At 37.4% G+C, this 72,089-nt stretch overlaps 5 protein-coding genes across 6 annotated transcripts; 2 read left to right on the forward strand and 3 right to left on the reverse strand.

Annotated features, from left to right (window-relative positions):
• Positions 1-16,421: 16,421 nt before the first annotated feature.
• Positions 16,422-17,302, reverse strand: LOC130721006 (uncharacterized). The gene has a single exon (XM_057571731.1). It carries the CDS (start codon positions 17,144-17,146, stop codon positions 16,682-16,684), a length of 465 nt encoding a protein of 154 aa, XP_057427714.1. The 5' UTR covers positions 17,147-17,302; the 3' UTR covers positions 16,422-16,681.
• Positions 17,303-29,821: 12,519 nt separating this feature from the next.
• LOC130719597 (uncharacterized) lies at positions 29,822-30,422 on the reverse strand. Its single transcript, XM_057570215.1, has 2 exons — positions 30,351-30,422; positions 29,822-30,262 (listed from the first exon to the last, which is right to left on the reverse strand). Exons 1-2 carry the CDS (start codon positions 30,420-30,422, stop codon positions 29,921-29,923), a joined length of 414 nt encoding a protein of 137 aa, XP_057426198.1. The 3' UTR covers positions 29,822-29,920.
• A 3,223-nt stretch (positions 30,423-33,645) lies between these two features.
• LOC130720780 (uncharacterized) lies at positions 33,646-35,938 on the forward strand. Its single transcript, XM_057571477.1, has 2 exons — positions 33,646-35,515; positions 35,620-35,938. Exon 1 carries the CDS (start codon positions 33,864-33,866, stop codon positions 34,428-34,430), a length of 567 nt encoding a protein of 188 aa, XP_057427460.1. The 5' UTR covers positions 33,646-33,863; the 3' UTR covers positions 34,431-35,515; positions 35,620-35,938.
• Positions 34,597-38,654, forward strand: LOC130719600 (uncharacterized). Its single transcript, XM_057570219.1, has 2 exons — positions 34,597-34,660; positions 38,062-38,654. The coding sequence occupies exons 1-2, from the start codon at positions 34,597-34,599 to the stop codon at positions 38,652-38,654; spliced, it is 657 nt and encodes a 218-aa protein (XP_057426202.1).
• A 19,526-nt stretch (positions 38,655-58,180) lies between these two features.
• LOC130720992 (FCS-Like Zinc finger 8-like) lies at positions 58,181-59,976 on the reverse strand. Of its 2 annotated transcripts, none has more exons than XM_057571717.1 (3): positions 59,865-59,976; positions 58,773-59,589; positions 58,181-58,511 (listed from the first exon to the last, which is right to left on the reverse strand). In XM_057571717.1, the coding sequence occupies exons 2-3, from the start codon at positions 59,558-59,560 to the stop codon at positions 58,442-58,444; spliced, it is 858 nt and encodes a 285-aa protein (XP_057427700.1). In that variant the 5' UTR covers positions 59,561-59,589; positions 59,865-59,976; the 3' UTR covers positions 58,181-58,441. The 2 variants fall into 2 exon arrangements, with proteins under 2 accessions (XP_057427700.1, XP_057427699.1); XM_057571716.1 differs by having other exon boundaries at positions 59,726-59,937.
• Between the last annotated feature and the right edge of the window lie 12,113 nt (positions 59,977-72,089).

The following is a 72,089-nucleotide window of genomic DNA, read 5'->3' on the forward strand; positions in this document are numbered from 1 at the left end:
GAAACACAATCAAGAAGCTCAAAGATCAACAAGGCAACTGGATCCATGGAAGACAAAAAATTGCTGACATGACCCGAGACTATTTTATGAGACTTTTTGGCAGCGAAAGCACGTCAAGGATTGATGAAGTTTGCAGCTGCATTCCAGGAAAAATAAACCATGCGAATATGGAAGAGCTTGCAGAGCCTTTCACACATATGGAGGTTAAAGAAGCTCTCAATCAAATGCATCCATTAAAAGCCCCTGGACCGGACGGTTTCCCAGCTCTCTTCTTTCAACGGTACTGGACACTTGTGGGTGAGGATGTTGCCACAACAGTCCTATCAGTGTTAAACGAAGGTGCTGATCCAGCAAGCATCAATCGCACCTTTGTGTGCTTGATACCAAAGGTCAAGTGCCCTGAAAGTCCGAAGGATCTCCGGCCAATAAGCCTTTGCAACGTGATTATGAAGATTGTCACCAAGTGTATAGCAAATAGACTTAAACCCATGCTTGGTGACATAGTCTTGGAGCAACAAAGCGCTTTCATTCCGGGTCGACTCATAACAGATAATTCCTTAACAGGATTCGAAGTTTTCCACTACATGAAGAAAAAGAGGAAAGGAAAAAAGGGGTATATGGCGGTTAAGCTAGATATGACCGAGGCATATGACCGCATAGAGTGGAACTTTTTGGAGAAGGTGCTCACAACAATGAGGCTACCATAACAGCTCATATCTGTTATTATGAGGTGTGTCACCTCAGTCTCCTATGGGATTCTGGTCAATTGAGAACCCACCCCTTTCTTTTCCCCCGAAAGGGGATTAAGACAAGGGGATCCTTTATCACCTTACCTTTTTATTCTGTGTGTTGAAGCTTTTTCAGGTTTAATCACAAAACGGATACAGAAGAAGAAGCTACATGGAGTTAGTGTAGCAAGAGGAGCCCCTCAAATAAGCCACCTCTTCTTTGCTGATGATAGCTTGATTTTTACCCGAGCCAACATGGAGGAAGCAGCTGAGCTCATGAAAGTCATTGAAATGTATGAGCAAGCATCAGGCCAACTAGTCAATTTAGAGAAGTCCGAGATCTCATTCAGCCGAAACGTGCCAAACACCAGCAAGGATATGATCCGCAACAGGATGGGAGTAAAGGCTGTGGATTCTCATGACAAGTACTTGGGCTTGGCAACCATCATTGGTAGATCAAAGAAGCAAATTTTCTCAAAGGTACAAGAGAGAGTTTGGAGGAAGCTTCAAGGATGGAAAGAAACGACTTTATCAAAGGCCGGGAAAGAAATCCTCCTCAAATCCGTGGCTCAAGCTATCCCAAATTATATCATGAGCTGTTTTCAAATACCAAGTGGAATCTGCAGCAAAATTGAAGGCTACATGGCGAATTTTTGGTGGGGACAAAAAGAAGGAGAACGAAAGGTGCACTGGACAAGCTGGCGGAAACTTTGTATGCCAAAAGACAAGGGTGGCCTAGGCTTCAGAAATTTAGAGGACTTCAATAAAGCCTTGCTAGCCAAACAGGTTTGGAGACTTCTCACCACGAAAGGCTCTCTTTTATTCAAGGTGTGGAAAGCCAAATATTTTCCTAGAGGATCTCTCCTAGATGCCAAGATAGGCTACCAACCCAGTTACGCATGGAGAAGTATTTGGAATGTATTGGAAGTGGTAAAAGAAGGCCTAAGATGGCGGGTTGGCAATGGTAGAAAGATAAATATATGGCATGATCAATGGATCCCAGGCCCAGGAAGTGGAAGAGTTCTCACAGCTGCAAATAATCAGCTTCATACAGTGGCAGATTTGATCCATGAAGATACGCGCACTTGGGATTGGCAAACCATCAATATGAACTTTAACCCTCAAGAAGCGGCAGCGATCAGAGCTATTCCTTTGAGCTGGAGACAATTGGAAGATTTTCCATATTGGCAATGGAGTAAGGATGGTATGTTCTCTGTTAAATCCACTTACTATCATTTGCAAACCAAGAAATACTCTCATATGCCCAGTTCAAGTTCTCAAACCTTCCCCTGGAAAAAACTATGGGCAGCACCGGTACCCAACAAGATTAAGCACTTTATGCACCGTGCCATAAGTAATAACCTCCCTTGTCGTGAAAATTTGAGGAAAAAGGGTATACAGGTTGAGGAAGAGTGCGCTCTATGTGGTCTCCATGTGACCGAATCTCTGCAGCACTTGTTTATTGAATGTCCCTGGTCTAAAGCCGCTTGGTTTGGTCACCCTATGGGCATTATGACAGAAGCAGTAGAAGGAGGTACTTTGCAGTGGTTCAAGTCGTGGTGTGTTGCACACAAACCGAAAGAATTGGCCTTACTTTTCCAGGGAACATGGACCATATGGAAAGCTCGAAATGAACATCTTTTCAATGGTAAGCTTGCAGATCCTATGGCAGTTATGCAAAGAGCCATGCTTTCATTACAAGAGTGGAACGATGCACAAGGAACAGAAAAAACGAACCCCCTGGAACCCACCGTCAGAGTCTGGAATCCTCCACCCCCAAATAAGCTCAAGATCAACTGTGATGCCGGGTGGACTGGAGATACAACTACAGGCTTTGGACTGATAGCTAGAGACCATGAGTCGCGTATGATGATTGCAGCAACTCACATGGAGCCTTGTCGTTATGATCCAACGGTGGCAGAAGCTTTGGCTATGCGGTGGTGCTTGTCAACGGTTGCTGAGTTAGGCATGGAAGAGGTGACAATTGAATCAGACTCAATCATAGTAATCAAAGCCATGCAGAAACAAAGATGCAAACCAGATATTGAGCCAATCATCCAGGACTGCAAATTCCTAGCACAAGCTTTTAAGTCCATCTCTTTCTCTCATGTCAATAGGCAGGCTAATAATTCAGCTCATGTAATTCACCTCCACAATGATATTGCCGTACCGGTATTCAAAAAAAAACAAATAGAAAAGTTAGTTTACTCGAAGTTGCAATCCAGACTAAGGAAGGATCGATTAATTTTCAAAAGGTTGGCATCACCAACTAGCCAATTACATCAGGAATGCGTAAAGAAATAAGGCTATAGCAATGATTAAATTTTCTGTCTTCTTGTAATATATTACTATGTGTATCTCACAGATTAAAAATCACTTCAAAGATTAGAGACTAAATAACAAACTTGAAATTAACATTGAAAGACAACTTTTGAGGTATAGAGTCTTGGTCATCAGAGAACAGACCCTTAGAAATTCATCAGAAAACTTACACTAAATCCCAATAAAAAAATTCTATTACAATGATACAAGCATGGATGAAACATATCCATCCTTCAGTGTACTGAAAGAGAAAGTTAATAGGTCCAAAGGAGAACCCTAAACAACACTAAATAATGAAAGGGTCACATAAAAAATGAAAATATGGCAGAAAAAGAGTGATACAAAGTGCCTGATACACAATGTAGCATAAACAATATAGAATTCACCGAGAGCGGCTTGATTGCTTGAATGAGCTTCCGTTGGAGAGCGAAGGTGGAGTCAGAGGAGGCCTCGATGTCGCCGGCGGTGGATCTGAAACTATCTACGGCGGTGGAGGTGGCAGAGTTTGCAGCTGAGACACCGACGGAGTATCTCACGGCGAGCGATTTGGGGGAAAATGGGGAATTGATTTCGCAATTAGGAAATTAGGGTTGAGATTTTGTTTAAATTTTATGTCTGGATTAATTTTTGAATTAAAATTTGTGTTTTTTTTGGAAAAAAAATGTGATTATAAAAAAGAGCAAAGTGGGCTAACCCTATTTGACCCAATGTGGGCTAGGGCTTAATGACCCACATTCAATAATGGGGCTATATGGGCTAAGGCCAAGAAAAGGGGGCTTAGGGCTAGCCCTAGAGCTTAGGGCCAAATTGACAGCTCTAGATTCAACGGTCACGATTTATTCTCATGTTCTCACATAAGAACTCCTTTCTTACAAGATACATCCCCTATATATATATTCTTGTAAAAAATAGAAATAAGTTGTTTTCTAGCACAATATTGTTAGTTAAAAATATCAAATCTCCCAATTGTTAATACTCATATTTCTTGCCTATCATCAAACCATTGAAATACCAACATGAAAACCATCAAAACCTAATGAAAATCATCAAAAGAATTTGTAACACCTTAACATATATCGTCAAATACATACCACTAGAAATAATCTTAAGATTGAAGAGACAATTGCAGTAGCATTGAAGAGACATAACATAAGATTGTTCAACATAGACAATAACACAAATTAAAATGGTACAAAAGATACAATATGATTGTTCAACAAAACAAAACAACTAAACGATAGATTGCTCAACAACCAACGTTACAAAATCAAAGCTCTCAAACTGTAATAATGTCAATATCATCATTCCCTTCATCATCCGTGAAAAGAACAACCTCCAAATATGGCTCATCAAGGGAAAGTGAAGCAACCTCAAGAAAAGTAAAACCTTCATGATCTCATTCATCTCCACCAATGTCCCACATTTTGGTCTCACCATCCTTATGTTTCTTACTCTTTCTTGAAAGAAGACGAAAATTTGTATGTATAAAAACTAGGTCTTGAGCTCTCTGAGGATTGAGTTTATTCGTTTTTAAGGAATGAATAAAGGAATAAGTACTCAAATTTCTCTCACAACAAGAAGAAGATGATGGTTGTGAAAAAAGTTTCAAGGCAATGGGTTGAAGCTTAGGGAGTGCATCTCTATGCATGAACCACCATTCTTTGGGCTTGAGGTTCCATCTATCTTGCAAGCAATCATTTTGGCTAAGCTTTTCTGTTGCACTTAAGAATTTGACAAACTCAGCAGATGCCTCTACTATTTCATTTACTTCCACAAAGTAGCTTCTTAAGCACTTGTTTTTTCCAATGATAATCTCATTGTCCTTATGCTCGATTTGGAGCTCCCTCAAGCCATTGCCTACAATAGTACCAATTTTAGAAAGTATGATCAACAAATAAATGTTAATTCATTAAACAAAGAAAGATTACAAGTGTACAACTAAAATGGAAGTTAAAAATGAATTAAGTTTACCTAAGATTAAGTGAATGAGCTAAGCAATAAAGTGGTGTGTAACTTTTAGTCCATCTAGCAATTATGATGTTATACACCACTTCATAAATGGATGAATGTTGATTCAGATATTTGCTCTCATGTTGAAATATTGCCAATTTTACTTGCTCAATCATGAAATCTCATTTCTCATAAACCAAATGAAGAGTTGGTTCATTCGTATCACAAGCACAAAACATGTCATATATGGGCTTTGTAAAGCTCAACACATAATCAACTTTCATTAGCAACTATCATTCAAAATTGTGTTTTTCACATGTGTAGCTACAGTTAGACCATTCTTTAGAAATGGCCATAGATTGAAGACCATGCTTAATTGTTCTCAAACTTTTAAGCATAATAACGTTTGAAGCAAATCTAATCTCAGAAACTATAAGCAACTTCAAATGTACATACTGATGAAAAAAAGCAAGCCCCATAAATTGGTTCACGATAAAATTTCTAATGAAATAAGCATGAATAACCTGGACTATCCAACTACACTCATTGTAGACAACCTCATTACTTGGAGTAAGCTTTGGAGAACAAATGTTTTTTAGAGCAAGATTCAATGCCTCAACTATACACGGTGTCCGAAAGATATGAGGATGAATAGCCTAAAATATAGATCCAGCAGCCTTGCAAACCGGTGCATTATCGATAATGACTTGCACAACATTTTGTGCTCCAAAATCTTCAATGGTTTTTAGAATCAAATCTACCATAAAAAAATTTATCCTAATACTCACCAGATCAATCAATAGACTTCAAGAACATAGGTCCTGAATCTGAGGCTGCCATAAAGTTCATCAAAGGTCTTCTTGTGTATCTGTCCATCCATCAGTCATTATGCTCACTCCTTTTTCTGGCCAAGTGTCTTTCATAGGCTGAAGCAATTTCAATATGTTGTTTTTTCCTCTTTGCAACATTTTAGTCCTAATAAGATTGTATTCAGGTGGAACATAGCTCGTAGAGGATTATCTGTAGGTATGAAAAACGGTAGAAAGGGGGGGGGGTTTGAATAACGTTTTCAGTACAAGACTTCCACCTTAAAGATTTTGGCCAATCTTTTGAGAACTTTAGTGCTAAAGATAAGAGATAGAAAAGCACACAAGGATTTTATCCTGGTTCACTTGATAAATCACTCAAGCTACTCCAGTCCACCCGTTAAGGTGATTTCTTCCTTCTTAGAATGAAGGCAATCCACTAATCAGGTAAGAGTTACAACTGCACTTGAAACCTACAAGTGACTAACAATTACACTGACTTAGCTCACACTAAGATTCACTCTCTTAGTCTTCTCTAGGATCCGATCAACCTTGATCTCCTAAAGGCAAACTATACAACTGTATATGAAGTTCTTGTTTACAAAGAAAGTGCTTCTAAAAAGCTTATAGTAAACACAATGAATTTCAAGATGAAAGAAAGCTTAGAATATTTTGAATATGTCTTGCGCGTGTGTATTGCTTCTACTTAGTTTCTTCTAGCCGCTTCTTTCAATCTTCAGCCTTTATATATACTCCAAGGATTAGGGTTGAGCGTTGCATGGGAAATGCTACCGTTGGAGGGCAGTTCTGGAAAATCCAGCTTCTGCTGTGGCTGAGAACGTTAGGTAGGTCGTCAGGAAGGTACACTTGCTTTTGTACTTGGATAGCGACTTGACCTTTTAACCTAGGAGACTTCTGATCAGGGGAATACTTCATATTGGAACTTGTGAAGCCGGTTGATCAGAGTCAGAGGGAAAGCACAAATCCTCTGACCATTGTATCTTCTGATTCTGAACTCAGAGGGAAGAACATGGCCTTCAGAGTTTCTTGCTTCTGGACTTCAGAGTTTCCACTATTCAGCTTCTGGATCTTCAGAGTCTTCTACACCATCAGAACATCTGAACCTTCAGTGTTTCTTGGTTATCAGAACTTCTGGATCTTCAGAGCTTCTAGCGACTGAGTCCACATCAGAGTTTGTATAGCTTCAGAACTTCTGAAGCTTTTCCACTGTTCATACTGAACATGGTGAATGCGAAAGCGTTGCTTGGGTTACCCTTTATACACAGTGCTTCTGATTTGTGTGAGATTGAGTTGAGGTCAGAGCCTGTAAATAGCACACTCAGAAAAACACGTTAGAGTACCACAATTGTTCATATCAAAAGGTTAACTTGTAATCATCAAAACATAGAGTTGTACTACTAGATCAAAACTTGATCTTACATTATCTGCAACATATTTGAGCGTACTCACAAAGTATGAATTTCTAGAACATTAAATGGTAAACCAACTGAATAGAAGCACCTTGCGATTTCACAATTTAAATGATCTCTAGTCTCATTATTCCACACACTTTCTAATCCTCACATGCCTCTTCTTTTCATACTCCAATCATCAATTGGTGGTCTCAAACTTGTTGTTCATGTGGGCAAATGAACTTGAACATGTTTAACTTTCTCATTAGCCTCCTTTTCAATTCATCTCATCTCTTCAAAACAATCATTTGAGACTTTTGAACAAACATATACCCCACTTTTCTTAATCCTCAAGAAGTGACCCTTTACACTAAAATAAGAACCCTTATGTTCTTCTAGACGGTAGTTGCAGCGCCAACTTGCATTCCCTCTTTCATCTTTCTTATTTTGTATTACAATCACATAACCCCAGAGGATTACAACCATCAACTGGTCCAAGTACAAACTCGATACAAAAGAATTGGATGGGACATTTGAATTACTAGAATGTTGAGAAGATATGATAATTGATAACCTAACAATCAACATTTAGTCAAGAGAAGCAAAAACAACCAGAAGAAGAAAAAAAAAACAGAAAAATCAGAAACAACCAGAAAATTTTCAAGGTCTACAAAAACAGTCAGCCTCAACCCGCAAATTAAACATGAAACCAAGGAGATTCAACAAATAAATAGCGTGATTCATAACCTAGAGAGGTCAGCCCCCAAACATAAGCAAATGAATGGCTGATATATCAAATGAATAATGTGATTCATAAAATAAATGGTAAGATCTGTGGTACCCTCAAATTTGTTTGGGTGTGGTACCCGTATTAAATAATTTAATAGATTATTAGTATGTTATTCAAGGTAAATACTACATATTTAGATTTTACTATACTTATCAATTAACTTTATCTCACGAAATTCAGTTTTTAATGAAAAATGAACCACTACTGGAAACGAATGATTGTAATAGAGATGCGCGTAAAATGATCATGGTTGATGGATTAACAAAGCTCAGAAAACACATCTCGCAAATCTCACGTTCCTAAGAATGGAACGATCCATTACTACAATAGAACAAAATCAAAATTTTAACCGGTACATGAGTCTTTATTATCGAATCAACCCATTTTGGGTACCGCACCTTAATCTGGCTAAAGGTACCACAACAAGCACCAAAATAAATTGCACTAAAAAAGAAATCAATTCATCAAATAAAATGGTTATACAAATAGAGGTTCCAAACAAAAGAAGAAAGAACAAGAAATAGATTTTTGAGGAAAAAAACTCGAACTTTCTCCTGCATAAAAATCTCTTTGCACAGGCGAATGATATTGTGTTTGAGAAGTATGTGGTTATGAGTGATGTTGTGTTTCTTGATGTGCTACAGCTTCAAAGGCAAAATCTTGAGTTGGTGGAGCTTGTTCATAGTTTGTTGGAGAAGGTGATGGACTGATCTCTTTTAAAGCACCTCAAAAGGCAATGCCTTTTTCCCTAATGATTTGAATTGTTTGTATGAGATTCTTGAAAACAGTGGGTGACTCAGTGTAATCTATAAACCAACGCGCAAATGAGTGTTGTAAAGTAAACATTATCATGCCACAAATAGGGTAAAATATCAAAAGATATAAAAATTTGTAAAATATCCAAGATCAACTTAATTACCGTCGCAGCAACAATGACCTCCTCACGAGATATATATATCGACGAGCACGAGGTATATACCACTCCATATATCTTGAGTTTTCATCAAACGAACAAGTACACGGTTGTCCCCTAATCCGTTGGGCAGGCTAGTTATTTCATAGTGCAATCTAACGTTTATGAAGCTCTAGCCAACTTTTTTCTGATCTGCTGAGCAGATCAATTTTGTGGAGTTTGTCTAAATTAGCTGGGGGGGGGGTCGGTTTGGAACACATTTGTGGGTACCCAAACTGTTGCATCACCCTATCTACATGGTGCCACTCTACAACAACATAATATATAAAGGGACAACTAAGTATAGAACATTCGACACCTCAAAATCACCAATTATCTCCCTTATTTCAGGCTTGTCGTAAGGTGTCCATTTGAACTGTTTAAAACAATTTCAAATTTTAGAAGAGATTATTTATAAGCAAAATGTTAAAAAAAAATGAAAACACAAACCTCATTTTTATACATCTGATCAAACATGGTTCGTATGATAACAACAACATGATTTGGGATGTTAGTTGTGCACAATAAATTACTCCACCTGACACTTTTTTTTTTTGAAAATGAAAATATTATAATTATTGAATCAAAACATGAAATAATGGTTCTCATGGCATAGTACATAACAGAGCTACCACCCAGGCAATGGTAATGAAAACAAAAAATTGTAAGTAATAAAAATTAATGACATATGTAAACAAAAAATATAAGTTTAATGATAATGATATCTTTATACAAGGGGGAAGAGAGATCCTTCTTGCAGAGGCACCCTAGAAATATCTAGACGTGGGGCAATGCATGGAATGTGATCCCATGCCCATGATTGGAGAAGCAACGAACAACCACTAAGCTCTGATTGTAGAGGATTAGTTTCTCAATTCAAACCTCGATATATAGAAGCTAAAACAACTTAACCCCAACGATCATTTCTAGTAGCTGGCAAATCTATTAAAAGAAGAAGATACATAAGGTGAACACGACTCCTTGATGTCTCGGGTAACAAAAGACCACGAAGAAGTAACAAGATGTGCGCCCTAGCATGTTGAGCTATATCTTCATAAGTTGGATTAGGAGGAAGATTTTCAATGTGATTTCTAACCAAGTAAGATTCACCTTACTTCCCATCATGTCCTTTTTTAGGGGATGCACTCCCAATAATTGGTCACAAATATTGTTCCAGCTAGCATTACTATGTCCAGTAACAACATCACCGTCAATGGGAAGACCAAGCTGTAAGGGACATCTTGCAATGTAATAGTGGCCTCACCATACAGAAAATGGAAGGTATGTGTCTCAGGCCTCCATCTCTCGACCAATGCTGTAATAAGGTGGTGATCTATGCTGGGGTTCTCAATTGCAAAGGCATGTCTGAAACTCGCTTCGGCTATTAAGTCAATGATACAAACATCTATATCTCGCACCCCAAACATTAGTCGATGTCTTGGTCTGATCATTCTTTCTTTTCCCTCCCATATCTTCTCTGATACATGATTTCTTTGATGCCACAATAGTGACCCATCAAGCGGTCCAAGTTCCATGTTTTTGTAGGGAAGAAGTAGAGGAGAATATTTTTTTGAGAATGAAGTGTTGGAGTTTGGTGTTCAAATACTTGAAATGGTGTGAATGAAGTAGTGAAGTTCGGTGCCATGTATATATGATGATAACTAGTTTGGAATGAATGAAGGTTTCTTGAAATTGTGCGAATGAAGGTTTCTTTCCTTGCCAGCCACATCAACTAGTTTGGAACTACATGCATGCCATCAATGCACATATATGCATGTCATGATTCTTTGATTAAATTCAGTGTATTATTTGCTGAATATCTTGGGTTTTATGAGTCCACATATATGCATGTATGTCATCATGAGTCCACATGCATTAGTCTATCAATGCTTTCTTAGATCTATTCACGTGACTTCTTGGCTGAATATTTTGGCTTTATTCACGTGACTTCTTGGCTAAATATTGGCTTCATTCACTTGTTTATTACATTGTCATGCATTAGTCAATCAATGCTTTCAAAGCATATGCCTCTTTTCAAGCAATGCAATGGTCATTTCCTTCGTTTTCTTACCATGCGGAGGTCATTCACATTCTCCAAGTCAGCTTGTTCAAAGAATCTCTATTGTTCAAAGAAATGACTTGACATCTTCAAGCAGGAAATAATTGAATTGAAGAAGATAGTATAGAAGAATCAAATCTCTATCTATTACTAATGTTTTTGTTCAAGCTCCGAGCATATATTCCGTGAATATTAAGTTAAGAAGAGACTAGACAAGTGAAGACAAATGCTTTCTACTATTTTTTGCTTTCATTGAAACACTCCTCAAGATAGACGTTTTTTTTGAGTTTATAATGACATGAAAATATAGCAATAAAACTGTATCACTCCGTCATCAATTATATCCTTTCAACCTATTTCATAACTGCTACTAATAAAACTTAAGTAACTCTAAACTACTAGATGCAGTGACGAACGTAATAAGAGAATAGAAACCATTATAAGAAATCATCATATCTCTCTTAAGGAGAGTGAAAATATCATATCTCACAAATGTCATGCAAATATTTGCAAGGAGGGTGCAAATATCCGTTCAGATAAGGTGTTTCATACATCCAAAAGATAGACTATATTAAATTAAATAGCATAAAAATAGTCATTTATCAACATACCTTAAATTAAATAGAAATTAAATATAAACATACAAAGTGATTACACTTACAAATATATAAAAACATAACAACATTGATAATTAAACACTAGTTTATTTAAAGGGACAGTGACTTCAGTTATGCCTTTCATATCGACAGATACTACATTTTTTGTTCTATTCGGAACGCTGGTATCCATCTCATTGTGGATACGAGAAGTCCTTGATCTTCCTGAAGTATCTCTTCTTCTTTCTGGATTAGGCTTGAGTGTGGGACCTGAGTGGTCAATATTATTCATTTCCAAGAGGGTGAAACTCATGCTCATATGTTTTATGGATATAATCTAGTTTGTAAACAAAGTCAATAAACAAACTACAATCCACATTGATGTGGTTACATGATGCAATGACATGTGAACAAGGGACCCTTAGTGCACCGCAATCACAACACCAGTCATTCAACTTAACAGTGCATACCATTGCACGTCTACCAACACGTGGATTCACACGTTCTTCCACTTCAAACTCCATTGATTGTCTATTGTACATACGAATATAATGAGATGTAGCTTGTTGTCGTTTCTCATGCAGAATTGCAGATAACTCTTCGCAATATATATGCCTTGCTCTCATCATGTTGTGTATTTTGATCCCTCTGTCTACAAACATAGAATTCAACCTGTAAAATGTGGTCTTAACCAACGCTGTCAGGGGCAATGCTCGATCCCCTTTTAATACTGATTTCATACACTGAGCAAGATTCGTAGTCATGTGCCCGTATCTTTTGCCTCCATCACCATTTTTCTTTTGGGATATTATCTAACCACGCTGCAACTTCTGGAAAACCCAGTCATAGTTCACGTAGCTTTGCTTCAAATCTTGACTGCCTTATCTCATATCCTGTCAATAATATTCATAGTTATACTAAATTATGCACTCGCAAAGTTAAAATATTTTAGCACAAAAATATCTAATTACCCATGTTGACGACATCTTTCTTTAGCTCAACATTTTTAAATCGTTTGTTGAAATTACTTGCAATGTGCCGAATGCAAAACATTGATTGTGCACTGGGCCAAAATTCGACTCCCGGATCTTTCAAAGCTGCCAACAACCCTGTTCCTTTATCAGATATCACACATATATTCGGATGTGGTGTAACAAATCTGCGTAGATGGTATAAGAACCACATCCAAGCTTCTTTTGTCTCTCCTTCAACAATTGCATAGGCGATCAGAAATATGTCACAATTTCCATCTTGAGTCACAAAAACTAATAATGTGCCACAATATTTTCCCATCAGAAATGTCTCATCCACTTGAATAATGGGTTTGCAATACAAAAACCCCTCAATACATGGTTTAAATGACCAAAACACACGATCAAGGATCAAACTGGAAGAGTCTCCCATACCCTCTTCCATTGGTCGAGAAGTTTCATAATTAACAAATTTACCAGGAACATAATGTTGGATGATAGCAAATTGTATGATTCTTCCCAACCACCAAATAATTTTGCAACTGCAATTTGTTTTGCAATCCAAGCCTTTCTGTAAGTTACAGCAAAGCCAAATTGAGTTCCAGTCACTGCAATCAAAGCTGTTATTGGAATATTAGGATATGCATTTACTAACTCAACAATACAATTAGCAATAACGGATGAGTCTAAATTTCCATGATCTTGTCTCATCACAAAAGTTATGCAAGTGTGATCTCCACTAATCTTCTTGATCTCCCATTTATTACAAATTTTGCTGAAAGATGCTCTTATCCTCCATTCACATCTATTGCCAAATTTTGTACACTTAGCCACATACCTGTATGACCTTGATTCTTCAACCACAAAGTCAAATGAATGTCTTATGTGAAAGTATTTAATTGCATTGATTGTAGGTAGTTTAGACTCAAAAGACATGCCAACCATAAGTTCATTACTAACACTTTGGCTGCCACCTATCCTCCCATGTCTACAACCATCTGGAAAATTCGAATCTTCAAATGCTTCAGTGATAATATTAGTATAAAAAGGTGATAACATCATATTATCAGAAGGTTCATCAACAAACTCATCATTTATATTATCTTCTTCTTCACTAAATTCAGCCACAAACATCTGAACTACCAATAAAATTAGATGACATCTACAAATTTTAAAAGATGTTGTAAACATTTTAAGAAATGAAAGTAAGAATAAAGATAAGAAAAAAATGAAATGATTACCTTTAAAAATTTAATTGGCCTCCGACATTAATCTCAGCAGCTCTTGAAAAATTTACAAGTGAATGTGATATGAATATTAGTTACACGACCTCATATATATAGTGAGATATTCATTATAGCCACTAAGGGTGGTGATTTAGGTAAAAAGAAAAAAAGGCGTGTGTCGCCAACACGGTTGACAACATTTGAAGAAAAAAAGAAAAAAAAAAGAAAGAAAGATGTATCCCCAACAAGATTGGCACCATCTTATAAAATAATAAAAATTTGTATTTCCTTTACCATGGGCGATATAGGTGAAAAAAATAAAAAATAAGCATATATTCACTGGTAGTGGACGTGGAAAAAAGGGGGAAAAAATAAAAAACAGATGTATCGCTATTTGTGATGGCGACATTTGAAAAGTAATTTGGGTACTGCCACCAAAACTGGCGATATACACCAAACGTGTAAATAAAAATAAAGTTGCACTAAATCGGTAATTATTGGTAGAAATTATACTAGTAGGGAAAAAAAGCCTTTGGAACATAGATTGTGAGTTTTTACCAAAAATAGAAGCTACTTCCTTACCCAATGTGAGCTCTTCTTCATCTGATTTTTGTACATCACGAATAAATGGACAAGAGAGTATATCCTTCTCACTTTCCTCTTTTATGATATTTTCTTTTCTTTTGATTTTCTTCTCTCATCTGATGCATTGCTTTTTGTCATTTTATGAGTTTCAAAATATGGGTATCTCTTCTATTTCATATTTTAATTTTTTATATTTTCCATTAAGATAATAAAAATAAAAATAAAAATAAAAATAAAAATAAAAATAAAAATAATAATAATAATAATAATAATAATAATAATAATAATAATAATAATAATAATAATAATAAGGAAAATCAATCAAATGAATGAAGAAAGTCAATAAATAATAAAAATAGAAATAGATAAAATTGGGTGCTGACATGGGACATTCATGGAATGCATCCACCGGTATTAGTTAGGTACATATCTTAGCAAAGTCATCCTGAATGTGGACTGGGATGACCAATCAGTGGATAATTTGTCACTTAATCATTGTTGTCGCCAAGATTATGAATTTCTATGTATTTGTTTCCACACTCTTTCCGAATAATATGAACTTTTTGACATTGTTGATTGAATAAAGATTGGTGTACACCCTTTGGGTGTAGACCACTATAGAGAGATAGAAAGAGAAGAGTGATATATAATGTGATGTGATAGAAAGAAAGAGATAGAGAAATAAAAAGATATCTTAAGGTATCTGCACTGTTTGGTGATTTATGAATTATTGTTATTGTTGATTTGAATAACTTGCTTTTGATAAATACTATTTCATTTGTACTCTACTTTTTCTTTCATGTCATGAAGTTTATAAAACATTTAGAATTGCTGACTCTTGTGGATGGTCAATTATAGGTAGACATGTTTGCCCTAGTTTGAAAAAAAAAGTGAAAAAGCAAAACAATTAAAAAATTCCTACAACAGTGTCGTCGACCCTAATTAACAAAATCAGTGTTTGTTTAAGCCAACTCTAACCTATCAACCTTAGTATGAGAAAATTACAAATTTATATTTCGTTCATCAACGTCGGCTAACCTGACGCTAACTTGTAAGTTAAAGCTACCTATATTACTGTCACTCATACAAATAAATTAGTAACAAAAAGATTTCTTTCACCATTTCCTTTTAATATATACTGTTAATGTATCTCGTGCACGCCTTTGCTCACCTCTTAATGTGGTTTCTTGTAATTGTAGAATAGTATGACTAGAGCCTCAAAGCAAGTGTCATTGTTCACGCAGTGAACTAGGAGGCTCAGCTAGTCACTTGAGAAACTTCCTTAACCTAGCCCTATATACAAAAGTGATCATACCCTTTTTCAATCCTGATCCTTTTCTTATAATGTGCAATTTACTGATCATATTCAATGTGTATTAATTTTTCCTCCTTTTAGTCCTAGTAGCTTTAATATGATTTGATTGATTTCCCTAATTTAAGGCGCAATATATGATATTGTAAGTCCATCCTTAATAAGGGAAATCATGTTCCTGCTAAAATATCCAAATCTTCAAAATTTTGGTTGGCAACATTCAATATTATAATGTTGAAGAATGCTAGCAACATTCACTTTTCAATACTCTTTCATTTATTACTTAAAATTCATGCGAGTCACATTAAATTGAAAATTGAACCTACATTTTCAATGCTATTTCTGCATATAGTACTCATTTGATCTTCTTAAGCATGTGGCTATTGTCTACTTCGATTAAACTGACCAACTTGCATACTTTCCTTACTGTCTATTATCAATGGACAATACTAGCTACTGCTAACATAGACCATCGTCATTTCTGGTATAAAAGGAAGAAACAAAAAATCGTCTCATCATTCACAAAGAACAGTATCCCAATTTGACCTCCACATGAAAACTCCAGAGTACAAAGTGAAAATTGAGCAAAGGCCATGATCACAGGCCTAGCTAGCCGCAGCATCACATTCATCAAAAGAAAAGGGAGAAAAAGTAATTATACTTTGTTAATTCCATGATATAAATTATAACCTAAGAAAATTGAGTAAATAGATGATCAAATAACCTTCAAATTTCGAATTGATTCACAAGCCAAGGCCAGAGCCAAAAGAACAGGCCAAATGGCATGGAATCTTTGTTTTATTAGAGAAAACTATTATGATAAAAGAGCGTGGTCACATAGCATCTTAACATGTACCTAATCACTGTTAAATTGCTCTCGTAATTTCGAGGAGTAAGATCATTCTGGACGGCAGAACTCTTTTTACTGAGTAGTTAAATACAGCAAAGTACATGCCTCTCATATAAACAGAATCAGTTCCCTCTGCTCTTGGGTACCGTAACCACCAGCTTCCCGCCTGTGCAAACAGCGGTGACCTTCTCCGGCTGCGTCCACGGCGGAAGCCGGTACCGCCAGAGATCAGCGCCGAAACGAGGCTGCTGACGCTGATGCCCTGTAACCGCGACATCGCCGCCATCCAGTCTCCTAATCACGATCTTTGTTATCCCCGGGAGAATCTCGACGGCGTGAGCTCTCACGCCGTCGAACATGCTGCTGGTCTTGCCGCCGCCACACGAGGCCACAAAGCGGAAAAACTGCTTCGTTTCGTCGATCGAAACGTCGGCGTCTGAAGGAAAAGGTAGCTCCAGCGTTCTCGCGAACACGTGTGGAAGTCTCCATAGCTTCTTCGAGCTCGTGTTTGGTACCACTGCGGATGAAACAACGGCGTGTTGAGAGCGCTTCTTTGCGAAGGGGTTAATAACCTTCTCTGCAAACATGGTGTGTGACTGTGTGTTGCAGGTAAATACTAACTAATCACGTTTGCTAAGTCCTTGTTTGGATACCCTGTTTAAATTTGGTTATTTTGCAGATGAGTGTTTTTATGTTTGGAGAGGGAAATCTGAAATTCGGGTTTATTAGAGGGATATGTTAGTTGATGGCTATGAATATATAGAGGTAGCTCATGGAAATTTGGTTGGACAAAACTAGCCATGGAAAGAGATGGTTTATGGAGGAGGGCATTGATTGATTGCTTTTGCTTTCTTTGTCTTTAGGAATAAAATAACCTGACAACATCTAGCATAATATAATTAGTAAATAGTTGAGCTATTTATGTATTTAGTTTACTGTTTAATTAATTCTTGAACAGTGTGTATAGAAATTTTTTGCTGAGAAACCTTCAATGTGATTTTCAAATCTCAAAGGAAATAATTTTATAACTATCAGCGGTGTAATATTTTATGTGGAATATTTTATATTTTATGAAACCAAAAGAATCGTGAAAAGGTTTCAGCCTCAAAGGAAAGGAATAGAATCCTTGTTAATTTGATGTTCGGTTGGGTGATTGAAATGGCACGAAGCTTTGTGATGCTTTGTCATTTTTTTGTTAAAAATGTTATCATTTGATTAAGTGGTTCATATAAATTCACGAATATGTGTGCATCCACGCAGTTCGTCGATTAGGATATGTTTTATATTATTCTATGACACATGATAGAAAGATTCGCTTCCAAAATCGAATAGTCAGACTCCACTTTTGGCGTGGAGTTCATAGCATACAAACTCAAATACAACAAGCCTAGCCACACTTTTGATTGTATACGCCTTTCTAACTTAATTGGTTTAATGATAACTGATAGTGTGATTTGTCTATGAGGAATAAAAAGCAACTAAAAAACTGACGATATATATATGTTTGTATTATTATTAGGTAAAGGCTATAGTGTCTTTTTAAGAATAGGGGACACCCCAACTTGACAAAATGTAAGAGCCACTAACTTGTGCGAGTAATGTTTCATCCACACCTCTCTTTTGAGGTGGAGAGTGGAATGGTGAGAGAGATAGGAAGAAAAGAAAAAGTAAGAGAGAGAAAATATGAGATGTGATAGATGATAAGATGAGAGAGATAGAAATAAAAAGAGGTGAAAATGGAGTGTTTAAAAAATGAGGTGTGTATATATCATTAGTCAACTTGTGCAGACTTATTCATAGCTATTATACATGAAACCATTAATCCCAGAATTACCCCAGTCACCTTTGTAATTTGAAATCCCTGTATCTAAGAATGAAGCAATATCATACATATAACATATGGAAAAGAGAGGTAGCCATAAACACTGAACCTGAAAAATTCAATCAGTAGCAAAATCGTGAAGGCAACAAGAGTATCTACGGATAATAATTTGATTAATATGCGGAGTATGGAGCTATGCTTCCACCATGCCAAACTATATATTGATGGGACAAACACCAAAAATATCAATCAAGAACCATTATCCTCGCACTGAAACTACACACCCTTGAAAATCTAGAAGGAAATAACAGCAACAAAGCTCGCTTACACCATTTGGTAAACAAAATGCTTATCAAAAAAAAAAATTTGGTAAACAAAATATGAGTTGCTATTTGCTAAGGAAGTAATCAATCAACATAAGTGATAGAAGTCATTCGACTAGAAGAGTGACATAAAAGAAAGAAAAGAAAAAAAGTGTCTCAAGGTGTATATAATGTTTTATTATACACATAACCTAACTTTAGGACCCATTTGATAGGCATGATCATAAGTAGACATGATAACATAAAATAAACATATCCTACTGTATATATGCTGTTTGTTTTGTCATTGGATATAGAGTAACACAATCATGCCCTTATCCTAAACATATCCTACTGTAATATGGGCTTGAACCGTTGGGTCAGCCTGTTTATCCCGCCTTTTTTGGCGGGTTGGGTTGGGAACTTCAGTTCATATATAAGGGTATGTTGGGCCAACACCTGTTTTTATACTTAAAAAATAAAAATAAGATATTTTTTACTTATTGTCAAATATTAAAAAATAAACTTATGAGATTAGAGTTCCATTTTCAACTTCACACACACTTTAGTTCTACTTCACCGGTCACGATATACTTCTCTCGTTCTTCTTCTTCACTTTTTCCTGACCTTACTTTCCACTTTATGTGTGACGCGCTTTACCCATCACCTTTGTCGTTCTTTCTGCCACTCGATGTGTCCCTTAGCGTTGTTATTTGTCTTGCCAGCCTCAGCATCGCCCATCAGCCATTGTCGATGTAACAATTTGTTGCTACTTTTGAATATCATTCTCTCAAAGTTATTTTCTACCTCAACCTTCTTTTCTTTTTTGAAGAGAAAAATTTCTACCCCTTTATTAAAAATATTCATATCACCTAATGCAAAGAGAAAGAAATCTGCTAAAAATTATTCATATCTTTAACATTTGAAACACCTTCAGCAAGATCTAATGTTTTGAACTAAGATTATTCAGTACTTTGAATTTTGAACTAAGACTTTGTTATTGTGAGATTGTTGGACGTTGATTTTTTTTTTCTAATTTAAATATTTTAAAAGATAAGTTGTGACTTGTTTTATTTATGTATTTTTGCAACTTGTGAGATGGTCATGAATTTGTGATTTTTATTGTGTTAAATTGGTTGAGACAAATTTTTGATGATTAATATGGATGATAGAACAATGACACAGGGAGCAACCACATTCATGGTTTTGTACGTTAGTGTTTAATTTGATTTTGTGGTGTTTATTTTTAGGGTTAGATCTGAAAACCGTCCCTGAACTTTAAACGAGATTTGATTTCCGTCCCTCGTTGGAAAATCTTCCTAGAGACGCCCTCAAACTATTTTTTTGTTTGGAAACCATCCTTACCGCCGATTTACCTCCGGCTGCCGTGCCCAGTTGGCAGTTTTGAGCCTAAGTGGACATGCCACGTAATTTCATTAAATGACGTGTTTTTTTAATAAAAACTAAATAAAAAACAAGCTTTCTCTTTCAGATAATTAGATCCCTCTTCTCTGTACCAAAAAAAAAAAGATCCCTCTTCTCTCTCAATCTCTTCTTCATTCATCTTCCTCTTCATTTTTCATTGTGCGTGGTTTGAATTTCCATCGAATCCTCAAACTCACTGGACTTTGGAACCAAAGACTGGATCCAAATCCGACACAAATTCGCAATTCCTCCTAAACCTCAACAACCTCCACCCATCAGATCTGTAACGCCCCGAATTTCGGGGGTCACCATAGTAACCTGATAAAATAAATATGCAATGTTTTCCAAAAGGATTTATAAAGCGAGTATATTTTTTTTTCTTTTAAAATGTTTTGAAAACATGTAATGCCTTCTCCCAACAGTAAATAGAATCTACATCACGCCTTGAACAAGGCAAGTTCCCGAATGTATGAACGAAAGGACACAACTACAAATCTAACGAATAAAATCAGATCCAACAAAGAATCTGTTATGCCACGACACCATAATCCGACCTACTCCCTACGATCTCCACACCGGGGAACCGTAGGAAAGCGATACATCGGAACCTACCCAAAACTCAAATGCAAATTCCTAAAAATTATTAGGCAAGCTTAAACCAATAACGGTAAGCTCTCTAACCCAAGACTCTAGCCTTAAACCCGACTCTACTCTTCATGTCTTCGACTAATCTTCAAGTCTTCAGCTCCGACTCGTACAAAGGTCAAGCTTCATTGAGGGTTCTCCATCGCCTAATAGCGTTAAGCGCCCAAACAACAAGTAGCAAACAGAAAGGGTTAACTCCATGCCATTACCACGTATGAAAGAGAAAAGCATGTTATTCAAATTTAATTCCATGTCATGATAAATAAACTAGCAACTTAACTCGAATTAGATGACAACTCATCCTATCGATCATGAAATCGAATCATATATTTAACAGAATTAAACATATCAGCATATCAGCAAAATCAACGATATGGTTTTAAAACAGATACCAACAAAACTTAACAACATAAACTAACTCAGGAATCAATAACTTAACAGCATAGGTTAATTCAGATAACAATAACTTCAACAATATAACATCAAATCAGATATCAACAATCCTCAACAATATAACAACAAATCAGATATCAATAATCCTCAACAATATAACATCAAATTAGATATCAACAATCCTTAACAATATAACAACAAATCAGATATCAATAATCCTCAACAATATAACATCAAATCAGATATCGACAATCCTCAACAATATCAATCAAACAATAACGTCTCGCAAGACGGGACAGTCCTGTGAAAATATCCACTCCACTGTCACTAAGTAACGCCTCGAAGGACGGGATAGTCATGTGAAAATATCCACTCCACTACCACTTGATAACGATTCGAAGGACGGGACAATCCCGTGGGACAAACCCACCTCATCGCCACTTTAGCGTCTCAAAAGATGGGACAATTTGTGGGACAAACCCACCTCATCGCCACTTTATAACGTCTCAAAAGACGGGACAATCGCGTGGGACAAATCCACCTCATTGCCACTTTATAACGCCTCGAAAGAAGGGACAATCCCGTGGGACAAACCCACCTCATCGCCACTTCAAGCAAACCAAAACATCTCATCCAACTCAATGGTCACTCAAACAACAATCTCAAATTCAATAATCAAATCAACATAATCACATGTTATTCATATTATCAACAAACATACGCCTCATCAAAATGCATACTAACTCAGCTCACTATTTCAACATAACAACAATCAAGGTATCAACAATAACCATGTCTTATCCACTAGAAAGCAGTAATGACAGAAACCAGTAAACGGCCGAAGCCTCTCAGAAAACGGAGACACACGTCTCAATAAGTTCACTCGGCCGAAGCCTCCAGAAAACATTTGGCACAAGCCTCAGAAAACATTCAAAATAAGCAAGCATACAACATTGCAAAACATGTCAATATTTCAATCAATTGTCAATCAAATTAAACACCTTCATCTCAAACGCATGCAGTGCGATAAAAGCATGCAAGACTCAAAGACGCGCTAAAACTGAGTTACCCTTACCTTCGTGAGTAGAAGCTGTGCATGGAAATTGCGAACCTAGAACAAGGAAACACAATCGTCAACACAAGCCCCACTAGAAACAACACTATCTAATAACACTAATCAAAACCGGAAAGAAAGCTTTTAAAGCTTCAGAGTTCCTATTTAGGCACGAATTGACAACAGAACTTCATTTGCTAAAACGCGCATAACTTGAGCTACAGAACTCGGAATGACACGAAACCAAAGCCAAAATTTCGACAATCGAAAGAGCTACGCTATAGCTCAGTCCATACAGACCCAAAAATTATTTTTGGACAAGGTACCATAACACTAAGTTTCGGCCACTTCTCAAAATAGGGTTTCCCGAACTTTTTATTCGATCTAAATCAATTCCTAGGTATTCTTAGGCGATATCTAGGCCAGGGAAACTCTCAGAAAAATTTTAGAATTCGAAATGCGACTAGGGGTATTTTGGTCAAGATTTTTAGCTTAGAAACTCAAAGTCGGAATTTCGAAAAATAAATTGGATAAGGTCGATACCCATGACGTTTATGACAACTAATCCTACTGACGCTAAGCTCAGTCGAGAGTTTTTGATTCAATTTGAGCAGAATTGAAGTTCTGCGGCGATTCGACGAGATTCGGCGAAATGTAATCCGCTAAACATGCTCTTGGGCATGCAGGGAATAAGTTTAGACAGAGAAATCAAGTTATTTGGACACTTTTACAAAAAGCTCAAAACTTTGAGCACAGAAAGACATAGAGAAAAGCGACAGAATTTACGATCAGAGGTAAGAATAACATCAGTACCTCGAGGCCTAGCAACTGACTGTGCGACGATCGGGCAAGAAACGGCAAAATTCTCTTCTCCCCCTTCCTCCTTGAAGCTCGCGGCCTCTAATGGTGTTGGTGGTGAGATTTTGATTTTTTTCTCTTTTTATAGGAAACGCGGGAAAATGGATATTTCGCGATTCCGATTTTTCCTGCACATTCCTCTGTGAATTATAAGAGAGAATTCGGCGACAGAATTCCAGAACTCGAAACAGGTTTCTTGGAGTTTTAAGTAAACGATTCACTAACAGTATTAATCGATTTAACCCGAAAAAATACTTTTTGCAATCGATATCGGATGAGAAAACTTCCTTCTGAAGAAAGATTGGAAACATCGAAAGAAATGGGTGTACGCGTGTGGAATCTTCGTTTGAAGCTCCGAATAGAAAAAGTCTTCATCAACAATTTACTTTAAGGTTCTTGAGCTATCAGGGATTCAGTTTCGGCAAACCTCCGAGAATCGAAATCGATCATTCGTACATTCTAGGGTTTCGTGTCGAAACACTTGTCGTGGAAAGGAATAAGAGAAATTCTTATATTCCTCTAGTTATTTTTGAATTCGTTTCTGCAGTGCTTTAAGAGCAAATTAGCCCTTTACTAACGTTTTCGCCCTAAGGCGGAAGTGAATGAAACTCGTGCTATAACCTATAGCGACTATAGAACTATTCTTAACCATTTCCTGAACTTTCTTCTTCATAACGCTAATCCAAACATTAAACACAAGTCAAGTTCCCTCACACTTACACAAAATCTTATGCGTGAGTTGGAAATTAATTATTTATTTAATTATAAAATCTTGGGTCTTACAAGATCGGAGAGAAGAGGAAGAGATCGAGAGAAATTTGGAGACGACGGTGAGATATCTAAGATGGTGTCTTCTTCTCCTCATCCTCCTCTTCTGGGTTTTGGGGATTTTGCTTCTCTGCTCTGGTTCTCTAAAAAAGCTTCAAACTTTGGTCAGGCAATGGATGTATCCAAGAGGGAGGCACAGTGGTGTAGGTGAAAGGTTGTTCATTGGTATGAATTTTGTGGTTTTTTTTCTAGGGTTTTTCTGAATTTGGGGTTTCTGGGTTGAGATTATTGGGTTGGGGCTAGGGATTTTTGAGTCGTTGTTTCTGGATTTGGGGTTTGAGAGTGGTGGTGCGGTGTTGTTGGGGTCGTGGTTAAATGGGGGTTGCAGTGGGGTGGGGTTGTTGGGACATGGTTTCTGGGTTGGATGGTTGTTTCTGGTTTCTGGATTGTTTATGGGTTGGATGGTGGTGTTTCCTGAGTTTGTTATTTTCACTAAATGCTTGGAATTTATGTATTAAGACTAGATTTATATTAAGGTGGTGATGGTGTCACCGTGTATGTTTTGGTTGCATTTGTGAAGGTGTCATGTCTGGGTTCATGAAAATCATATATTGAAGAAGCAATATATTGAACGTGGGACAGGAAGTGATATATTGAAGAATGAACATTATTTTCTGGGCATGGATGAACATTATTTTCTAATTTTTTGGTTTGAGGAAGTTTGAATTTGTGGGTTATATTTTTGGTTGGTGCTTGTTTGTTGGGGTTTTGAAATTGAAGTTTTATGATGAAGATGATGAAAGCTTGGATGGAGAAGAAGGAGGTTAAGAGGAATGAAGATGATAAAATGATGAAGATTCAGGGTTTTACTTATTTAATGTTAATTAATATGTTTTGTATTTTAAAAAGAAAAAATAAATTAATTATGATAAGGAAAATTTATAATTTAAATGAAAAATAAAAACAAATCCACATGTATTCATTAATTGATGTGGCATTGCCATGTCAGCTCACCATGACACCTGGGCACGGCAGTCGGAGCTCGATCGGCGGCAAGGATGGTTTCCAAACAAAAAAGGTAGTCTGAGAGCGTCTCTAGGAAGATTTTCTGGCGAGGGACGAAAATCAAATCTCGCTTAAAGTTCAAGAACGGTTTTCAGGTTTAACCCTTATTTTTATATAATCACATTTTTTTTCCTACTACATTACATAAAATGGACTAGCCCGTCAACCTGTAAGTCCGCTAAAATTTGGGTTGGGTTGAGACTTTCAATTCATATACAAAAGGTGGGCCAACGCAACTAGCCATATTGCCACCATTGTCTTATCCTTTCATGTGTAAAGCTTATTTTAAGGAGATTGAGTTAAAACAAACAAGATAAGATAAAGATTTTACTTGACAAAGAAAAAAATAAAGTTTTTATAATTCATTTTTACCATCATCCCAAATTAAAATTATCAATATTTATATTTTTATAATTTGTAATATATAATAATTAACAAAAAATATTGATTTTAATTATATTTTAATTTCATCAAAAAAAATTATATATTAATTTATTATTTCTAAATTGCTAGTTGCTACCGCAAGTTTAAATTATTTTGTTTTAATCATATAAATTTCATTAAAAAAGTTACTAATTTATAAATGGTGTCCCCGAGGGTTATCTCTAGTGGTAAGAATTAGGAGACATAAGGGTTGGGAGAGGAAAGTCCAAGGTTCGAATCCCGGAAGGGAAATTTGAAGGGAATTTCTAACTTACTAACAATTAACAACTAACATTTGCCTATAAAAAAAACTAATTTATAAATGGTGAAAATTTTGCTCATATAAATAGACAAATTCTTCCTTATCACTTGTTACTATTCAAATAAAATTATTTTATAATAATAATATATAATAATATACTGATTATTTACTAACTAAAAATTAGACTATTTACTCATAAGTATTGATTTATTAATAGTAAATATAGAAAACAAAATTCTCTTTTTACCGACTATTACTTACTCACTTCATTCCATAACGATTATTCTTTTAGCATCCCTTCCTTTTTTTCTTAAAAAATATTTATTTTTTTGCAAAACCAATCTTTTTTCCATTTTTTTCTCTCTCATACCCTCAATTTATGAATTATATCTCACAAATCATATTTTATATATATTAATCAATCACAACTTTTCTCTATCAATTAAATTATTCTCTATCCATGGTAGTCATTTTATTTTTCTTGTTACTAGAATAAATAAGACTCTTTTAGTCAAATAATATCAATAATTGGTACCAATCTGTTTAGAACAAAAATGTACTTATGAAGACTATTCTCTACTTAAACTTTTTTATAATTTAAATATAGACTTATTTTAAAAATAAATAATTTAATAATATTTAAATTTTGATTAATTTTTCAATATTTATCACTTGCTACTTCTAAGTTACTTCTATAATTTTAATTTAAATAGTCTAATTAATTAGAAATAATTTAATAATAGTTAATTTTAAAACGTAGACTCATTTATAAGTCATCGAGTGAAGAGCTATGAGATGTAGATGTTGGTAGGGGAAGTCCAGAGATTAATCCCTTAAGGGTGTAATTTATCTTTTCAATGTAAAAAAAAGACTCATTTATAAAAAATAAATTTTAATAGATGAATTTCCTTTTTAAAAATTTAATTTAAAAATAAAAAATATTATGTACTTTCTATTCAAATTGAAATTGAAATAGGATTCATTTCTCATTGATAATTTCATTATGTATCATTATTCAGTCAGTCTTAAACACAATATTGTTCTTATCATATTTTGTCCTTATCCAACCCTTATAGGGGAGTTGGGTTTGGGGCCCCCCTATGGGGCTCCGCGCCCCACCTCATTTTTTTTTAACCCAAAAATGCCCTACGGAAATAAAACTTCCGTATTCACTAAAATAGAATACGGAAGTTAAACTTCCGTATTCTATCTCTGACAGATATCACCTTTTCCACCATTACTCCTCCCTCCACCAACCCCTCCACCATTACTCCTCTGTCACCAACCTCTCACCAGCCCCCTTAACCCCCTCAATGCCTCCAGACCACCCTCTCTCTCACCCTCTCCTACCTCACTTTCATTCTTCCTACCACCACCACCACCCTCTCTCTCACCCTCTCCTACCTCACCATTGGATGCATTTGAGGTAAGTGTTGTTTGTTCTTTGTTGTTATGTTGAAGTAGTGGAAGTGGTTAGATTAAGTAGTTTAAGTGGTTAGATTAAGTAGTTTAAGTAGTTAGATTAAGTAGTTTGAGTAGTTAGAAGGATGAGTTTTTGAATTCTGAGCGTGATAAAATACGGAATACACATTTCCATATTTAATACGGACATGTATAATCCGTATTAAATACGGATTTTCCAATTCCGTATTCAATACGGATTTTGCAATTCCGTATTCACTACGGATGTTGCACTTCCGTATTCACTACGGATTCTAAAGTTCCATATTTAATGTACAGGGATGACAGATTCATTTTTCTTTCGTGAGTCACAATTGATTGAAGCTGGATTTCACAATGGTCAACCTGAAGAGGCCACTACAGAGGTGCCACCACCAGCATTTGTGCCCCCGTGTATAAGTATAGATGTCTCGCATTTATTTGCAACTGATCAGGTATTCTTTGAACAGATTTTTGCACTGTTTTGAGAGTGTAATATATCAATTCTTATTATGTCTTGATCACCCTTGTAATCAATTCTTATTATTATAACAGATTTTCCCTACCCGTGATGATCTTATCAATTGGGTTCATGGAATTGCGATTGAAAATGGATATGTTACGTTGATCACAAAGTCAGATTATGGTGGGAATGGAAGCAGAAAAGCTTATGTCATGTTGGGGTGCGAGAAGCATGGTAAATATGTTCCCTACAGAGACCCTGACCTTGTTGAAGGGACGAGATCACAAAAGACAGGTTGTCCTTTTAGACTAAAAGGACGACCTAGGAAAAATGGCATAGATAGAGATTGGCGGCTAAAGGTGATGGAAGGTATACACAACCATGAACCAGCTAGGTCACTACTTGGGCACAATTTTGTTGGTCGTCTAAAACCCGGAGAGAAGGAGCAAGTGGGAAAAATGACAAGGAGTTGGGTTCCACCGAGAAAGATGTTGTTGACTTTGAAGGAAAACAATCCTTCAAACTTGACTACCATATCTCAGATTTATGGTGTTTGCAAGAGGTTAAGAAAATCCCTCCGCGGGGGATTGACAGAAATGCAACACTTGTTGAAGAAGTTGGACGGTGACAAGTATGTCCACTTTGAAAGACATGAGCCTGGATCGGAAGTCATTAGAGATGTATTTTGGGCTCATCCAAATGCTATCAAACTGTTCAACACATTCCCGTATGTAGTGATTATGGATTGCACATACAAGACAAACAAATATGCAATTCCCTTGCTTGAGATTGTTGGACTGACTTCCACATATAAGACATACTCCATAGCATTTTGCTCCATTGTTAATGAGGGCACAGATGACTACGTTTGGGCGCCTTTTTGACAGAAGCCTTCAAAACTATCCACTTCTCTATCAACTCTTGTATTTCTTCCTAATCACCTTCCTACACCAACAATTGAGATTAGAATCATATATAAAACATCTTCTAAATCAAAACTCTCATTTCTATAAATTCTAATCAAAATGGGGTCAATTTACTAGAGATTTTTCATTGATACAAAAGATAAGTGCCCTTAGCTAAGCAGAAAAAATGGTAAATTTGGCACTTATCAAACAGCATCAGGGTTAATTAACATAGACAACCACTCTGTCATCAGAGTCCTGTCATTTCCAACCACTCTGTCATCAGAGTCCTGTCATTTCCAACCACCCCATCATCAGAGTCCTGTCATTTCCAACCACCCCATCATCAGAGTCTTGTCATTTTCATCCACTAAATGACGAACTTGAAACCTGACATTACTCTCTACCACCAACCAACCCCAACCACACTTGTATTATCCACCAAACACCATAAATCTTTTAACCATTCTGCTATAAATCTCTCTGGGTTCTTTATTCTTCTTCATCCTTTTCTTCAGGTCTTGCTTTCGAAGATAAAAAAAATACAATGGAACAAGACTGGGATGCATTAGTCCGCTGTTGCAAACGTCAAGGTAGCACTTCTAGCAGCTCTCGTCCTCTCATTCCTGGGCCAGCTGGCGCCGTCCAGGCTGCCATGTATGCCCGTACATCCAACCCTAACACACTACTCATTCCGACCCAAGAATTTGTGAGGCGTGCGCTCGAAGACAGATCAACCGAAACCGATCCTGATTTCAATTCAAATGCTTGGCTTACAGCCCTGCAATTGGTGGAATCTGCCACTCCGCTGGGCACAATCACAACGAATGTTGAGAGAGTAGAGAGTGTTGTTGCTGTTATTAAATCATGCACTCCCAATGGTTTCGGAGATGCCAAAGTTACCCTAAAGGTATTTCCTCGCTTTTGTCCAGCTTCTTTAACCGTAAATTTTTTGCCTCATTTTCTCTCACGATTGCATTGATTTAGGACCCTACGGGCACCGTTGACGCTAGCGTCCATCGCAAGGCCTTCACTGACGGCGAATTTAGGAATGCCATAACTGTTGGATCTGTTCTTGTTCTCCAAAAGGTCTATCATCTATTACCTAAACATGAATCTTGCTTCCTTTGAACAAGTACGCATTAATCTTTTAAATTTGCAATTTACTTGCAGGTTGCTGTGTTTGCACCGAGTAAATCTGTTCGTTATCTGAATATAACGTTGCCCAACATAGTCAAAGTATTTCCACAGGATAGCGGACCCCACGACTTCATCGATATCACTGAGGATTAATTTTGTTTTCGTGTTGCTTCTGAATAATTTCGTGTACCCTTTAAACTGCTTGCCATGGATTATTTATGTTACTTATCCTGCCTTTGATTATTTACGGTGTAGTTATACGAGTTTTTTTCAATATAAGAGTCGGCATATAATGAGTGGAAATAGAAAGCACGACTAATATAAAGAGAGTCATAATACAAAGAGTCACATGTCATAATATAAAAATACACAAAAAATATACAAATATACAGTCAATCACTCGCCCCGACCCCTACCGGCCCCCCTACGACCTCTAGGTCCACGGGCTCTGCCTCCACGGCCTCTGCCTCCACGCGCACCCTCTGCAGGAGCACCCTCTCCACGGGCTCTGCCTCCACGACCTCTGCCTCCACGCGCTCTGTCTCCACGACCTCTGCCTCCCGCAGCTCTAGCTCCTCGGACAGCAGCAAAGGCTACCCCCTGGGTACCAATGAAGGCATTGGATCTAATAAGATCCAGCGCCCTCTCAGTGAGGGATCGGGAATGCGTGCCCACTGCAGGAGCATCTGGCACCTCGAGTGACTGCTCCAACAAGTCCACGGCCCGACGCATAACAGTCTGCAAAAATAATGTACATACATTAGATACAAATAAAATATCATGAACAAAAAATCACAATTGAATGGAAAATAAAATTCAAACTTACCACCGCACTGAACTCCTCCCTCCTATCATCAGGGATGATGAACCGATGAGACACAGCGCTGTACCACCTCATGTAATCCTCCACAGCCTCTCCCGGATATGTAGCAAGGATCCCCTGAGGGCGGAGGTGCGGCTCAAACTCAGCATAGGCAGCAACTGCAGTCTCAGCAAGGGACCCAGTCGTCTGGATCTCAGAGGGGTGTTGAGGGACATCCTGTATGTAGCCAAACTGGCGCAAAACCCTCTCTGGTAGATGCCGTCGAACAACACGACCAAATGGCGACCGGATGTAGCCAGAATACATGGCCCTCGGATCCCGTGGTCGATCAGCCCGATGGTCCTCAAATGGGGTCCATATAATGTCATCCACCGTCAGCTCATCGAGCATGACTCGCCTCTCATCAAGGCCTGCATGCGGGACCCGGGACGTAACCCACCGTCGCGCCCTAGGCTGGTCCTGCGAGTACTCCGGATCCGCCCTCCGGATAATGACGCAGTCAGAAAGGTACTCGTAGACCCATCCTAGCAGGAGCGAGCTGAAACCTCCCATCTGGGCCGTCCCCCTCCTGGACGCTCGACTAAGCTGGTCGTATAACGTAGCGAGCGCAATCGCGCCCCAAGCGTACTCGCACACTCGGCCAAGATCCTCCAACATCCCTATCCAGTAGACGGTCGTATGGTAGCCTCCGCTCTTGCTAGCAAAGAGCGTCGCACCTAGCTGGTTCACCAGCCAAATCCGCGCAGCGTCCTCATCTCGGTGCTCTACAATGAAATGAATTAAGTTAATAGTTTATAGCAATACAATAATAATAGATACAATTTAATCAAGTAATAATTAAGACATACCCGCCAACGCAGCCTCATACAGGGTCTGCAAGACCCCAAAGCGAATAGTCTGGCACCTATTCGTATCAAACTCAGCCTCATAAATACCAACAGATCCTCCCATCAACTGAGCACAGAGCGCTGCACACTCGTCCCTCTCCCCCCTCCCAGGCGTATAGAACCTCGACCCCATGGGGAGATGGAGAAGAGCCGACACGTCGTCCAGGGTGATAGTCATCTCCCCGAACGGCATGTGGAACCTACTAGTCTCCTCATGCCATCGCTCCACAAGGGCCAAAATAAGGCCTGCATCTGTCACCGGGTAGCTGCAATAGGGTAGCTGATGAAGACCCGTCTGCTCAATCAACTCTCGAACCCGCCTGTGACTGTCCGAATCACCATCACAAGCAAGGTTCCAAACCTTCCCCCCAGCTGTGGCCACCTTCAACTGTCGACGGTCCACATACCGCTCGCCTGTGCGTAGGAGTGCATGCCACGCCCAGGGAGCCTTGTGATCAGCATAATGGGTGAGGAGCGACAGCTCAACAGGCCCCCCCGGAAACGGCGGCAACCTCTGGATCAGGTCATCCTCGCCACCCTGTGGCCCATGCTCTGGCGGCAGGACATCAGCATCAACATCAGGCGGAGGAATACTATCCTCGTCAGATGACTCCTCGCCGGATGAGGCCTCGCCGGATGACTCCTCGTCGGAAGACTCCTCGCCTGAGGACTCCCCGCCTGATGACTCCTGGCGAGGTAACTCAACCGTGGGAGACGGCGGAGAATCAACTGTAGGTATCTCAACCGTGGGAGACAGCGGATAATCAACCAGAGGCAACTCAATCATGGGAGACGGCGGAGAAACAACTGGAGGAGCTGAAGCCTCCACCGCCTGAGAGGTTGCAGCATGATCGCCGCGCCGGCTAGAAGCATGTAACCGCCGGTGTCTATCCTCAGTAGCCCCGACATCCTCACTAGAAGCATGAGACCTCTTTCTGTTCTTCATTCTCACTATATATTCAGAGCAAACATTCACTATATATACCATTTCAGCCATAGACAGAAACATGATGCAAGCAAATGGAAAATTCCTAGAATTTTTTAAGTACATAGATGATAATCGGATCTTCTGTGGATTATGCATGCTTGGATCAACTTTTATTTTCCTAATAATCAATTATGGCATCTAGAAACTACTCACAAATGCTTTGGAAACCTTCTATAATTGATTCTGAACCCAGAATCAATTATAAGGGTTGGGTTTGGTTCTGAGATGAATACGGAAAAAGGTTTTCCGTATTGAATACGGAAAACCAGGTTCCATACTAAATACGGAAGACCGTTTTCCATATTCAATACGGAAACCGATGATCCGTATTTACCCAGAAACGCCATTAACGACAATGATGAATCGACCCTAAACCCAAACCACATTCAAGACATTTCAGCCAACAAAACCTCTACACAAGCATCAATCGACTACCCTAGGGTTGAATGATTCACATAATTTCAAGTTAAATGGGGAAAATCCAAAAATACTTACCTCTAGGTTTCAATTCTGAGAATGGGGAGAATGAGGTTGATGAAGAGCTTTGATGGAGATGATGGAACCTTTCAAGTACACGGTTCAAGCAAGGGGAGCGACGGAGATCGAAGGTTGAAGAGGGGAGAAGAGCAAGGGGAAAAATACGGAAATGGGTTTGAAATGGGTTTGAATAAACCCTTGCCGGTTTACATACTAATATAATACGGATATGAGACTTCCGTATTCAATACGAAAATGTGTCTTCCGTATTCTATTAAAGGGAGGCTTTCCAGTAATTTCCCTACTTTAAGTGGGGCGGGGAGCCCCATAGGGGGGTCCCAAACCCAACTCCCCCCTTATAGCTAACATACGTTATCATATCATATCATATCTTGTATTTATCCAAACACACCCTTATAATTCCCCCATGAACAAGGAAAGCAAAGAACCACTCCAGATTTTTTGTTAGCAACAACGTGAACGTGTCAATGTCACATCCCAACAATATATATAGTGACGGAGCCAAAACCGACACCAGTAGGTAAACTTCATCTTCTTGCTTACATTCATTGAATGTTCAGCTTCTTCTGTGAAAATTCTTCACTCATCATATATAATGCTCAATGCTCACTACAGTGTTGATGTTCATTTCAGATCCACTGTTCGGAGCTAAGTTAAATATTTTTCCGAATTAAATAAAAAATAATATACTATATAAATAAACGAGGAAAAAAAAAGGAAAGTTGGGAGAGTAGCAGCACTGTCATACACTTCTCGTGCACTATCTGGATATTTTTTCTCCTACACCAACTGGTAAGTAATCTTTATGCTTACCCTTTTTTCAGGAAATGTTGATTTCATGAAAAAGTTTGATTTATTTATTTATTTAATTTCTGTGTTTTATAATTTTTTCAGCTCAAGAGAATGTTTGTGTGGTTGATTTGAATCAGTGAGATTGTTACCTTGGTGGGTGGGTCTAGTTGTGGATGGAATTTTCAGTTGCATGTTCTTCAGTTTGGATCCAGTGGGAAGAAGTATATAGATTATATAGTAGGACAAAGTTTTGAGCTTTCTAGCTTGTTTCTGATTCTGATACCTGCTGCTGAGTTGTGGCATTGTAATCTAATAGATTTCACCTTCAGTTTTGACTTGGTTGTTGTGGACATGGAGACCCTTGTTGTTGTTGAGCAGCATAGGAACCAATGCTATAGCAGATCCAAGCCACAGGGCCATGCTCAATTTGGCTCTTCACCTTCCAGGGACTTTATAGGATTCAATTGCAGGAATTTTCAGAAATCTCATGGTTCCCCTAAAACACCACCCCATGTAAATGATAACAAAATTTATGGGAAGAAAACTACTACTAAGAGCAGCCCAATTCCTATCAATGACAAAGCTTGTAGAAAGGATACAACTTTGAGTTTTTCTGAAGATGTGACTGGTGGAAATGGGAGCTTTTTGCTCTCTGAGTTATGGGCTGGACCTACCTACTCAAATTCACCCCCTCCAAGTTCATTGCCAATTCCCAAGTTTTCTGTCCAGCCAAAGAGGACTGTGTCTCTGAATCTTCCTGGTTCCTCCCCTGAGGTTGAAGTAAGTCCGGTGGCTAAGTCGGCTCCCCCTTCGCCGGGCAGGGAGCATGTGCCTTCTACAAGAGGTTTCTTTGTTAATGCTGATTCTGCTACTGAGACGCTGTGTCGCATTCTCAATCTTAACATCATTGATGAGTGAAGTACAAGGAGCACTCGACTCCTGTAAATGAGTCTTTTTTTTTCTTCCAATGAAATGGGTTGGTGTTAGGTGTATATGGAGACCAAATAAAATTTATAGTCTGAGTAGTGAGCTGGTATGAGTTCATGTAGCTTTCTATGGTGGTTGTATTGTGCCCTTGAAAATCATGGCTTTGGTGGGTCAACAATCTCGAGATGTTGGAAATGGGGTCAAGCTTAGCAGTGGAGAGGGTAACTGGATGTATACTTGAGGTTTGAGGAGTCTGTTGAAAGCAGGCTTTGCTATGGATAATGTTACTTGGTGGAAGCTTCCATGAAAATGGTTGGAAAGCAGAATGGTTGTAACGGGTAGGAGTGGCATGGAAAAGACCTGGATTCACTGCGGAATGTGATATTTAAGTTGAATCCTGAATTTCTGATATATAGTTCTCAACATCTTCTCATAGAATGGTTAACCTTCCCTTAATTTGACATAGAATTTAGCCTCTTGCTTTAGATACCATGTACATACTATAGTCTCTTGCCCTTTGTTTTGGTTTCTTCTCGTGTCTTTAGTGTGTGTTTGGATACCAATTGAGTTAATGTGAAAGCACTTTCATCTCAATCCATAAAAAGAGTTATGTTCACCGGTTTGCCTCAAATGAGTGCTAACCTCCATTAGTTTAGTCATTCTGACTTCTATCCTGATTTTGCTTTCCTTCTTTGTCTGGTATTCAATAGTGTGCATCCCTGTCATTTCAGTCTCCTAGATGTATTTGCTAGTTACTACCTTCCCTTCCTTAACAGTCTTTCTCCTCTCCTAGTCATCCTTCTTTCTCTCTAGTATGTTAGTATTTTATTTCTTAGCTACCCTCAATGAGGGTGTATGCCCCTTCACTATCTTTTCTGCTTTTTTCAGAGAAAAGTTAGAACTTAGAAGGGATTATATTAGTCTTTTGCTGCATATGTTTCAGTTTTCTAGGATTAGTCAATGTCACTCCACCTGCTAGTAACCCACCCAATATCCTTAGTCCTAATCCTCACATGGCTTACCTTCCATTTCCATGAAGAGTGGAGAGTGTTGACCATGGTATGCCAAAACTTAAGGTAAGATCTTGCTTGAATATTATTCAAATGATTCTGCTATATTCTTTTCATTCCATTACATTACAGTTACTGTCTTACTGACAATTATTCAATGTGTGAATCAGGAAAGCATAACTTTGTCAAGGCTGTTTCAGATTTCAGTTGTCACTCTTGAGATGTGATCAGTTGTGAATCAGTTTTTGCCCACAATGTACCTTCTTTCTACTTCAGTAACTTGTGGAACTTGTTTCTCTGCTGAATTAAAATGTTAGAGACCATTATCTATGTGTCGTTTTGTATCTGAATGAAGTACTTATTTTCTTTATTAAGTCATAGTTTTATATATCGTTTCTTCAAAAGTTGTGGCTGGAGAGTCTGCATTTTAATGAACTTTTGTATCCAATATCTGTAGTTAATCTTAATTGAATTGTGATGGTCCTAATATTGATGGAACTTGTACTCTGGAATATTCAATTATGATTAACACATCAAAGATTTGGTGTCTAGTTGAAACAATTCATATTCAGAATGTTCTATGTACCTGCTATGGCAACTAAGTACATGTTTGGTTTAGTGGTTCCTTCTTAGAAACCAAATTTTATGCGCGAAAGTGGCATGAGTTTATCGGGGTTCTTTGTTCAGTTCAATACATATGAGATCAATTATAATCCTGTGGTTCCTGACTCCCTAGCGCCTGCTGCCTGAATTCTTTGATTTCTTTCAACTCTAGATGGATATGGTTGCTACATGGAACCTGCTAACTTCTATGGGTTGCCATTTCTTCCATGAGTTGAGGTACTGTCATTATCTCTAACTTGTGCTTCACTCCTTTGCTGTCTTGGATAAATGAAGTTCCAATTAACATCTTTGGAACTGTTCAAATTATTCACTCTTCCCATATCCCTTTGTCATGGGGTGCCATTTTTTCAATGCTGCCTTGGATATCAATGAAGTTCCATCTAACGTCTTTTGAATTGTTCACATTATTCACTCTTCCCATATGGGATTGTCATGGGGTGCCATTCATTTTTCAATCTGTACAAAACTTTTATTGTTCACTCGTTTTCCCTCTTATATTTTTCAGGGTATAAATTGGACTCATTTAAAAGTTTTATTGTGAGCTCCTTTTTTTCCCCAGACTATTTTAAGTACATTTTTTTTTTGAAATCGACTAATTTAAGTTTCAATTGTCATATTTTCTTTCACATTATCCTTCTCTTCAATCATCTTATAATTAATTATATTGTCCTCTCTTGATTATCAGTGTGTGAGACTTACCGCAAAATAAGTTGTTTCCCCAACTCCTTTTTTTTATATTTTTTTATCAGAGTATGGTTGGTACCTGCCTATTTGTTGGGTCAATTTACTCTTTGTCACAAAAGCCCAAATGAGAAAACCAAAAAAAATCACCTGATTAAATAACTCACTTTTGATAAATAAATAAAAAAATAACTCATTTTATGTTAAGGGGAAGAAGCTCTAACTTGGTTCAGATTCATACACATTCATCTCATTACATGGGAGAAATTTAAAAGCCCAATCAAGTTGCGGTTTGTTCAACCATCTTATGATGCTCTTCATTTAGAACTTTTCAAACCTAAATAGTGGCCGAGTCTGAGGGCTGCATTGGCAGCATTGAGCACATCTCTACCCAGGAGTTTGAAATCCCTTTGAGCTTACAGTAATGGTAGAGTCTCGGGGTAGCTTGGAGCACTTATTCAACATTTCAACTAGAAAGATGAATTGTCCTCTGAGCCTAAGTAGAGGCTGAATCTCAAGATGCATCTTAGCAGGTATCTACACATATATGGTCGAACTGTGTTTTGAGGCAACTGATAGAATAGAATATTCTTATATTTATTATTCTGTAACTATGCATGTAATTAGGGTTTAGCATTTATTATTAGTCAACTTTGTATTTGTATAAATGGAGGTTTATTCGTCAATAATAGTCACAGAATTAATTTCCTTCATGGTATCAGAGAGCAGGTTCAGATCCCCTCTTCAAATCTGACCTAATTTTTTATTTTCTTTTCCAAATTCTCCTTCCAAACCCACCACAGTCGCTGCCTCTCACTCATCACAGCCGCTCCGCCGCCGCCGCGCTCCCCTCTTTCCAGCGCCGCCGTCACCGCCGGTCACCTTGCTCTAGTAGGTTCCTCTTCTCCCATCGAGGAACACACCGCACGCCACCAAGGGTCTTCTCCCCTCGTGCCCGCGTGCTTCTCCAAGCGAGCCCCCTCTGTGACCAGATCCTCCGATCGGACACCCAGCCGCCAGCGCCGGCCTCCGCCGTCTCTCGCGTCGTGCCTCCGCCGTCCCTCGCGCCGTGCCTCGTCGATCCTTCCTCTTCGTCGCTGCCCTGTTTCGCAGCAGACCCGTCCAAGCTCGGATCCTTAAGGCCCGACCCGCGTCCTTCTTTTCAAACGCGTGTTTGGTTTTTTTTTTTGGGACGACCGGTTCACCAGAGCCCGGCTCGACCAGACCGGTTCCTTCAAACCCGGTCCAACCGCACCTGCAGCAACCTTTGACAAACAAAAAAAAATCTTATTTATTCTGTTTTGCAGGTTACATGTCTACGTCTGCTTCTACCCCTGGCTCTCCAAACGATGCTCCCACGAGTGACACTGCCACTACTATGGTCACTCCACCTGTCCCGCCAGCGTCTACCAAGTCGGATTTTCATCCCGCCCTTGCTGTCACCATTATCAAAAACAACATTCCTTTCAAACTCGAGATAGACAAGGATCATTATGCTATGTGGGCTGAATTGTTTGAAACTCATGCTCACGCCACTCAGGTGCTCCACCACATCATTCCTCAAGCTGACATGGAGCCTCATGCGCGCACCGATGCTTCTTATGCCCGGTGGGCCACTCTTGACTCTACTATCAAACAGTGGATTTATTCCACCATATCCTTTGATCTTCTCGCCACTGTTATGGAGAAAGGTTCTACTGCTATGGCTACTTGGAACCGTATAGCTTCTATGTTTGAGGACAATCAGAACTCCCGTGCTGTTGCCCTCGACCAGGATTTCATCTCCACTCGCATGGAGGATTTTCCTAATGTTTCAGCCTATTGTCAGCGTCTGAAACATATCTTTGATCAGTTGAGGAATGTTGGTGCCCCAGTCAGTGATCATCGTCTTGTTCTCTAGTTAGTCTCTGGTCTCACTGAGCCTTTCCATGGTGTTGTCACCCTGATCCGTTAGAGCGAGCCTTTGCCTCCATTCCTCAAGGTCCGCTCCATGCTGATTCTAGAGGAATCCGGTCTCGCCAAGATGTCCGGTCCTGCCTCTCAGACTGCTTTGCACACCTCTGCTTCCCCTCCACGGGCCTCCGATGACTCTTCTCAGCAGCGCACCACCAACCGCAACACTCAGGGACACTCCAACTACCGTTCTGGGTCAGGGCACAATCGTAACTATCTGGGTAATTCTGGTAAACCTAAAAAGAAAGGTGGCTCTCGCTATACTGGTTCATCTGGCTCCTCTGGTTCCCCTGCTGCAGCTCTTCCACCATGGCGCCCGCCTCAGTCGGCATCATGGAATCCTTGGGGCATGCCTCCTTGTCCTTACCCTGGTTGGGCTCCTCCCCCTGGTTGGGCTCCTTCCCCTTGGGGCATGCCTCCTTGTCCTTACCCCACATCTCAGTGGTCGCGTCCCATGGGTTCTCCGCCGCAACCCAGCGTTCTAGGTTAGCATCCTCAGGCCTACATCGCTACTGCGTCTCCAACACCCACTGATATCGCTGCTGCCATGCACACCATGTCCTTGACTCCTCCAGACACCACGTGGTACATGGATACCGGCGCCTCGTCCCTTACTGCGGCATCTCAAGGTACTCTCACGTCTTATTCTAATTTAAGTCATTTAAATTAGAAACTGATAGTCGGTAGTGGTCAGGGCATTCCAATTCAGGGTTCGGGACACACTTCTATTCCCACCCCTCACAAACCTTTAGCACTCAACCATGTCTTGCACACTCCGCGAATTATTAAAAACTTAATTTCTGTACGACAACTCACTACTGACAATAATGTTTCTGTTTCTTTTGATCCTTTTGGATTCTCGGTGTCTGACTTCCAGACGGGGATGCCTTTAATGAGATGTAACAGCCTCGGCGACCTCTACCCAGTCACCCGTTCCTCTCATTTTGCTGGTCTTGCTTCTGGTGTCTGGCACAATCGTCTTGGTCATCCAGCTTCCTCAGCTTTAAATCACCTTAGGAATAATAAACTTATTTATTGTGAACCTTCGCGTTCTAGTACTATTTGTGATTCTTGTGTTTTAGGCAAACATGTTCGGTTGCCTTTCAGTTCCTCTGAAACTATTACTTTGAGGCCATTTGATATTTTGCATAGTGATTTATGGACGTCTCCTGTTTTAAGCACTGCTGGTCATCGTTATTACGTTTTATTTTTGGATGATCACACTGATTTTTTATGGACGTTTCCGATTAGCAAGAAATCTCAGGTTTATGAAATATTTACTACTCTTGCTAACCTTATTCACACTCAATTTTCCGCAAATATTAAATGTCTTCAATGTGATAATGGGCGTGAATATGACAATGATTCCTTTCGCCGGTATTGTGATGCTAACGACCTTATTTTTCGCTTCTCTTGCCCTCACACTTCTTCTCAAAACGGCAAAGCAGAACGAAAAATTTGCACCATTAACAACATGATCCGCACCCTCTTGGCTCATTCTTTTGTTCCTCCTTCCTTTTGGCATCATGCACTTCAAATGGCAACGTACCTTCTGAACATTCTGCCCCGCAAGACACTTGGAAATGATTCTCCTACTCAGCTGTTATATCATGGTGACCCTTCATACTCACACTTACGTGTCTTTGGTTGTCTATGTTTTCCTCTTTTTCCTTCCGCTACCATAAACAAACTACAATCACGATCGTCTCCGTGTGTTTTCCTGGGGTATCCGATGAATCACAGAGGTTATAAATGTTATGATTTGTCCAACAGAAAACTAATAATTTCGCGGCATGTTATCTTTGACGAAACTAGATTTCCTTTTGCTGATTTGCCCTTGGACTCTACCTCCTCTTATGATTGTTTCACCGAGGACCTACCTCATTCTCTGATCCATCATTGGCAAACTACATCCACACGCCCTCCTGACCCTCCGCTCCCATCGTCGAGGCCCACTGACTCTACGCCGCCCTCACCGGCCTCCACATCCTCGCCTACTTCTTCCGCGCCTTTACCCTTGCCTTCGGTCCCACCTGCACCTCCAATTCGGACCATGACCACTCGTAGCATGCACGGTATTTCCAAACCTAATAAGCCTTTTAGTATTTCGGTCTCTATTGATGACCCGTCCATCTCACCCTTGCCTCGCAACCCAAAATTAGCCTTATCTGATCCCAATTGGAAATCCGCTATGCAGTCTGAATTTAATGCTCTTATTAGAAATAATACGTGGGAGTTGGTTCCCCGTCCTTGTGATGTTAATGTTATTCGTTGCATGTGGATTTTTCGCCATAAAAAGAAGTCTAATGGTTTGTTTGAGCGTTATAAGGCTCGTCTTGTAGGTGATGGCAGGTCTCAGATTGCAGGTGTGGATTGTGACGAGACTTTCAGCCCCGTAGTAAAACCGGCTACCATACGGACAGTTCTCAGCATTGCTCTCTCTAGATCCTGGCCCATTCATCAGTTGGATGTCCAGAATGCTTTTCTGCATGGTGATCTCCATGAGACTGTCTACATGCATCAGCCTTTGGGTTTCCGCGACTCTCAGCGCCCGGACTATGTCTGCCGCTTAAAGAAGTCTCTTTATGGTCTGAAGCAGGCGCCTCGTGCTTGGTATCAGCGGTTTGCTGAATATGTTTCCTCTATTGGCTTCCGGCACAGCACTTCAGATCATTCTCTTTTCATCTTCCGGCGGGGTACTGATATTGCCTACATACTTCTCTATGTTGATGACATCATTCTGGTTGCTTCGTCGCATGATCTCCGCAACTCCTTTATGGCACTTCTTGCCTCAGAATTTGCTATGAAGGATCTTGGTCCTCTGAGTTACTTTCTTGGCATAGCTGTCACTCGACATGCAGGTGGCCTCTTTCTCAGTCAGAGCACTTATGCTAGTGAGATTCTTGCTCGAGCCGGCATGACTTCGTCCAACCCTTCTGCTACTCCGGTTGACACTAAGCAGAAGCTCAGTTCCTCTTCTGGGACTCCTTGTGAGGATGCCACCTTGTATCAGAGTCTTGCTGGTGCTCTCCAGTACCTCACCTTTACTCGCCCTGACATTTCTTATGCAGTTCAACAAGTTTTCTTACATATGCATGCTCCCCGCACCGAGCACATGCTTGCCCTCAAGCGTGTCTTATGCTATGTTCGTGGCACCTTGACCTATGGTCTACATTTGTATCCCTCCCCCATTGCGAAACTTGTTTCTTACACTGATGCTGACTAGGGGGGATGTCTTGACACGAGACGCTCTACTTCTGGTTACTGTGTTTTCCTTGGCGACAACCTCATTTCTTGGTCCTCCAAGCGGCAACCCACCCTCTCTCGCTCTAGTGCTGAAGCTGAATACCGGGGTGTTGCTAATGTTGTCTCCGAGTCTTGCTGGATCCACAATTTACTTCCCGAACTTCACTTTCCTCTCTCTCAGGCAACATTGGTCTACTGTGACAATGTGAGTGTCATCTACCTCTCTGGCAATCCTGTGCACCATCAGCGTACCAAACATATTGAGATGGATATCCACTTTGTTCGGGAAAAGGTCGCGCGTGGCCAGGCTCGCGTCCTTCATGTTCCTTCCCGTCATCAAATTGCGGACATTTTTACGAAAGGCCTTCCTCGGGTTCTTTTTGATGATTTTCGTTCCAGTCTCAGCGTCGGTGAACCTCCCGCTTCGATTGCGGGGTGTGATAGAATAGAATATTCTTATATTTATTATTCTGTAATTATGCATGTAATTAGGGTTTAGCCTTTATTATTAGTCAACTTTGTATTTGTATAAATAGAGGTTTATTCATCAATAATAGTCACGGAATTAATTTCCTTCAGCAACAACAATGGCTAAGCCTCAAGATATATCTACTTCTTCATGTGAGATAAAGTCAGCTCGTATCACCATTGATTTGGATCCAAATTTAGTTTCCCATACAATTGAACCCAAATATTTACCAAGTCTTTCCAAGAAAAATGTTGATTATCAACGACCCAAAAAAACAGTCCAGAACTTTAACTTGCCCACGACCTATCGATGACTAAAAATCGTAGGTATTGGTCTAGGTTGTCAGTAATTAAAAGAGTAGGAGTACAATCACACAATATTTATAGAGTGAAAAACTTCAAAATCGGAGAAAAATCACAACTGTTGTCAAAACCGACATCCAGAGAATAACCAAAATTGTAACAACATGTACACTTTACTCTTCAACCACCACGTGACCAATTACACACACATTCTCCAAAGCAAATATTTAATTTAAATCTCACAATACTCTAAAACTAGAAATTAAACTCGTGCGTTGCACGAGTTTGTTTTTAAATTATGTGTCTATTATTTGTAAAAATAATTTTTGAATATGAAAAATTATTGAATAATAGATAATTAAGAATATGATAAACATATGTAATGTAATAACATTAATGAAGCTAAAAAAAAAATTATTGTACACTAATTTTTTTGTTTTTTTTTTTGGTATAAGAATTTGGTACTGTCACCATTTGGATATACCACAGATTCGAGATTTAGTCACAACTCATCATCCCTTCCCCAGAGTGTACTGTGTGGGGATTGAAACCGAGAGCTCTTCATTCACACTCAGCCTGCGTTGCCAACTGAGCTACCCCTCTTGGGTTAATTTTTTAGTATATTAAAACACATATTTAATATTTTATGTTTATTTAATAAAAATTATTTTCAATTTATTTGGTGATTATATGTTTAAATAGTAATGCACTCTCAATATTAAGTAAAATGATGAAAATATATAATTAGAGCTGAATAATTTAGTCCGTGTTTGTGTAAAATCATCTATAAAAGTAAAAAGACTTTTATAAAGTGGTATTTATATCTTGCTTTCATGTTTTGGCCAAGAAAGTTGTGTTTTCAGTTGAAACTCTATGGTAAGTGTGCTAATAAAAATTTAATGTCGAAACATATTCTTAGTGACACATATAAAAATTATACTATTTATTGCATATGAGTATTTAATTAGTTAATATGCAGTTTGTAATTTGTAAGAACATATATTTTTTAACTTAATTATGAATTAGATAATAATTTAAATTATTCGATAAATTTTTATAGTTTTATAGAAAGTAAAAAATTATAGAACCTCGTAAGACAATTTGAAAACACAAATCGTTCAACTAATGAATGTCTATTACAATGGTTAAATTAACTCTTTCGATCTCTGAGATTCCGTCCTTAAGGAATGCACTTTATGATAGACCTTTAACTTTCACTACACTTGAGTAGAACTTGATTCCCTCAGTAGATGATGCATGTGGTTAGCACAAATAAATTATAAGGACTTAGTTAAAAAGATTCTTAAACTCGTGTACCATAATAATGTGCAAAAGTGAAAGCTGGTTAAGAATGATTGTTATTTTTTATCACTGAAGAAATATTGTAGCTATATGACTATATCAAATATAATTTCATTTATGAAATTTATTAAATACCATTCCATACTACATTTTTAGTCTATTGTAAATGAGTGCAACAATGATAAATCTCATAGGAGGTCATAAACTCATATTATATATTATTAGAAAACATATTTTAAATCAAAATTATAACTATTATCGATTAAAAATTTTAAAATTAAATTATTTTATTATTTTTTATAACTAACATGACAGGCATAACATATTTAGTATATATCTCCTAATTTAATTAACTTATTTTGTAATATATTTAATTTATTTATCATCATATATTTAGTTAAACAGAAAAATTACTCTATGATAATCTTAACCATCAATAATGATTTAATAACAAATATTTATTAATTTTAAATCTATTTTATCTAAATTAATTAATTTTAATTCTTAATATTTGTCAACTCAAGTTATTTTTAAAATTATAACTATTATTATTTAATATATGTATTTTTGTGAATATTTAATGTAAGTAGTTGAATAGCTTTTGACAATACAATTTTTTTTTCAGTTTTTAATCTTATTATTTAATATATTTATTACAAAGATAATTTGTTATTACTTAATGCACTATCCGTGAAACCCGCACTTTTATTTTCCAATCATCTGCAGTGGAAGATAGTTCACTAAGGAATGTGGGTTTTTTTGTTGTTGTTGATGACCTTTCTCCTGAAACAAAGAAATAAGAAATGAGTAATAGAAAAAATAATTTTTTTTTAATTTGCTAATGTGATGGAACATGACATACTTGTTGAAATAGCTTGTGACAGTTACCATTCGTTTCCTGTAGGATGCTGGAGTCTAAGATATGCATGATTTGAGTGTGAGTGGTTTGTTTATATAGAGATATGGAGTAGGGCCTGATTTAGTCTAATACATTGCATTTTTTGAATTTAATGTTGGTAGATGGATAGGTTCTTGACATTGCCAATTTCTACCGTTTTTTATTTTATTTTCATCTTTGTGGTGTTGCATACAAAATGTAACTGAATTTCTTTAATTGCAAAGATTTTATTTTTTCAAGTGAATGTAACAATTGCATGGTGTTATTTTCAAATGTAACGTAATGTTAATTTTAATTGCAACTTGTGCAACTTTTCTTCAGATACCTTCTGCCCGTAGGTGTTGTGCTGCTACATACAAAAAGAAACTGAATATGTTTAATTGCAATCATGCTAGTTTTTCAAGTGAATGTAATTAATTTCAATGAGACTATTTTTTCAAGACTGAATGTATTTAGTTGCAATCTTTGTGGTGCTGCATACAAAATGTAACTGAATGTATTTAATTGTAATGATGCTATTTTTTCAAGTGAATGTAACAATTGCAATGATATTATTTCCAAGTGTAACTGCAACTTTTCTTCAGATACCTTCTGCCTTCTTCCCGTAGGTGTTGTGCTACTACATACAAAAAGTAATTGAATGTGTTCAATTGCAATCATGCTATTTTTTCAAGTGAATGTAATTAATTGCAATAAGACTATTTTCAAGTGAATATAATTAATTGCAATGACACTATTTTTTCAAGTCTGCTTTACTAATATATATAGATAAGAGCATACAATAAAAAGAAAAATATAAGTTTAAAGTATTTTTCGGTGGTGATGCTTGATGTGTTGCAACGAGGAACTTAATAATATATTTCTTTCATTGAACTCTTTCTTCCTTCATCGACATTAGCAATGTGAGACCTACATTGCATTCAACTCCAACAAGTGTCTCACGGTGAATCCATGCATCAATATTAGGTGTTCTCCCTAAACTTCGGGGGTACCAAAGCTCAAAGGGTACAATCCAAGCCTAGTTCAAGAATTAGCGCTAGAGTGAATATGCATTTCCCATCATTGTCTAGGGTATTTATAAGGTTTAGGATTGTCTCTTGGTTGCCTTGGGTTACATGAGACTTTGTGGCCCACTTAGTGACTTAATAACAATATTAATGGTTGCACAACTATTTACAGTGGGTGCTTGATTATGTGCCCAATGGATCCATTTGATAGGGTCACTCCTTAGGTTGAGCGTTGATGTAGCGCAATTGGCTGCGAGCTTCAACGACGGATAAGTCTGATCAGATTTCCAGATTTAGCACATCTAAATCCATCGCGGGCCCGTAAAATATCATTTAAGTATTTTATTAGGATTTTATTTATTTTCAATTAGGATCTTTTAGGATCTTATTTATTTTTTGCTAGGAACTTATTCATTTTCAATTAGGATCTTTTAGGATATTATTTATTTTTCTGTTAGGATATTTTCTTTTCCTATTTAAGCACTTGTAAGGCATAGCCTATTTCAGTTGATGATTGATAATTAAATTTGAGAGCTTTCTCTCTTTTCTTGTGGATTCCAGACTTTCTGGTGGATTCCATAGTTATCCTTTTAGGGTTCAGCACAGCGCTTGCTAACCCTTATTACGCTTCCGCTGTATCAAGTGGCATCAGAGCAGGCTTTCTCCTATCTCTTTTCTTTGCTTGATCAACCATGGAAGATCAACCAGTGACCAAAGCAGACCTGAAGGATGTTACCGCGGCTTTTACCGCGACCCTCACTGCTATGACACAACAGATGGCGACATTAACTAACAACGCAAACAACGAGAACCAACGAAGAGACGAGGGAAGAGAGCCGCGTAGGGCTCCACACGACAGCAACAAAGGTCGTGCCATTAATTCAAGTTTTGAGGGAGACGAATCTAATGAAGAAGAAACAGTTGATCAAGGGAATCAAAATTATAACCATGACTACCGAGTGAAAGCTGATATTCCACTGTTCTATGGAACTATGGGAGTGGAGGAGTTTCTAGACTGGGAGATTGGCGTCGACAGATTTTTCGACATCATGGGCATCCCTGAGACTAAGTAAGTCAAGATGGTGGCGATCAAGTTGAAGAGTAATGCTGCTGTGTGGTGGGATAAGCTTGTTATTCAAAGGCAGAGGCAGAGAAAAGGGCCAGTCAGAACTTTGGGTAGAATGAAACAGTTGATGATGGAGCGGTTTCTACTAGAAGATTATGAGCAAATTCTTTATAAGATGTATATCGATTGTGTGCAAGGAAAGAAGACTATGAAGGAGTATACAACCGATTTCATACGCCTGTCTGAGCGTAACGAACTGGGAGAATCCGAAAATTAGAAGGTGGCTCGATACATCAGTGGCTTGAAGAGTTCCTTGCAAGAGAAGATGGGTTTGCAAACTGCGTGGACCGTGGCTGAAGCATCCAGCCTTGCTTTGAAGGCTGAATTGATGGAAAAATCCCCTAGAAATTTCTCATCCTTTCCAAGATTTTCTCCTCAAAATAACATCGAGTCAGCAGAAGAAAAGGAGAAGTGCGCAGCAACCAGGGATCCCAATTATGGAAACATAGGAGCCAGTAATTCTAGCGGCGTGCAACAGAGTAAGACACTCAGCCAAAAACCAACTAACCCGTATGTGAAACCGACCGGTGATAAGTGCTTTCGTTGCGGTGGGCAAGTTCATCGATCCAATGTTTGTCCTTCCAGGAGAACTGTCGCCATTCTGAATGACTAGACTGAGGAGGAAGATGAGAGCAATGAGTATGAGGGATTTGTGGTTGCTAAAGAGGAGTCTGAGGAAAGAGTAAACTTTGTGCTCCAGAGGATCTTGCTATCATCCAACGAAGAAGGTCAAAGGAAAAACATGTTTCGAACAAATTGTTCTGTTAAGAAAAAGGTGTGTAACTTGATCGTGGACATTGGCAGCACTGATGAGAATCTGGTTTCCCAGAAGCTGGTAGAGTACTTGAAGCTGACAATAGAGCCTCGTGAGAAACAGTACACGTTAGGGTGGGTGTGTAAAGGGCCACAGGTGAAGGTTTCACAGACTTGCAAGGTACATATTTCTATTGGGATGCACTATAGAGAGGAGGTATTGTGTGACGTTCTGAGTATGGATGTATGCCATGTTTTACTTGGGCGACTTTGGCAATCTGATATTGATATTGCATACAAAGGAAGGGATAATGTGATTTTGTTTTACGTGGGGAGCACACAAAATTATTATGGCTTCTGTTTTACGCTTTGATGAGAGTCCAGAAGAAAAGAAGTCAAGTTTCTTGGTGATGACGCAGAGTGACAAGGATGAGGATGTGAAAGAAACTAAATGTTTTTGCCCAGTGGTGATTGAAGAAGCTGTAAAGGCTCGGTTGGAGGCTCTCCCACATGCCACGAATATCCCCAATACCTTCAACGTGGCTGACATCTATGAGTATCAAGCAGATGAGGTCCTTTATCACGATGAGAACTCGAGGTCGAGTTCTTCAAAGGTGGAGGAGACTGATGTAGCGCAGTTGGCTGCGAGCTTCGACAACAGATGAGTCCGACCAGATTTCCAGATTTAGCCCATCTGAATCCATCGCGGGCCCGCAAAATATCATTTAAGTATTTTATTATGATTTTATTTATTTTCAATTAGGATCTTTTAGGATCTTATTTATTTTTTGCTAGGAACTTATTTATTTTCAATTAGGATCTTTTAGGATATTGTTTATTTTTCTGTTAGGATATTTTCTTTTCCTATTTAAGCACTTGTAAGGCATAGCCTATTTCAGTTGATGATTGATAATTAAATTTGAGAATTTTCTCTCTTTTCTGGTGGATTCTAGAGTTATCCGTTTAAGGTTCAGCGCTTGCGAACCCTTTTCCTTTTTGGGTTCAACGCTTGCTAACCCTTATTATGCTTCCGTTGTATCAAGCGTCCTCCATAAGGATCATGTTTGGGGTTCCAAACTCGGAGAATACACAGTCCGCTAAATTATAAGCGATTAGCATAGAGGACTTGAAGTGTAGTTCATCCTTCATGCCAGTTTTTAAACTTCCAAACTCGGGGTGTACATTAGTAAAAAGAGATTATATAAAAATCCCTAATTTACTAGTGTTTTTTACCCGCGCGTTGCACGGGGAATACATCTATTATATTTGATAGGTCAATTAATACCTTGATCATTAAAAATATAATAAACAACGGATGAAATAGAAGAGTATGAAATGATGACCAAAGTGGACAAAAAGTCTTAAATTAAAACCATTGAACTTCGTACAATTGAATAACTAATAAAAAAATTGGTTAACCAAATCTCAAATTATGCAAAACATATTAGGGGATGTGGTTTAATGATGGCTAATAAACAATAGCTGATTTAATCTACAATGAAAAAAATAGAAAAGATTCTTTATGTACGTGATTATGCGAGTTCATTTTTTACACAATAAAATAAACTAAGTTTGACCCATATCAACATGAAGTCGTTTCACATTCTTCATGAGCCTAAAGACAATAACACAAATTATAGATATGAAGAATCACCAATAAAGCATTCAGAACACATTTTAATCTTAGAAAAAAAAGAATGTACCACGAAATTTGTTATTGTATTTGATACATTAATTAATACTTAATGAAGGTACTTTCTTTTTAAAATATATTTCTTCCCGTAGGAGAATTTAACTCCTATAATAATTTGTACAAAAAAATTAAAGTGGACTATATTATTATGTAGTAAAAAATTAACAACAAACTATATTATATTATGTTTTTCTTGTAACAAAAAAAATTCCGATGAAATCTTATTAACATTTATTTTTATGTAGAAGTATTTTCATGTAAAATATTTTTCCTATATATAAAAGCTTTTAGGCTCTTTCTAATACATTTAGATCCAGCTTCTCCTTACTCTCAGGATGCCTGAAAGTCTTTTCTCAAGTCTATCTGGTGGGTAATATCGATGAAGATGATGACACCCACCATACCTTGCTTGCTTCAAGGTCGATCTCTTGTATCTTCCTCCTGCCGAAGACTTTAAGAGTAAACCTTGTCATTCCAACTTTCATCGATCGAGTTTCAGTTGCTTTTTCTGTTGATCCAGGTGAGAAAGCTTACTAAGGCAACCTCTGCTTTTGTCTATCTCCCAATATAAGAAGCATGTTGCTTTGCTCTTATAGTAGTACTAATGGGCGTACTTTAGAACAAATTTCTAGCGAAGGTCTTGACAGTTTGGAACTGAAAGGTTTGGTTCATTAATAATATCTAGTAGTTTCATCATGCTATTCTGCTTTTGAGCTTGTTGTACTTACCGGAGCATTTCTGCGATAAAAAATTCAGAATAGTAAAGCAGTCGTAGTATGCTCCCTTTACTTGCTCTAGTGCTCAAGTGATAGCTGAGTGCATACTGTTTGCATCTGAATTATATATAAAAGACTCTTAAAAACAACTACTTAATTCTCCATTACAAAGAATATACATTACATCAGAACCTAATTATTATTTGTCAGTGACATAAGTGTCGAAAATAATAGTACTAATAATGGAAATTTCGAATGGTGTGGATAAGGATTAAAAGTCCAATCTCATAAGAAAGAAAAATCCCCATTTACATCAAAATCTCTCTCAAATTTCTCTACCTCACTATCACCACCGCTTTTCTTATAAATTATCCACAAACACACTCACAAGTTCCACACAGTACCTAACATCATATGAAAATTTTGTTTTCACTGCAACCAGAGTTTGTTCTTTGGCATAAAAAAGCACTTCATAAAGTAAGAAGGTATCACATTTTAAATTTAAATCATTAAAATATTTATTTCTAATTAAAAAATCAAATGAAACTTGCTTCCAAATCAGCAGCAATCCTAGGTGCTATTCCTGATTGTTGTCCAACTTTAACATGAATTAATATGAACTCATGCTAATTCAAATGAAACTTGCTTCCAAATCAGCAGCTTCCAGCCGTATCTGCATTCTAAGTAACAGAAAATCAAGAACTCATGAAGTGAGATTGATAGACATGTTAGAGTAGGATAGACTAAAGACCACCAAACATAATAGCAATATGTGCAACATCAATCTAGCTATGATAGTGCAAAGATAGCAATCAAATTTGCAGACATATATGAAAGCCAAAGAATGAATTGAAGCCACTTTTTGGCTATGGCCTTCTAGTGGTTTCCATAACCAATCAGATCTATTTGTAAGGGGAAACTAATCACATGCTACTAAAGAAGATGAATGGAAGAAAACCCCTCTAGAAATTTTAGACCCATTATATTTGTTGAATGGCTAAAACAACTCTTTGCTTTATGTAGCACTGTTGTTGAAAGTACAATAACCAAATCAAAAACATATGCTGATACTAAATCGTAATGTGATAATTACACACTCATGCAAGCAAGACTTCCAACCATAGTAGAACAATGATTAATTATAAAATCTAATATTGCCTTCGAAAAGTGACTTTTAATATATGTAATGATGATAGATAGATGTAGAATTGATGAACTAAGTCAGTAAAACTATATATGCATCACAGTAGTGCAACACCAAACACACATCTCTATCTCTTATCTGGTGAATATATACATATGCATCACAGTAGTGCAACACCAAACACACATCTCTATCTCTTATCTGGTGAATATATACATATAATGGACTGAGAAAAACCTCCATGAGTACTGGTCTCACATGTTTCGTGGCTTACTTGAAATGAGAGCAAGATAAGATCTTGAGTCATCAATCATGTTTCATTGTCAGCTAGCTGAGAATCAGAGAGTGTAGTCAGAGGTATGCACCTCATTGCCGTTCTGTACCTACGGATAAATTCATGTCAAATGTTTCCAGGGCAGCCAAGGAAATCAATTTATTGTTAGAACATTGGTTTAGGCGTTTAGCATATTAGAAAGGATAGCACCAGTTTTAAAAGTCTAACCTCAATAGTATAGCTTGAGCGAACAAAGATAAGCAGTAAAATATCATCCATGATATGTAGTTCTGTAGTTGTAACGGCAAGCACCAACAAAAATAATTAATTTCCTCGGTGCAAGAAGCAAGCAAAAAGAAAAAATTACCAAATAAAAAAGTTGCAAGGAAAAAAATCTACAACTTCTCCTTTCTCTCCCCTCAATTCTTTCACTCCCTCAATCCACTTCACTGACAATGATTAGGTTAATCAAAACATACACAGATCAATGTTTCACCTCCTATAACATAGGACACAAATTTTAGATGCAAAATAAGAAAAACGAATAAAATAGAATCACATACAAAGGAGAATCAGAAAACATAAAAAACAAGTCAAAATATTACAAAATTCCATATAGAATATAAAATGCACTCACCATCCATGGCTTCCAAAGAATCTCTTTTGGTGGAATATCTATAAAAAAAACCTAAAGAAAAGAATTTGAAATTAGCATGGCAAGTGATGAACGAAATTGACCTTGAAGTCAAACATGAGTGAATGAAAGTTAAAGGTAAAGTAAAATAAAATTGAAAAAAACCATAACATATTATGCAAGTAAAGGAAGAAAATACTTTGAAACCTCCATCTGCAACCTTCCCAATCAATCCAAGGCAGCAAATCGGAGGGATGCGATTGCAAGTAGATGGCAAAGTGGTTCCGTGGAGAGATGAGACGATTTTGTGGGGGTGGTTCCGTTCAGTGGAGAGATGGGATGAGAATTGACTGGAGGAGATGAATTTCATGGAGGAGATGGTGGAGGTAGGCAGGGTTTTAAGAGGGTTTTTGCTGATGAGATGTATTATTGATTTATATCACAGATTTTATATTAAGATAAAACCATGAAATAAACAACATAAATCCTAATCAAATCTAAAATTTAAAAATGTACTAAATAAATATAGATAAAAACTATCAAAATCTAGCAAATCACAATAAAAACTCATAAAATCCGGAATTAATTAAAAATCCGAAAATTCAATAAAAATACCATAAAAATTAATTAATACACTAAAAATAAATAATAATATAAATTAAGATAAAATCCAGAAATAAACAACATAAATCCTAATCAAATCTAAAATTTAAAAAAGTACTAAATAAATATAGATAAAAACTATCAAAATCTAGCAAATCACAATAAAAACTCATAAAATCCAGAATTAATTAAAAATCTGAAAATTCAATAAAAATTAATTAATACTCTAAAAATAAATCAAAAATAAATTAAGATAAAATCAAGAAATAAAAAACCTAAATCCTAATCAAATCTAAAATTTAAAAATTTATTTATTTTATTAAGGAGAAACTAGTGTTTTTTACCCGCGCGTTGCACGGGGAATACATCTATTATATTTGATAGGTCAATTAATACCTTGATCATTAAAAATATAATAAACAACTGATGAAATAGAAGAGTATGAAATGATGAGCAAAGTGGACAAAAAGTCTTAAATTAAAACCCTTGTTGCATAGATTGAACTTCGTACAAATGAATTACTAATAAAAAAATTGGTTAACCAAATCTCAAATTATGGAAAACATATTAGGGGATGTGGTTTAATGATGACTAATAAACAATAGCTGATTTAATCTACAATGAAAAAAAGAGAAAAGATTCTTTATGTACGTGATTATGCAAGTTCATTTTTTACACAATAAAATAAACTAAGTTTGACCCATATCAACATGAAGTCGTTTCACATTCTTCATGAGCCTAAAGACAATAACACAAATTATAGATATGAAGAATCACCAATAAAGCATTCAGAACACATTTTAATCTCAGAAAAAAAAGAATGTACCGCGAAATTTGTTATTGTATTTGATACATTAATTAATACTTAATGAAGGTACTTTCTTGTTAAAATATATTTCTTCCCGTAGGAGAATTTAACTCCTATAATAATTTGTACAAAAAAATTAAAGTGGACTACATTATTATGTAGTAAAAAATTAACAACAAACTATATTATATTATGTTTTTCTTGTAACAAAAAAAATTCCGATGAAATCTTATTAACATTTATTTTTATGTAGAAGTATTTTCATGTAAAATATTTTTCCTATATATAAAAGCTTTTAGGCTCTTTCTAATACATTTAGATCCAGTTTCTCCTTACTCTCAGGATGCCTGAAAGTCTTTTCTCAAGTCTATCTGGTGGGTAATATCGATGAAGATGATGACACCCACCATACCTTGCTTGCTTCAAGGTCGATCTCTTGTACCCTCCTCCTGCCGAAGACTTTAAGAGTAAACCTTGTCATTCCAACTTTCATCGATCGAGTTTCAGTTGCTTTTTCTGTTGATCCAGGTGAGAAAGCTTACTAAGGTAGCCTCTGCTTTTGTCTATCTCCCAATATAAGAAGCATGTTGCTTTGCTCTTATAATAGTACTAATGGGCGTACTTTAGAACAAATTTCTAGCGAAGGTCTTGACAGTTTGGAACTGAAAGGTTTGGTTCATTAATAATATCTAGTAGTTTCATCATGCTATTCTGCTTTTGAGCTTGTTGTACTTACCGGAGCATTTCTGCGATAAAAAATTCAGAATAGTAAAGCAGTTGTAGTATCCTCCCTTTACTTGCTCTAGTGCTCAAGTGATAGCTGAATGCATACTGTTTGCATCTGAATTATATATAAAAGACTCTTAAAAACAACTACTTAATTCTCCATTACAAAGGATATACATTACATCAGAACCTAATTATTATTTGTCAGTGACATAAGTGTCGAAAATAATAGTAATGGAAATTTCGAATGGTGTGGATAAGGGTTAAAAGTCCAATCTCATAAGAAAGAAAAATCTCCATTTACATCAAAATCTCTCTCAGATTTCTCTACCTCACTATCACCACCGTTTTTCTTATAAATTATCCAGAAACACACTCACAAATTCCACACAGTACCTAACATCATATGCAAATTTTGTTTTCACTGCAACCAGAGTCTGTTCTCGTGCATAAAAAAGCACTTCATAAAGTAAGAAGGTATCACATTTTGAATTTAAATCATTAAAATATTTATTTCTAATTAAAAAATCAAATGAAACTTGCTTCCAAATCAGCAGCAATCCTAGGTGCTATTCCTGATTGTTGTCCAACTTTAACATGAATTAATATGAACTCATGCTAATTCAAATGAAACTTGCTTCCAAATCAGCAGCTTCCAGCCGTATCTGCATTCTAAGTAACAGAAAATCAAGAACTCATGAAGTGAGATTGATAGACATGTTAGAGTAGGATAGACTAAAGACCACCAAACATAATAGCAATATGTGCAACATCAATCTAGCTTTGATAGTGCAAAGATAGCAATCAAATTTGCAGACATATATGAAAGCCAAAGAATGAATTGAAGCCACTTTTTGGCTATGGCCTTCTAGTGGTTTCCATAACCAATCAGATCTATTTGTAAGGGGAAACTAATCACATGCTACTAAAGAAGATGAATGGAAGAAAACCCCTCTAGAAATTTTAGACCCATTATATTTGTTGAACGGCTAAAACAACTCTTTGCTTTATGTAGCACTGTTGTTGAAAGTACAATAACCAAATCAAAAACATATGCTGATACTAAATCGTAATGTGATAATTACACACTCATGCAAGCAAGACTTCCAATCACACTAAAGTTTGATTAATTGAACCATAGTAGAACAATGATTAATTATAAAATCTAATATTGCCTTTGAAAAGTGACTTTTAATATATGTAATGATGATAGATAGATGTAGAATTGATGAACTAAGTCAGTAAAACTATATATGCATCACAGTAGTGCAACACCAAACACACATCTCTATCTCTTATCTGGTGAATATATACATATGCATCACAGTAGTGCAACACCAAGCACACATCTCTATCTCTTATCTGGTGAATATATACATATAATGGACTGAGAAAAACCTCCATGAGTACTGGTCTCACATGTTTCGTGGCTTACTTGAAATGAGAGCAGGATAAGATCTTGAGTCATCAATCATGTTTCATCTTCAGCTAGCTGAGAATCAGAGAGTGTAGTCAGAAAGAGGTATGCACCTCATTGTCGTTCTGTACCTACGGATAAATTCATGTCAAATGTTTCCAGGGAAGCCAAGGAAATCAATTTATTGTTAGAACATTGGTTTAGGCGTTTAGCATATTAGAAAGGATAGCACCAGTTTTAAAAGTCTATCCTCAATAGTATAGCTTGAGCGAACAAAGATAAGCAGTAAAATCTCATCCATGATATGTAGTTTTGTAGTTGTAACGACAAGCACAAACAATAATAATTAATTTCCTCGGTGCAAGAAGCAGGCAAAAAGAAAAAAATAACCAAATAAAAAAGTTGCAAGGAAAAAAATCTACAACTTCTCCTTTCTCTCCCCTCAATTTTTTCACTCCCTCAATCCACTTCACTGACAATGATTAGGTTAATCAAAACATACACAGATCAAATAATTAATACTCTAAAAAATAATAATAATATAAATTAAGATAAAATACAGAAATAAACAACATAAATCCTAATCAAATCTGAAATTTAAAAATGTACTGAATAAAAATAGATAAAAACTATCAAAATCTAGCAAATCACAATAAAAACTCATAAAATCCGGAATTAATTAAAAATCCGAAAATTCAATAAAAATACCATAAAAATTAATTAATACTCTAAAAATAAATCAAAAATAAATTAAGATAAAATCAAGAAATAAAAAACCTAAATCCTAATCAAATCTAAAATTTAAAAATGTATTTTTTTATTAAGGAGAAATAAGGTAAGGAAAAATCAGGGCACATGTGGCAAATGGGGCCAAGGAGAAAGAGCTTACATGTAAAATATTAGGTGAGAATTAATCTGGGAGCGACACGTCACTAACTTGGCATGTGAGAGCGACACGTCATGCTAGAAGTTGTTCTTTTCTAATATATATTGATAAGGTAAGGAAAAATCAGGGCACATGTGGCAAGTGAGGTCAAGGAGAAAGAGCTTACATGTAAAATATTAGGTGATAATTAATCTGGGAGCGACACGTCACTAACTTGGCCTGTGAGAGCGACACGTAATGCTAGAAGTTGTTCTTTTATAATATATATATATTGATTGATTCGGGTTTTAGAGAAGTTCATTGAAAAAATCAAAATTTGATTTTCTACTCTTTTATTACAATACTCATTACTTATATATGCATAATAAAAGTAAATTTTAAAATTTTGGGTTGCTGATTACTTCCGGTTGTAACAAAAAAAAAAGACTACCATAATATTCCGATCACCTAAGCTCAATCCATGGCTATGAATTTTAAGTTGAGAATGGGGGAAAATGGGGAGGGAACAATGGTGGTGTGAGCAATAATTTATTATCCATGTTAGAGACATACAAGGTTCCAATCATGAACAATGGGATTACAAACATAATCCCCACATTGCAAAAATAGACCCGCAAACCTGCATATATTCAAGATCTCTTTCCTCATCGAACTTGGAATTTGGCTTATGAGTGGTAAACTCAAGAAAACAAATTCTTCATAAATAACAAATTCTTCATTTTCTCAATAAACGAATATTTTTTTTCTGATAGGCTCAATAAACGAATAATAGTTAGTCAGTTAGTGTTATTCAAAGAGACCTTCCTATTTAATTTTCCTCCCATCATTGAAGCAAGTCAATAACCCCAAAACCAAATAACACCAAATACCAAGTAGTGAGAATAAGTCCCCAACTTGCATAAATTTATTTGGAGCATATAAGAAGAGGGCTTATACTCCACAGAGGACGTGATAGTTGGGCTAATATTATGATGGAGTGTTGGGATGAGGATAAGAATTTTGGTTATTTAAGTAATCTGAATGGCTTTCAACTCCAGGTTTGAAATTTTGGGATTCGCCCTGTTAATTAATACGTATGGAAGTGTCTAATCTAAGCCTAATATTCAATTATATGGATGATGAAGTAATAGTTAAGGAAAATGACCCATAACAAATGCATATTTCTCTGTCAATGTCAGTTTTGAAGTATTACAAATCGTTTGCTTTGGACAAAAAGAAGCCTATTATAATGGTTTGCTGGATTTTTTATCAATCCATGGGCGTGAACAGTACATAATATATTAATCATTGAAAACATATAAGAGGGAATCTTCTTGAGAGAAAAAAAATAAAAATTTGGTCCCCATTCACAATAATTTACAATAGTACGCATCATAGTCGATCATCATCAACAACTGAGATAAGAAGATTAAAAAGAGTACTATTTTTCAGTCATATCATCATTATCTACTTCAGCCGAAAACAAAGGGTGAAAACCAGACGCAATCTGAATTACTCTCATTTCTTGAAAATAACTCTACACCCTCTTATCTCTATTTTCAGGGGAGAAGGGGAAAAGGACAAAAACAAAACTAAAAATAGTTGTAAATTTGAAAAAGAATAAGCTGGTCACAATGAACTATATTATCTAGAATTCCTAACCAAGATTGAAAATAGTGACAAGCTGGGTTATCCTCATCAATTTGCAAGAGATTGGAGTGAAAAATGGTCATTTAGCATCTATCAGATTCTTAATTTTCTGCTCCATCTAACACCATCTCTTGGTGGCGACATTCTTGGCTGCAGAAGGCTTTTTCTCCCCTGCAAAACAAAACCCAGGTCAAGCTTCTTAAGTGGCTTAAAAACTAGTTAAATAAAACCAAAAACAAATTAGAGAATCACATTAAATAAAAAACAGCTTGAATGTTAAAGAATTTCATGTATGTAGAACTGAGTTCACAGTTAAATCTTTAAAATTGAAGTTATTTAAATCTGAATAAGTGTATTCTCTTATATAATGACTCTCTTAGCCATATCAATGATCAATGTGGGACTTTTCATAAAGGTCAAATGAACTAATACCTGTAAATAAAGATGTCTTTTGTCTGTTCAAGATGCTTCTTGCAAGTATAACAAAAGTTAAGGAAATGCACTGAAGCAGCAGAGTGCTGGTTATTGGGCAGAGAGAAGTAGCTTTCCACAACACAATTATCAAATATATGAGTTGTTCTTGGATTAACTCCATGTGAAATCACACATGTGTACTCTTCAGAGAGCTCCATCTCGCTCAATCTCATAACACCAGTAGCAGCAGGAACAGCTTGTAGAGAATCAGAATCCTTTCTATAAGTTCCTAAATTCTCAGAATCCTTCGCTTTGGCCCCAAAATCAGCATTAGCACATGTTTTAGACTCAAAAGGGGAATTTGGAAGCAGGGAAGGAATTTTGATCTTAAACTTAGTTCCAAACAGGACTTTCCCTTTGTTTGGCTTATGAGGATCAGAATGAATAGCGTCATAATCATCATCATCATCTTTGAGTTCACCCACAAGAGCAAGGCCAATTCCTTTTGAATCAACCTTGTCCCATGAGTATGTGTTTTTGGAGTGCACTCTTTGGGAGGTAATAGCTGGTGATATGGGACTCCCATGTGGGGATAATAATGCTCTGGTGTCAAGAATTGATGTGGGGCTTCTCAAAGCCTCAGCTCCTCCTGAGAGACACTTCATGGTGAAATCTCTCAATTTTTGTGATCCAAATAGAGATGGGGTAGTCCTAACATAGTTTTTGTTTGGAGATTGTTGAGAAGAGGTGTGATCACCCATCAAACTTGGCTTTGTGACTGGTCTTGATCTGTTTCTGAGCATCATAAGTACCTCTTTCTCTCCCCACTGCTAAGCTGAAAATGATGCAAAAACACAAAACAATGTGCTGAAGTGAGAAATCTGCTTACCAGAATTGCTAGAGTAATGTTAGAAAGAGGACAAATCTGATGATGCAGGCTACAATTTCCAATGAAAAAAAAAGAATCTTACACTCCAAATTCAAGGTCCTTTCAGGACTCTAAGGAAAAAGAATCCTCAACTTCTCTTTCAGGTTTATTTTTTAGCTTTGATTCTGAAACTTTATAGGGAGCAAAAGAAAAAGCTTCATGGAATCTGGAGAGAGGTGTACCTGATTGAATATGTGGCTTTCAAAGGAAGAAAAAGCAAGAGATGTTGTGTACATGAAAATCAAACGATAATAAGACTTCAAAGTTTTGCATTCATTAAATAGTTTTCAATTGATTTTTAATTCAATTGTATTTTTCTGCATTTAAAAGCCCAACTGTGACATTAAATAGACTGACTTTCTTATTTTTTTCTTTCTATTTTGTCTTTTCTAATTATTTATTGTGGCTGATCCAAGGTATTTTGTCCTCACTCTGGCTGCCTTAAAATAAGGAAACGGAAGAAAAGGAGCTCTTATAGATAATTAAATTGAAAACCAATAATATTTTATCCACACAAAAAGAGGGAACCATCAAGCGCATAGATCAACTGACACAAAATTATTCTAGCTTTAAATTTCTATGGGTCCAATTGCGTTAAATACTTGGTATGAGGATAGGATGAAAAAACCGGTGGAAATCAATATCAATACATGAGAGTAAAATTGACTTGAAATACACATTAATATCAATATTAATTAGCTATTAATAAAATTTAATATTTTTAATCATATTAATTACCAATTACTGATTGTAAATAATTTCAGTTTCTCATATTTAAAAAAAATATATTTTAAATTATAATTATTAATGACATCTTAAGACAAAAATTGAAAAATTAAATGATAATAATAAGTAAAAGTAAAATTGACTTGCCATTCACATTAATATATAACAATATTAAGTTATATATGAGTTAAAAAAACAATATTAGTTAGATATTAAAAAAATTTGTATAATTATTCATTACATTAAATACTAATTTTACAATTTTTGATGAGATTTTCATTTTTTTGAAAGAGAATTTCTCATTATTAACGATAACTTGTGAAAAAATAATTAAAAATAATAATGATAATAAAAAGTAAAAAATTTGACTTGACTTTCACATTACTAAAAAAATTATTTACTAACTACTATTTATATTATTTACTATTATATTAATTACTAATTGTAAAACTTTTTAATTTCTCATTATTGTTGACAACTTGACAAAAAATATTCAGAATAATAAAAAAAAAAAACTTAAAATTGACTTGACTTTCACATTAATAACTAATTTCTTTATATTATTCATTATATGTATTACTAATTGTAAACCTTTTCAATTTCTAATATTAATCACAACTTGAGGAAATATTTGAAATAATAAGATAATAAGAAGAAAAATTAAATTTAGTTAGTTATTAATAATATTCATAGTTAAAATTATAATAATCTTTATATAATATTAAAGAATGTTGTAAATAAATTCATACAACACACGAATATTATATCTAGTGAAATGTAAGAAAGAAGTTATATAAAATGAATCGCTACCCTTAAATAATACTACATTTGTTCATATATAACTGTCCAGATAGAGAAGAAACATACATATTAAGGAGTGTAATTAATTTTGTTTTTTTTTTTGAAATATAAAGGATTATATATTATTATCTACAAAAAAAACCCTTAAGGACAAAACCTTAAGGAGAGAGTACAACCCCAATAAAAACGAGGCAGCTTGACAGTAAATAAAAAAAGCAATTCAGACCAAGCCAAGGGATACATGCCAAAAAGAAGACCCTAAGACTATACAAGCATAACCCTATAGGAACAAAATAAATCAAGACATAAAGTGTTCCTCGTATACCTTTTCCAGACCTCGAATAGCATCAATGTCATTCCCCTCAAACTCTAGCCCCAAGACTTTACCAACAAGCCAGGTCTTTTTCGATCGCGTGAAGTAACGCCCTCCACTAGCTTGATCTGGAGCCTCCGACGCCAAGGGTGTAGAGGTGAGAAGATCCTCCTGAACCTCCTCAAGAACCGGAGGCAGAACAATAGGTCTCCGACAATGGGGAAACTTTTTAGGACGCCCCCGCCGGCGAGGTTGCAGAACTGGAACCTCTGCTGAAGGCCCCTCCTCAAGTGAAGAACTTGCATCTTCCGCACCCCCAACCACAGGTACCAAACTCGAAGAAAGGTGAGACTCCGGCAGAACCAGCGGGTCTATCTGAAGCGGCGGAGAAGCTTCATCGACAGCTGCACTAAAACCAGAAGCGACCAACTCAGAAGACTCAGCGCTCTCCAAAAGCCCACACCCAAACCTCACACCCGCAGAAGGGGAGGTCCTCGGAAAAACCGAATTCCTTAATCCCACCATCAACGACAGAATAGAGGGGGCAGCAAGAAAACTAAAGCGTAGGCGCGGGACATCAGCGCAATGGAGGCATCTGCTCCACCTTCCAGCCGAGGGACCCTGAAAAAGGAAAGAAAGCAACCCTTTTTCCAAGAACCCCTGCCCCACTGAAAGAACAGCAGCAGGGGAACCACCATTCTGCACTACCACCGCATCTATCACTTCAGCCGCTTCTAACACACCACTATACCATCGAGCCTTCCTATCAGAATCCATGAGCTGACCATCTTGCACTCCAACGCTCCCTTTAATCTCTCTCACATCACTATCCAAACCTGAACCTGAAATCTCTGGAAAGAGGACCAAATCCGGAACTCTAAAATTCTGAACAGCAAATCTCCCAGTATTTTCAATCATCCTCAACTCATCCTTGGAGAAGGAAGATGAGTTGCTCACCTTTTTAATCCCCAAGACAGTATCACGCCAGGACAGAAGGGTAGAAGTAGTGCCTACCTTCCATTGTTGCCCCAACGCAGAGGACCTCTTCCCCTGTTCTGAACTCCTCTGAGAATCAACCCGATTCTTGTCTGAAACAGAATTTTCAACCCTAGGAAACCTGGCCATAGAAGCTGATAGATAAGTTTTGCCCAATTTAAGCCCATCGAGCCCCTCAATCGCCTTCAAAGCCTGCTCACGAACCCCATATCTGACGAAGCCAAAGCGCCAATTTCTTCCAACCTTTCTCTGTCTTTGAACAAAGAGGTTGATAACCTTACCATATTTGGAGCAAAGATCACGGAGCTGGAGGTAATCGCTCTTGTCTGCTAACCCATCGATGAACACTGAAAAGCACCTCCTCCTTCTCCCGTGATTTCCGTTTGAGCCACCATTAGCTTCGCCGTCTAGCTCTCCACCGTCCGCCTCTCCCTCCACGTTGCTGTCGCCGCGGGCCGCCGTCGAGCCCCTCCGATTCGCCGCCGCCGTCTTCGCATCACATGGTCCAGAAACCCTAGCAGAGGGGTTCAAACGCATTTGTTAATACTTTAAAGGATATTTTTTTAACATTACTAAAATAGTGTAATTAATTTTGTTAATTAATGAAAGTATTATTTGTTTTTCTATTTCACCATTTGGAATGCATTTTATCTTTCCTCATTTATTGTTCATACAAGGACATTTCTTGGAAAAAAAATCATTTAATACTTTCTTGAAACTCTAAGTGGACAGATATATAGAAACAAAAACTTTCCTTCAAAATGGACAGCTAATAAGGAACGGAGGTAGTAATAAATACGAAAATTAGGAGTAAAACACATAATACAAAATGAAATAGATGTTTATAATATATAAAATCTCTTATACCTAATGTGTGTCGGTCATAATTATTAAAAGTGGTGCTTTGAACCCCAAATATCAATAGTTTATTCCTTAAGAGTCGCATTCTTGTCTGTTTCTCTCCTCCTCAACCATCCCGAGATCTAGTGTCTTCTTGGCGTGTTGAGGTCCAGGTTGGTTCTTTAGTCTTCAATAAGGTGGCGACGACGGCCCTTCCCGATCTCTCCTGATCTGCTCCAATTCCGGTGGCTGTGTGCTTGGTGTTGGTGTTTCTTCTTTCAATTCGCGAGATCGACTCTGTCTCCCTTTTCTCCTTGATGCATTTTCGTTTTCGTGGCTCCTGCTTCAGATTCCGTCGAGGACTCGAAGCGCAGGATCGGTGTGGGCGTGTCTCCTGCTCCCCACGCCGATGTTGCTCCTCTCTGGTTCAATGGTGCCGCCGTCCATTTACAACTGAGGTGTTTTGAGGTTGTTATTATTTGCTGCAGGGTTTTGGGCCTTTGGTCAGGGAGTCTGTGATGGTGGCTGGGTGTGGCAGTTGAGCTAGGTGGTGCCTCGGCCAGGGTCAATTGGTTCGAGGCTGGTGGTGGCGTTTTGGCAAGGTTGAGGTGTTGGTGATTGTAGAGGTTCTCCTCTGTTCTTTCTTTTTCTGATGCAAGTCGTGAGGTCGACGCTTCCTGGAGAAGTCGACACATCTTCCTCTCATTTTCTTTTTTTTGGCGTTGGCATGTTCATTGAGGCTACGATCGTCTTCCGGCCTCGGTGTTTGTCCCTTCCTGCTGGTGTGTTTGCTTCCTCTTCTAAATCTTCATTGGCGTTGACGAGATCCTTGAGGCTACGGTCGTCTTCCGGCCTCGATGTTTTGGCTTCCTGCTGGTGTTGATGGATTTCTTTTTTAAGGATGTTGGGTCTTGGTGTGGTTGGGAGGCATTGCTAATGTTGGTTTCCTCCCAAGCTGTGTTTGTTTCTGCTTTCTTGGTGCTTTTTACTTTATGCATTTAGTTTCTTAGGTTTTGGGTCTTAGCTCTAGCTCTGTGGCGCTTGTTGGTTTTGTTTTGGGGGTGTTCTGAGGGTATTGGTAGTGTAACACCCTGATTTCGGTGGCGTCACTTTAGTAACCAAAAAGAAAATAAAGCAGAAAAACGTGAATATTTTTTTTCCGATTTGTTTAGATAATAAAATAAAAGACTTGTCGAAATAAAGACTCTACAGCGAAAGATAAACATAACTAATGTACAATATATTTACAGCCCCCGCTGTAAGTAGTAAGCCACGTCACGAGTATCCTCCGGTGACGGGAAGTAACCGAAAGTAGTGCCCGTGGGCAAATATGTACCAAAGTAAAAGGTCAAGTGTTCATAATACAGTCCTCCAAAACGAAAGTAGGTCAGCCCAAAACGGCCTAAGCAAGACCTCCTCGTCCGACCAACTCTCTGTGTTTTCCATAAAGAAAACCACACAAAAATCTAACGGTCGGGGACCTACCCTGCCACAAAATAAGAACATGATGATCAGAGCTGTAACGCTACTCCTACCCTAATCCTGTCCAGAGGAGTACTGTAAGATCAAGTTTTGATCATGTAGTACAACTCTATGTTTTGATGATTACAAGTTAACGTTTTAGTATGAACAATTATGGTACTCTAACATGTTTTCTGAGTGTGTTCTTGACAGGCTCTGATCTTGATATAATCGCACACAAATCAGAAGCACTTTGCTTAAAGAGTAACTCTAGCAACGCTTTCGCAATCTCTATGTTCAAACTGAACAGTAGAAAAGCTTCAGAAGATCTGAAGATAGTCAAGCTCTGATGTGGACTCAACTCACTTGAAGTTCTAAAGATCCAGACGTTCTGATAACCCAGACACTCTAAAGGTCAGAAGCTCTGATGGTTTAGAAGACTCTGAAGATCCAGAAGCTGAAAAGTGAAGTCTTTGATGTCCAGAAGCAAACTGGCTCTGAAGACCAAGTACTTCTCCTCTGAGTTCAGAATCAGAAGCTACAACGGTCAGAGGATCCATGCTTTCCTCTGACTCTGATCAACAAGCTTCACAAGTTCCAACACGAAGCATTCCTCTGATCAGAAGTCAACCAGGTTAAAGGTCACGTCACTATCCAAAGTACAAAAGCAAGTGTACTATCCTGACGACCTAACCTAACATTCTCAGCCATAGCAAAAGCTGGAAATCCCAGATCTGCCCTCCAACGGTAGCATTCCCATGCAATGTTCAAACCCTAATCCTTGGAGTATATATAGAGGCTGACGACTGAAAGATGCTGTTGAAGAAACTTATACGCGCAAGCAATATTCAAATCTTCTTAACAATCTTTCTTCATCGAATTCACTGTGTTTACTACAAGCTTTTCAGAAGCAATCTTATTGTAAACAATACTTTTTAAACAGTTGTTTAGTTTACCTTTAGGAGATCAAGGTTGATCGGATCCTAGAGAAGACTAAGAGAGTGAATCTTAGTGTGAGCTAAGTCAGTGTATTGTTAGTCACTTGTAGGTTTCAAGTGTAGCTGTAACAAATCTCTGATTAGTGAATTGCCTTCATTCTAAGAAGGAAGAAATCACCTTCACGGGTGGACTGGACTAGCTTGAGTGATTCATCAAGTGAACCATGATAAAATCCTTGTGTGCTTTTCTCATCTATTATCTTAAGCACTTTACTTGTGTCTCGAAAGATTTGTTAAAATCTTAAGTGAGAAGTTTTATTCTGAAAACGCTATTCAAACCCCGCTTCTATCGTTTTTCATACCTTCAAGTACACCCCAGCACTCCCAACTACATACTGGCATGATCGTCGTCTGAATCAGAATCCAGGATGACTAGGTCAATGTCTGCAACCATCCCCTCTCTCGCTACTGCAACATGCTCCTGGGCTGGTCTCGCGGGTCCGGGACCCGATCCAAAGTCATCAGCAACAACAACAGTAGGTGAGCTAGAGTCCGATGAAGTCCCTCCTACATGCTCCTCCTCCGAGGGGTCCTCGTCGTCGGAAGACGACGATGGTGGTGGTGCTCCTACACCGGGTCCACAGTGCACTCCGGGTGGCAGGTTAAAGCTGACAGTGTAACACCTCAGTACTCCCTCCGTCAAATGTCCCAGACTGTCGACACGATCTTCCATTATTCTCCCCGAGTAGATCGCTCTATGGCCAGCGGGGTCGACCACCCATGAGCCGGGGATCTCCTGATCAAGCATCTGAAACCTAGTCCCCCCCGAAGGGTGGACCATCGTAAACCAATCCGCCATGGACATCTGACAATGGGCGTAGTCCGCCAAAACACAAACAGCAGATGCAAGGGTCAACTCAAAGAATTACATAAGTAATACACCCAGTAGATAAAGTTTAAGGGATAGCTACTTAGGCTTAGAAGTTTGTGATAGCATTATAAATTGTATACCTTCCAATTGAATGTAAATGATAATTACTGACAAATAACATATATCAAGTAAGATTAACAAGTAACAATCACACTCGGCAACTAAGTCAGTATGCATGGTGCATGAATGAGATGACGAGGAACAAGATGCAATCCGGAAGGATGGACACCATCGAGTCAATCCTATCACCGGCCATAGTGGGACCATTTCCGCTCGGGCGTCTCTTACACCAAACAAAATGTAGTCAGATCAGCAGTATACCCGCAGACCTGCCATTTCCGTCTGCTACTAAGAATCACCGTAGTGTTCTTATGTGGAAATCCGAGTCTTATGACCATATTGGAATCCACCGAGGTCCGGCATCCCACAGTGTATAAACCTCAAAATGTGTGAATGAATGCAACGTGATTAGCCAAACAACGTCTCCGACCTCACTCCTCACATCGTCACGTGTTCTAGCTAACTTATAGTCTTTAAAAAGAATACCCTAAGGTAAATGTCGATTCTGCGACAAAAGACAATTAATTATAAAAAGAGTGCAATCACTCGTGATAACTTCTCGAGTCATCCGACTCATCTAACTCCGATGGTCAAAAACTGCTCAGCGAGCAAAGAGTACCAATGTACTTGGGACTTATAGTTCCCCGGCTTATCCTTTAGATAGCCAAAAAAATAAACAGCTCATCGAGCAAAAGAGTATCAACATACTCAGAAACTTATTAATTTCCCGGCTTATCTTTTAGATAGCCAAACAATAAAACTGCCCATCGAGCAAAAGAGTATCAACATACTCTGAAACTTATTAGTTTCCCCGAAACTTGGATTCGGCGACACTTCTCATTTTCCAAAACTAATATCCAAACCCTAAGCTTTTATCTGAGATTGTTATCATTATTTAAAGGGTTCAGAGGTTGTTTAGTGTATTATGAATTTTTCCTCGTAAAATAGTTTCCATTTAGTTTTATCTCTACTCTTATGAGTTTAAAAGATCCCATAATACCAAGTAACTCACAGAGAAGGTCTCGATCCACTAAAATATTAATAAGGGCTCGAACCTCCGTTCGTCCCGTCAAACTTTCCCTAAATCTCATGATAAGTGTGGCATAACTGCCTGTTATCCCCACTTTGACGTATAACATATATGTGTGTAATTCCATAATCAAATTAACACAATCCAACAGTCATGACAAATATATCAACACATCCTAGATTAACCACTTAGCACATAGCATGTGAATCAATATCAACACATCCTAGATTAACCATTTAGCGCATAGCATGTGAATCAATATCAACAACTAATCAAGTGATAAATAATCAACAATGTCAGTCGAAGCCTCAGAAAACGGAGACACACGTCTCAATTAGTTCACTCGGCCGAAGCCTCCAGAAAACATTTCCTAGTCAATCACAATCAAGTACATAAACAATAAATCAAGTCGAATTCGTCGACACCTAAAGCATTAGCTAGTATTTAGTGAGTAGCCCTCACCTGTAGTTCCTCCAGTGCGTTCCTGCAGCGTTCCTTCACGATCTCCTCCTTCCGCTCCACGAAATTCCTCAAAGGAACCTTAGAGCGAAATCACATAATTCAATCACAATCAATCAGAAACTCAGCAAACAATAATTACTAAGGTTACACGAAACATTATAAACTCCGAAGTACGATAATCTAACGCGATAAGACGAGTTTTCGAAAAAGAGAAATTTTCCTCCCCCCATTGAGGTGCTCTCGGCCACACACATGCAAATGTGTCCGGCGCTTTTTCTTCGATCAAAATTGATTCCTAAGTTATCATTAGTCATAACTAAGGCGAATTAAAGCTCGGAAAAATTATCGGATTGAAAACTGACGCAGGGGTATTTTGGTCAGTGTTTTTAGCTCGGAAATTCAAAATTCGAATTTCGAAAAAAAAATTAGATGGGGACGTCACCAACGATGTTTATGACAACCAATCCTACTGGCACTAAGCTCAGTCGAGAGTTTTAAGTCTAAAGAACGAAGCTTTGGTCAGAAAATGGTATTTGAGCAGAATTGAAGCTCGACGGCGATTCGGCGAGTTTCGGCGAAATGTAATCCGCTAGAAGTACTCTTGGGTTAGTAGAGAATAGGTTTAGACAGAGAAATCAAGTTATTTGAACAGTTTTACAAAAAGCTCGAAACTTTGAGCACAGAAAGACATAGAGAAAAGCGACAGAATTTACGATCAGAGGTAAGGAATAACATCTATACCTCGAGGTCTTCGCGTAGCAACTGTCGGTGCGACGATCAGACAAGAAACGACGAAAATCACTTCCTCCCCTTCTCCTCTCAAGCTCGCGGCCAACAAGGTGCAATGGTGTGAAGATTTTTGATTTTCATGTTATTTATAGAAGATGGAAAACGCGGGAAAATGAAAATTTCGCGATTCCGATTTTTCCTGTGCATTCCTCTGTGAATTCTAAGATAGGTTCTGGCGACAGAATTCCAGAACTCGAAACAGGTTTCTCAGAACTAAGGAAAACGATCCAAAGTCGGTGTAAATCTATTTTACACGAAAAACTACTTTTTGCAGTAGATGTCGGATGAGAAAACTTCTTTCTGAAGAAAGATTAGAAACTTCGAAAGAAATAGGTTCACGCGTGCGGAATCTTCGTTTGAAGCTTCGAATAGAAAAATTCTTCATCGACCGTTTATTTTAAGTTTCTTGAGCTATCAGAGATTTAGTTTCGGCAAACTTCCGAGAATTAGATTCGGATGTTCGTACATTCCAGGGTTTCGTATCGAAACACTTGTCATGGAAATGATTAAGAGAAGTTCTAACATTTCACTGAAGATTTTTGGAATTAGTTTCTATTGTGCCTTTAAAGGTAAATTAGTCGTTCACTAACGCTCTTGTCCTAGGTATAAGCGAATACTACTTGCGCTATAACTTATATCGATTATAATGTTATCCTTAGCCTTTTCCCGAACTATCTTCTTCATAAATTTATTCCATTTAATGAACACTTGTTCAATTTTCTTCCTTCACGTTACATCGAAACTAATCGTGAATAGGAATTTTATCGATTTATTCTAAACTTAAAAACTTGGGTGAGGAATGAGGAATGAGAATATTATAGATAAAGAGGGTGTACACCTTGTTCTTGTTAAGGATGAGGAATGAGACTCTTTACGAATATTGAGTAGCAATCATGGACAACAAAGATTCTTATGAAAAGAGAACCAAAGAATGTGCGAGAGTAATTGCCCTATTTTCTAATAAGCCTATGAAGGATCACAATTTTTTTAATAGGGCAACACTTTTACAATTGATCAGATGAGAGCAAAGACCTCTCAACATGCTATAAGTGAATGACTGAACCTATCACAAGTCATTCATAATAAAAACTCAATTGCAATATCCATCAAGTAGTTAAGTGCTATGTCCACGAATGATAGCTCAAGTGGTAAGAGCTAGGAACATAAGTGTTGAGTGAGTTGAAGGGTGAAGGGTTTAAACCCCGAGGAGGACTAATTTACTAACATTACTAACAACTAACATTTACCTATAAAAAATAGTTAAGTGTTATTATTAATATTAATTTTTGTTAATCAATATATTAATAATTCAGACATCACATATTCTAATTAATTGATTAATGCATATCCACATAGTAAAAACAAAATATATATCACTCAACACACTTGGGTCGAATAAGATTGCTCTAATAAATTAAGAACAAAGAGCTTACCAATTGGTATTTAACTGGATGTATGAATTTAGAACTCTTAACCTATAAAAATTTGAAAGTTGTTTGCACTTGTGACAACACAAGTTATACGCAAAAATAGTTTTTATTATTACTCGTTAGATAGGTATATGGGATACTGCAGTAAGCATTGAATTATAAAGGCATCTTTTAAAATTATATGGCGGAAGTCTTGTAGTAGTGTATCTAAATATGATAGGATGACGATCATGTTTTATACATTTACACTCATTTTTTTCTTATTTTTTAATACTTTTTTCTATCACATCACTCATATCTTTCTCCAAGGTGAATGTAGAATTGAGATTTGTATAACTATTGTGTATAAATATAACTTTGGGGTTTTCACTCCTCAATTTGACCTTCTTTGTATGAATGAGACTTTTTCACTCCTCATCATGAAGCTTACAATCTTCTTTGATTTTTGGGTTAAATCGAGGGCATTGATTCTACAGTTTCCTTCTGGCTTCAATGTTTCCTTGACAGATGTTGCTGTTGCGGAGGTGGTTTGGTGGTTGTGCTCGTGATGCTTGATGCTGGTTGTTGTTATCTCACTCGGTTTCTTATCGTTTCTAGTTTTATTACTTATTTGTGTAATTTTGAGTCTCATCTCTATTTGTTGGATTTTCGTTGTTGGGTCTTTTGGTTTGCTCGATTGGGTTGGGTCTTTATTTTTAAAATGTGCACTTATCCTTGTGGTGTAAACGTTACATGTTATGGTTTGGTGTTTTTACCGGCCTATAGGGGTTTTCAAAGGTTTTTGGAAGGGTTTTTGTGTGGTGGCTGAGTTTTACCAGCTTTTGTTGACTTTGTTACTGTACTCATATTGCTAGCTTTTATTGGCTTGGTTACTCTATAATATATATATATATATATATATATATATATATATATATATATATATATATATATATATATATTGTTCTAGAATAAAAATCCTAAGTCAAGAACGACTGAACAAAATAAACTTAGAGTATTATTAAGGTAAGAAAGTTGAACATACATAGAGGTACAAAAGTTCCCTTTTTATAGCAGGTGTACCTCCTTACTCTAAGGGTCTCGCCCACTACACAATGGGTAGACTAAACAGGAAGGCGACGTTAATTGGTTGGCTTAAGCGACATACAACGCTGATCCCGGGATATAGTCAGTTGACTTGGTTGTTTTTCCCTCGTTGGTCATGCAGGACAGAGCTAACTCGTTGCCTTCCGGGTTAATGACCATGTCCGAATAGGATGGGGCTTTACAAGCCCAATATTTGATCTTCCAGGCACAATATTTTTTTCAACTGTAAAAAAATATAATTGTACAACTTGTTTTTTCTAGCGACACTCATTTTAATACTTTTAATCTAACTTTATTATATGGCTTAAATATGTTTTTGGTCCCTCTAAAATCAGGGTCTCTTAGTTTAGGTCCCTCTAAATTAGGGATGACAATGGGTAGGGTACTATAGTACCCATCCCCATACTCGCGTTTTAAAAAATTACCCGTACCCGTCCCCATACCCGCGTGGGTAGCAACTTGAATGCCCATCCCCGTACCCTCTGGGTACCTATATGCCCGTACTCGTACCCATTACCCGCAATTTAGCTAACCAAAATATATT

The sequence above is a fragment of the Lotus japonicus genome, chromosome 5 (assembly GCF_012489685.1).
Source record: "Lotus japonicus ecotype B-129 chromosome 5, LjGifu_v1.2".
Taxonomy (NCBI): Eukaryota; Viridiplantae; Streptophyta; class Magnoliopsida; order Fabales; family Fabaceae; genus Lotus; species Lotus japonicus.

What these genes read in the sequence shown, in the direction of transcription:
- LOC130721006 (XM_057571731.1), bottom strand. Translation starts at nt 17,146, where the DNA reads ATGTTTGCAGAGAAGGTTATTAACCCCTTCGCAAAGAAGCGCTCTCAA.
- LOC130719597 (XM_057570215.1), bottom strand. Translation starts at nt 30,422, where the DNA reads ATGAGGTGGTACAGCGCTGTGTCTCATCGGTTCATCATCCCTGATGAT. An exon ending in GGGAGGAGTTCAGTGCGGTG is followed by an intron (nt 30,263 to 30,350) that starts GTAAGTTTGAAT and finishes TTATTTTTGCAG; the next exon opens with ACTGTTATGCGTCGGGCCGT.
- LOC130720992 (XM_057571717.1), bottom strand. Translation starts at nt 59,560, where the DNA reads ATGATGCTCAGAAACAGATCAAGACCAGTCACAAAGCCAAGTTTGATG. An exon ending in AAAGACATCTTTATTTACAG is followed by an intron (nt 58,512 to 58,772) that starts GTATTAGTTCAT and finishes TTTGTTTTGCAG; the next exon opens with GGGAGAAAAAGCCTTCTGCA.
- LOC130720780 (XM_057571477.1), top strand. Translation starts at nt 33,864, where the DNA reads ATGGAGACCCTTGTTGTTGTTGAGCAGCATAGGAACCAATGCTATAGC.
- LOC130719600 (XM_057570219.1), top strand. Translation starts at nt 34,597, where the DNA reads ATGGCTTTGGTGGGTCAACAATCTCGAGATGTTGGAAATGGGGTCAAG. An exon ending in CAAGCTTAGCAGTGGAGAGG is followed by an intron (nt 34,661 to 38,061) that starts GTAACTGGATGT and finishes TCTGTTTTGCAG; the next exon opens with GTTACATGTCTACGTCTGCT.